The following is a 63,590-nucleotide window of genomic DNA, read 5'->3' as shown; positions in this document are numbered from 1 at the left end:
GTGGCGTAGACCTTAGGAGGAATTTTAATACACCGGGCTCTGGGACCTCTCAAATCGATTTCTTCGCTTCTTTGAGATGCGATTCCCTCACGATCGACGTATGTCCTGTAATGCGAGGAACAACCCCTGCCTTCCTTTTTAACGGGATGTGAAAGTGGCATCTGAGGGGATTATGACCGAATCGTATCAAACTTTGCCACATAAATGTGGAGGCGATAGGGTAGGTCCTGACGCCCATGAAATACAAAATTCGTAGAGAGGAAAATTTTCAAGTGTCTATAAAGAAATTTTAGAAAATTAGAATTTTCATGGACTTCGGGATCTTCCTTATTGCATCTATATTCTCATTGTAAAGTTTGAAACTGTTCGAGACATCCTGTTTGGAGAATGATTTCATAAACGTAACCTCTTTGGCACCACTTTCACGTCGCCTTAGGGGGATATGAAAGTGTCATATATACATACCAAAAAGTGAAAATATAAAACTTTTCTCAAAATTGGGTGCACCGAATCATTCGAAATTTCATCACGCGATAGGCCCTAGGGAAGAACGCGATGCTCGTGAAATTTGATTTTTCGAAAAAAATTTCTATTTATTTCGGAGAAGAACCAAAAGACTTTTTTTCTTTTTCCCGAAAAATGAAGTTTCACGAACATCGCGTTCTTCCTTAGGGTCTCCATAATTAGGTGTTAAGGTTTCAGATTATTCGGTGCGCCCAGTTTGGAGAAAAGTTGTATGAATATCTTCACGTTTTGATGTGTATAGATAATGATGACCTTTTCATATCACCTTAACGACTCAGGCTCAAATGCCACCGATAGCTCACGGCCCAGCGAACGAAAGGAACGCGTCGAGGGATTTTACAATTTTCGCCACTCTCGCACAGAGAGACGCACATCGAGAGTCCTCGTTACGTACAAGGGAATTCATTTTTACACGCGTTTTTGGCCGACTTATTCCGTACGTGTACATCCTTATTTCGCTAACTAGAATAGGAAAACGACTGCCGAGCGTGTGCGGAGGTTTGCGGGCAATTCTGGTCGGTTGAAGTTCAATTGGTTGAAGTTCCTATTTTGATTTTTTCTTTTTCCCTGTTAATTTGGTATCGTCTCGAGCGCTGGCACTTCGTAGCCAGTTCTCGGGTTGTAATTGTAACGGGATTGCTGGTAAATTGGGCCTCGAAATTCGAATTTTCGTCCTAAGTCGGCGTCGTATGTCTGCTCAAAGTATCTCTTGATCTTTCTGGCTGTTCTTTTGAGATCCTCGCCTGTGGTAGCGAACTTCACCGTTAAGTTGCGATCGCCGTTGCGGCGTTATCGTTAACGATTATCTAGAGGCACGCCGTTCGGTGCAAGTCAGCTACATTACGGTAGATCGTTTAATCGGTACGCAGATCATGACGAGATACGGGAAGGCTTTTGTATATGTGTACATATTTAAGTAAGGTATACGAAGTGTGTGTACACGTGAAACATCGTTATCGCAGTCTCTCGGCCAGTCGAGCCTCCTTCGGCACTAACTTTCGTTAGGAGTAATTCAATAATTCACGGTCGTCCGGACTTGTTCGCTGCAGGACGTTTGTAAGAACCGACATAATTGAGAAATGAATCTTAACTACTCGAAATATCGACCTAACCACGTAATAGGTGGCGCCGTTTCTTCATGCACCAGCAATGTTTAAGGGACACCTAAACTTGGCGGGATGTAACTTCTTAATGTAGATGATTTATCGAAAGGTGGACGTTTAATAAAAGATAATTGATTCCAAAGTATTAGGTAGAGGGGACGAACAAGGTACGGCGGAATTCGAGGAGCTCATCGGTCGCGTTACCGTGTTTGTTCTCTCTTTTATTCCGGTGGAACTTCATTTTGCGCGACAAGAGATAAAGGAAATAAGGAGGCCTTGAATCATAAATGTCCGCTAATTTACATTTACCTTCTTATCGTATCAGGTTTACGGAATGGCACCCTCGAAAACGAGGGAAAACGTTCCTTAGAGCGGTACTGCGCGTAAAATATTCACTGATTTAATCTCTTCGATATTACGTTGAATAAATATTTATAAGTTTAATGTTAAATTCAGGTAACACTGACTTTATCGTTAATTTTAATCTGCTACAGTGGCTTTAATAGATAGGCAATTTATTTGTTACGTCCTACGCCTCGAGGTGGTAACCGACAATGAATAATCAATATTCTATTCCTGCGTGAATGTTACTTTAAAATTCGAAACTGTACAAAAATCACAAAATTCAAAATTGTAACTGTTATACCCTGGGCTCGCAGAATGAAAATCTTAATAATAACCAACGAAAAATTATCAGTTTTCTTTTCCTCATTGATTAACAACTTCATAAGGTGTTCGTTAAAATACCTATCGGCTCGACGACTCTTCCATATATTCGTCGATTTACTTGGATAACTCGTTGCTCCTAATAAGTGAAAATTACAAAATTTCGATTAAACGGAACGGAGTAAAGTTATTTAATACGATGTTTCGAGATATGGGCGATAAAACATATTCCATTAAATGCGGCCAACTGAACTGCGAATATAGTTAATAAAAATATGTGGAGTCTGGAAAGGGCACTAGCATTCGATAGAATTTTTGAAGCTGCAAAATGGCGGCGTATACCGTAACGATAACGAAGCAAAGGCAAAGGAGGCGTATCGACGACTCGTTGAGGCCGTTCTGCAGGGATTTCGGACGTCCGTGAAAGTCTGAATTGATCGAGTATCGATCAGCCACGACCCGTCAGGTCCTACAAACAAAATTCGAAATGTCGATAGGTGTATTTTGTAATAAAGGTGTATACTAGCGTAAGCTGCAAATGCCTCGTTGCCTTGCGTGGCGACATCGACGTGTGTACAGCTTACTCCATTTGCCACGAGTATACAGTGAACTTGTAAATAATTTTTGTAAGATAAACGTAAGTGGTAGCTCTTGGGAAATCGCGTCTCCCGTGGATAGTATTTCAAAGGAGAAGCGTGACGTATGCAGTCGCTTGGTCACTTCTACCCCTAATTATCCGCTGTACAATTCTCTTAGAATCCCGCCTCTGTCACTGTATAATGGTATATACATATATATTCCGCTAGGGATCGAGTTTAATATCGAGAGAGCGAGAGAGGTTTCGAATATGAAGTTGGAATAATCGTTTCGGTGTTGTAAATAAGACGGATTCTAGCTTACGTCACTACCGCCACCTACTTATACATAGAAAACGCATATATAAATATAAATATATATACACGCATACACCCACACACGTATATACTCAAATCTAAGATAGTTTCAGAATACATAATTTTTTATTTGCGATTCGCTGTTACATGTATGTGCTTAGATATAGCCAGGTTACATTGTGCCCCCGTGGCACGATAGATTTATTCATACTTATCGGTAAATGTAATGAGTTCTTCGATATCAAACATTAAATATTACGTATAGTATGGCGTAACGTGTAAAGAGCTCATATTTAGGCATACATGAAATTTAATAAAACGGATTACATTTTATGAATTTAAAATGCTGCTCGCACAATTACTCGGCTACCTTCGTATGTCCTTCCTCTACGATTTGATGGCGATAATTCGAAGGCGGAATAATTCCGTTTGGTCATTCGTTGCCGTCTAATTTTTCTTAAAATAGGGCAACGCGCTATTTTATGGTATTTTCAATTTAATGGACCCGCAAGTGCCACTATTATTGACAGTAGAGCCATCGCTGACTTATCTTCACCATTTACCACTTGAAGCTAATCTGGGCCATGGAATTTAGTCGAATAAGTACGTGGGACTCGTAATAGAGTGCGCTTTAGCTAAATGAAGTACTTATCTTAACTTGTTCTAATTTCCTGATCCGAAATTATTCCCATTCGTTCTCAGTATCTACCGTCAAGTTGCTCTGGTATAACTTAGCCGTGTTAAAAGTGCGCTAACTGTCGTGGAAATATTGCGGCTCGTAAAGACAGTCATAAATTTCTCCGATCCCAAGACGGGATGTTCTTATCTCGAATTTCATGTCAACAATGTAACCGTCTTAGTTAAATTTCTTATGCAATGATAATAATGGAAAGACGTAGATATTCTCTGATAAGACCTGAAACAATAACAATACAGTTGTACATTTCTACGTGGGATGGATTAAATGATTAAATTCCTTATGCAACGTTAATAACAGGACGTGAATGTTCACTGACAGAATCTGGAATTGTGTCAAATAGATGTTAAATTTCTAAACTGTTGAAATGTCGACTAAATAACGAGATCACCAGGTTACAACGGTATCGTTGAAATTTGCAGAAATTACGTCTTTACAATAGAAACATGTTGACTCATGAAGGCGTAGAACGAATGGTAATTTTCCTATAAAGCGTTTAATGTTATCTGGACAACCTAAACAAATCGGTTTGCCAATTATCGACAGCCCCAGTGCCAGAAAAATTCTCCTCTCGTCGATAAAATTTATCTTCCATCTTTGAAACAGCGATTAGGACCCGATGAAGATAATTTCGGTCGGACTTTCATCGACAAGTGATGTAATGGTCAATGGTAATGAAATTATATCGATGACAAGGTGACCCAGAAAGATCTTATTAATTTTAGCCGATCACCTTGTTTTTTAAACCGCTTTATTTTATTTAACGTCATCCCGGTCATTTTGGAGTCAGTCAGACCTGAAGCGATTTTTATTATAACATTTATAAGACTAAAACGCCTACAAATTTTTGCAATTTATAAGCAGATCCCTTAGTTACGAAGTAGTGACGTAGCAATAAAACGCTACATTAAGTTTCGTAGGGGAATTCAAACGAGACTTGAAAAATATCCATATCCACAAATACGTGACTTGAAAATCGCCATTTGAGTTGTGAAGGATCAGGGTGGTTCGAAAGTGGCGTCAAAGAAGACTCGTTTATAAAACCTTTTTCCAAACTGGGTCTACCGAATAGTTTCACATTTTTCAACCTAATTATGAAGGCTTTAAGGAAGGTCCTAACACCCACGACGTGTTTAAAAAATTTCTCATAAAAATGAGATTTCACGAGAATCAGGACCTTCCTTTCAGCCTCCTTATTCGTATCGTAGAGGCTGGCAACGATTCGGTATCCCCAGTTCGGAGAAAAGTTTGACGAACGATTGACCCCTCGGATGCCACTTTTACGACCCCTCGAAAAATCAGTCGAAATGAGAAAATGACAATATTCCCGGGCCCCGGCGTGGCCGGTTAGAGTTAAACGGCATCTCCGGCAGGGGCAATGGGAGCGTCATAGGCGGCGCGGATCCAGTCGGTCGGTGCAGACTGCAACACGTCGCAACAGGCAGAAGCAAGCCGAAGCGGGCAGAAGCAACGGGCACAGGGCGGCCCAGCGACAGTTATCCACGATTATCCAGTCCGGTCGCGGCTTCGGCCGGCCACGGTTGCCGGGGCCGGCGGGGCGAGCGGGGGGAGCGAAGCTCGCGCGCGGCGGCGTCGCGTCGCGACGAGAAGCCCGTTCGAATCTTTGATTTTTCAGCGCCCACGCGCGCAGCGCCGTCCGTGCCTCCCCATTGGTCGGCCGGCGTGACGTCACGGCCGATAAGGGGCTCCAATTGGCTTAAGCCCCCGGAGCCGGGCGTCTGCTGTGACAGTCGAGCGAGTGGCGTCCGACGCGACGATCAGCAGGCCATGCAATGTCCTTACCGACCCGGACTCAGCTGGACGCAACAGCTGTAGAGAATTTCCGAGAGTACCTGCGGATCCCGTCGGTCCACCCGGACGTCGAATACGGTAAGAGAGCCCTGCCCGTTCGCCGTTCAGGCATCTCGAGACGCGGAGAATCCCGAGGAGAACCGGCCCGGAGCCGGCCGCTCGGCCGAGCAGATCGGAAAATCGCGGACGTGTCGCGGCCGGCCCTCGCGCGACGAAACGGGGTCGCTCAACGACGCGCTTCCTCGTTCGCCCAATTAATTCCTGATTGCCGGCCGACGCGCCGGCGGCCTCGCTCGTCGCGACTCGGAGGGACGGGGATCGAGCCGGGGCTCGGGAAAAATTGGCCGTCCCTCGGCGGGCCCGGCGTGACGCCGAAAAACGACGCAGCGTCGGAGACGCTATCCAGCCATTGTCTTGCCCCACCCTGTGTGGCGGCCGTTATTTCTATTTTTATGATTTTCCACCGCGAGGCTCGGGTTGCCGAGGCCTTGCATGGGTACTAGGGGGTGGACGGACGTTTTTTCGATTTTTCTCCGCCCCCGGATTTCTCACGTCCCGGGAAATTGGAGCTTGCCTCGAGGCTCGCGCGTCTACGCCGCGGCGTTTCTTGCGACCGCTTGCCACCGGAAAGGTTTTTCGCCGCTTCGTGTTGCATAAGTTCGTTCTTTTCCTCGCTTTTATTGTCGCCGAGCCTAAAATCCTTGTTACTCGTTGCATCGGTTCTCTATTACGCGTTACCTGGGTGGCGCCGACTGGTTCAAGGCTTCTGTCTCCTCAAAGTGGGAGGATATTTTTTTTTTTTACCCGGCTAGATTACGTTCTCGTATTCGTGTAAAACTAGCCGCTTTGATCGGGACACCGAAGAGGTTATTATTAGTTTCTATTGGACATTTTTCACGGAATTGTTCCTAGCACAACTTTTGATCACAAGAACCGATAGAAGAAGGATCTTGGTGTTACTTAGATCCCAGAATTTCTCAAACTTGTAATGGCTAATTATGTAATCGTTTCTATTTGAATTGACCTATTGACGTTATTATGGCAAGTAATTGTATCATTTTACTATGGAAATGTAGCAAGGCATAGTTTTGGTTTTCTGGACTTCTTGATAATGGCCGTTGTTTAAAAAATGTATTTTGAAACCAAAGCATCTTTATGGATTGGTTTTTTTCTCCTACATGGTTAAATTATAAATTTTGTAATATCATTCGAATTCAGTTGCAAAGTATGAAATGTTTCTAGTTTGGGTTAGATTTTTTCCAAGTGTTTTATTAACCCTTTGCGGTCGTATGTCTACTCTCAGCCACCAAAATCCTCTTGATCTTGGGAAAATGCGACCGCAAAGGGTTAATTCCTGTCGTTGTTGATATTTTCGAGATTTTTGCTTCTGAAATGTACTTTAAAATACTGAAATTCTTCTGTGAAACGAATATAACTGTCTATTTTTTCAGATGGGTGCGTTACATTCTTACGGAAGCAAGCTAAATCCCTCGACTTACCTCTACGGATATATCATGTCGCCCCCGGCAAGCCAGTTGTGGTTATCACATGGGAAGGCACCGCTCCCGAGGAACCAGCCATTCTCCTGAATAGCCACATGGATGTCGTACCAGTTTTTCCTGTAAGCACGTTATCTTTAATGATTAATATTCAATATTCAATATTTTTTAGAAGCAAAACATATCATCCCCCAGGTTGCACATTATACAGAACTGATAACATGGCTTAAATTTAATACCATTAACGCTGTACTGTGTCAACCTTAATTCTTGTATCGAATCGGAAATCCAATGTAAAATATAAAAAAAATATGTGTATTAAAAAGAGATGAAACAATCTCAATCATTAGAATGGTTCCTTCAATGGCACTGAACATGAAAGTATATTGCAAATTTCATACCCATATCAAGGGATTTTTAGTTTATACAAATAATGCTAGAATATGAAGTAATAATGAAATGTTTTAAACAGAATGATTGGACTCATCCCCCATTTGGTGCCGAAATGGATGAGAAAGAAAACATTTATGCCCGTGGCAGTCAGGACATGAAATGTGTTGGTATTCAATATCTGGAAGCAATTCGTCGTTTTAAACTTGAAAAAAAACGATTTAAAAGAACCATCCATGTTTCATTTGTGCCAGAAGAAGAAGTCGGAGGAACTCCAGGCATGAAAGAATTTGTTCATACAAAAGATTTCAAATCACTCAATGTTGGATTTTCATTAGACGAAGGTGCTGCATCACCTACTGAAAACTTTTACCTGTTTTATGGCGAAAGATCAATATGGCACGTATGGATCACGTGTCCTGGCACACCTGGCCATGGTTCTATCATGTTCGACAACACAGCTGGAGAAAAGATAAAACATATCATCGATCGATTTATGAATTTTCGAGCTAAGGAGAAAGCAAAACTTGAAGACCCCAAAGTTAAATTGGGTGATGTCACATCCATAAATCTTACACAGCTTCGAGTAAGTATCAAAATTGGCGTTCAAAGATGAAGAACATTCTAGCCTAGTTTTAATGATATGAACGTACCAGTTGAATTAAAATTACTTTAAAGCTGTGCATCAAACTATTCTATAGTAATGTACAGATATTTAACTTACACTTTATTTGGTAAAATTTCCTTTTTTTATGTCTGAACATTGGAATTTTTAGACTGGTAAGTACACACTTTTAACATAAGTAGCGCTAGATCTTTTTCCTTCATTATATAAACCGTTTTCATATCTCTTTCTAAGCATAAATGCTATTCTCTTAATAATTCATTAAACTTCTAATTCTGTGAAGAACCCCAGTCATCTTATTGATCCATATTTACCTTGTATAAATTCATTATCATTGAGGTATATTAAAAATAGATTTGATGGTCCATAAATTAATTGACTACAATTTTTCAGGGAGGTGTGCAGATGAACGTGTTACCTGATAACGTATCAGTTGCATTTGATATACGCCTTGCAACAACAGTAAATCACAAGGAATTTGAAGAAACAATCAGAGGGTGGTGCAAGGAAGCAGGAGAAGGAGTGAGCTTGAAATTTGAACAAAAGAACAATCAAATAGAAAATACAAAATTGGACAACAGCAATCCATTCTGGACCGCATTAAAAAAAGCTTGCGATTCTATTAATGTCAATTTAGAAACTGGTATCTTTCCAGGAGGAACTGATAGCCGTTTCGTGCGACTGGTAAGTGTCCATTTTGTCATTTAATTGTCAGTATCCATTATCCATTAATTGATACATACAGAATTTAAATTTAACTACTTTTAACAATTGTTAATAATCTTTACAGGTTGGCATACCAGCTATTGGTTTCTCTCCGATGAATAATACTCCTATTCTTCTGCACTGTAATGATGAATTCTTGAACAAGGACATATTTTTACGTGGCATCGAAATTTATCAGAAAATAATACCAGCTGTGGCTAGTGCTTGAATAGAAAGAAATTAAAAACGTACACGAAGAATATATTTTCACCGGTGAAGTACAAGAATTTAATTAATCAAAAGAGATATAGTAGAGTAAATCTGCTAGCAACGTTTATGGAACGTTGTATGTTAATCGTATGTGCAACAGTCAATGTACATGTCTATAAGCTTTATGCACGCATGAGAATGTGTACAAATATTATAAAAAGAGAGGGTCAAGGGAATCTATAATAGTTAGATGGAGAATATGAGGTATTAAGAATGAAGGAACACCATACGATGGCTGCTACGAGTTAAGAAGACAGAACTTCCTTCTAAAACATTCCTTGAACTCTGAAAGAAGATTAAAAAGAGAATATATGTGGAATTAAATATTTCTTAAATTGATATTGCGGTTGTGCCAATGCAGTTGATAAAGGAGCATACATTTGTGTATTATTTGAGTGGTTTATGTTAAAACTGCAAGCTAGAGTAAATCTAAGTTACCGTCACGAAGACTGAAGAAAAGAGATATATTTTTCAGAAATATAAAGACAAAACTGGATGTCTTACAGTAAAACGTTGATATAACCGTGAATGGGATAAGAGTAAAGAGACGATAACTCCTGTCGTGTCATCGATATCGTATACATGAAACATATGTACGATTACATCGGTGAATATTTCAACGCATGTAGCCCGTGAACCAAAAGATGGAAGTAGATTCTAGAAAGAATATGATTTACTCCTAGTACCACTAAATGAGGCAAACCAATTGGATGATTTCCGAAAAACAACAAAATATTCTCCGATGCGACGTTCCTGCATAATCTGGTACTATTTCGTGCCATGAAAGAAGTCTTACAACACAAGACTATCAACTAGGAACCACAATAGCCATGTGATTTACGGGAGTGAAGAAGCATAAACACGGGATTGCGTACTTCCAAAACAAGGAGTCAAGTGCAAGCCTGGAGCATCGGTATCTTGGAAGGAGGTCTTCCAATTTCGTCAACATCCACATAGATAAATTCAGTGAGCGTTATAGCGAGAAAGTAATTTATATATACAAAGATAATGTTACCTAAAAGTGGTTACGGAAATATACAAAAAGAATCGCAGTGGTGGAAGGCTCAATTGACCCCAGCAGTACAGGGATCCTGCTCCGTGACTGGGTGAGAAATTGCACAAAAAATAAAAAAATATTAGAAAAAAAAATAAGAAAGGAAAAATCGGTCACGACATCCGAGTGACCGTTCTTACCGGAGGAGACGTCTCGAGAGGTGACAGTGCCGCGCGAAATCTTCTCCACCGCGTTAAGGAGACGTGCTCGGACTCGTGCGTGTAGCCTGTGTGTGTACGTGTGCATTCCCGCCATCATCGCGCGTAGTGGCCTGTCCCGAGTGGGGCACCCTGCCACCCCTACCCCCCCGGGGCCATTGGACTCGTCCGACGTTTCGACGCTTCCCCGTGCTCGTCTTCTCTCCCGAAATCCCGAGATTGCGAGAGATACCGGGCGAAAGGGACGCGCCGTCGCGCGGGCGAGGGATCGCCGGTGTTCGGGAGTCAAAATAATGCGGGGTTACCGCGTAAACTGTCAGTTTCCACGCGGGGCTCGGGCCGCGGCCATTTTGAAGCGGGTAAGGTAGGGAGGTGGGGGCACGCGCTTAGCCTCGTCGCCGCCGCTCAGCCCCTCCGCTCGGTCTCGGCCGTCAGACCGCCGCCGTACGGTGCCCCGTGTACCTTGTGCTCGCGCCTCTTTTACCGCGCAGGCGTGTATTTTTCACCGGCTACTCGCGTGCCCCGCGAGTGACGTCCGCGGCCAGTGGCATATCTCGAGCTCGGTCCCTCCGGGCGGCTCTCTCCTTTGTCGGCCATGTGCATTGGGTGTGCAATTTAAAATGTCCTCGCACCTCGCCGCGGCCGACCAATAGCGCGCCGGCCCCACCGGTCACGTGATCCAACCGGGCCAATCGGCCATACGGGATTTGAAATCGTGCGTGGTCTTTGTTCACGGCTCGGCCCGTCAACGTTGCTCCTCAGTTCCGTGAACGGGGGCCCCGTGTCGGTGTCCGTCTATACATGGTCGCTGCCCGAAATCGCATTTATTCCACGTAAATACATATATGTGTGAGACCGGTGCGTGGACACGAGGACGACGTAACCCGAGGCTCGTCGTATACACGGTAGGTGACCTCGAGCGCGGCTCCTCCACGAGCCTACCCGCGAATAACACCCGCGCCGAGGGAAACGTCTCGCCGCCGCCGCCGTCGCGTCGGGTCGCCCGAGACTTCCCGTAGATGCTTCCCTGTCACCGCGTCGCGCTGACGCGGCCCGACGGCGACGACGCGGCCGACCCGGTATTTTTAGACCGCGTGCCCGCGACATGTCTTTCTCTCTCTCTCTTTCATTCTCCCTTGTTCTGTCTCGCTCCCCATTATGCGCGCGCGCACGGGATCCCGCGCTCCGCCGACGGACCCTAACAAAGGCCCCGGGCTCTCTCGGCCTTGCCGATCCTCCCAAAACCCGAACCCCGGTCGACGTCGCCGAGCCTCCTTCGGGCCTCTCCCATTGTCCGCTCAGACGCCCCCCCATAAACCCCGTGCTGATTTCCCCTCCCCCGAAACCTGCCGAAATGCCCCGCACCCAAGTTCCCGGAACTCGGCCGGCCCCCTTAATCCCGGGTCGTCCGAAAATTCTGCCGGCTAATCCTCCGATTTCTAGACAGCTGCATGCCGGGCATGTTTTGAGCCGCCATGTTGTTTCCCCGTTTACGCGTTGATTAGCTTTTCGAGCATGCGGTGTCCTTTGATCTTTTGCCGTTCGTTACGTACGATGGAAAATTCGCAATCGCGGGTCGCTTGAATAATCAACGGGGGAAATTGGGCCGTTCGTTCTCTGGTGCGGGGTAAATTAAAATGGCCGATGTGTTTATTACTCGCTTTTAAGTCCAGCGTGGAAAAGATTTAGTTTAGAGGGGGAAATCCCGAAATGTGGGAATTGCTGGACGGGCTCTTATTTTTCATTTGTTGGGTTAAGTCGTGTATCTGGTTGGATGGTTTATTTAATGATGCAGATTTCTAGGCTCAATCGTGATCGTTTACGCGAATCTAGATGTAGATGTGCTTTCTTGGCGAGGAAATGGAGATACTATTGACACGAGACGTGATCGATGATGCGGACATATGACGTAGGAGAAAACCGCGAACTTGAATGAACTTTGTGTTGTCTGTTTTTCTTCATTTTTTTTTCTTTCTCCCTCCCTCCCTCTCTTTCCTTGCCGGGGCATCGGGGGAACAATTGACACGCGAGAAAGTAAACGTACTCCGAAGCCGATTTCCGATCGCTTCGGAAGTTCGCTTCTTCGGCGCTTGATGCGATTAGGGTTTTGCTTTCTTGTAAAAAACGCCATTCAATTCTCGCCGATTAAATCGTCCAGTTACGCTGTCCTCTTTCGACTTATTATTTTCTTCTTTCTTTCAGGGTTTTTCTTTTTATGTTTTATTTTTCTTTTCAGTTCGCCACGTGGTAAAAATTTCACGGTCTTGCAGTATCGGATTTTGTTTGTTTACTTCTTACATGTCGCGATTGGAGTTTTATCGGAGTAGCTTACAAGGAGATAAGGCACTCCCAAGGACGCGATTGTAAAATTACCGGTATGGGTCGTAATGATTCATTTCTGTCCTATGAATGGTAATCCATTATTTTTATTTTTATTTTTTCTCCTTTTCTTGTAATTTTTAATGGAAAATTCGCGCAGGAGGGTACAAACTCTAGGGGAGAAATATCGCGGCATGTAATGATAAGTGCGCCAGTCGGAGACTGATACTATAATATTAATTGTTTAGGGTCGTTTGGAGGTATTTAATCTTGGTTTAACAAATTTTTGACGTTCTTCCTATATATCACAAGGAAAATAAGATGGACGAAGAGTATCGCGTGCATCGCGGGCGAAAGATCATTTTGACCTGGGCGCCTTTGATACACGGTATACTATTTTTTTTTTTCTCTGTTTTTCGTGGGAACACCGATGACAAGTGACGGCCTCGCAACGACGAGGAGACTGACTTGATTCCGACGACTTTCAAGAGGCGACTAAGCTCGGCTTTCGCGCCCTGAAGTCGGCCGCGGTTACTCGAATAGCTCGAAATAGCGACCCATCGGGCAGCCTCGCCCTAACCTCAACGTTTTCTTCCATTCCTGGGGAAATAATATTTACAACTAAACTACCACCGAATGATCTATGACACGCCGTTCGTTAAGATATCTCGCGAGAATCTGCCATTCTACATCGACTGCTGCCCATTTTTTTTTTTTTTAATTTAATTCCCAAATGACGTCGTTATTTCGACGAACCCTGATTTTCGAGCCACCTTTGCCGCGCCTACGATGCGCGAGGTAACTTCTCGTCCACGCCGCATGATTTGTTTGTACTCAAGAGTTAAAAGTATTACGCGCTCGTTACGTCAGATGCTCCCCTCCCTCCCGCCGCTGTTGCCCCTTTCTCGTTCATTCTGCGGAGCGCGCATTGTCGCGCGCGGCCCGCGCAACCCACGGCCGAGGCGCGTAGCGACATTCACCGAGCGAGTGGGAGCGAGCGAGAGCGAGGCGCCGCGCCGCGAGGGGGAGCGAGACACTAGAGGGGGGCGAGGCGCCGCCGGGAACGAGAGCGCCGCGTAACGGGCGCATCGAACGTAAATAAACATTTCGTACGCGCGCGACACCGTCCGCTGCCCCGCACCTCTCTTAGTCTGTTCCGTACCGACTGGAAAGGGACTTGTAACAGACAATGAGCCGATGTTGCATTGATACCAAGAAACTCGTGTCGAATGATGAATTTTTTTTTTCTTTTCCGATCCTAGAAATATATTGGGAGAAATTAATTTCGCCAATGAAGTGCTCCCTTATCCGCTTAAGAGTCGGCTTTTAGAGACCTATTTGACGACTCTCGGAATCTTCCGGCTCACTTTTGGACATCGAAATCGCTATTATTTTTTGTATTAAATTTCGTCGAGCCCTCAGCAAGACAATTGGCCGAGTTCGATGGCCATTCATAAATCGGTCTAAGGTGTTCGGGGATTGGCTCGATTTCGGTTTTCGAATTCGAGAGAGAGATTTATTGTTGGAACTTATCGGCCGCGCGAAATCCGACTAGTTTTACAGCTAGGTACCTTTTACGCGCTTCATTTAGATAAACCCGATTGGGAAGACAGGGACCGAGGTCGTTTGTAAGGACAAATTTCGGGGAAGGGGTATGGAAAATGCAGGTCATTAAAGGGTCTCACACCTCCTGTAAACGATTACCTGGGGGCAATTAGAGGCCTACTCGGGTCGGCCTATTGTCGAGGTCGGAAAAGGTCGCCATTATTCGGGGACCGATTCATAGACTACGGGAATTTCGGCTCGTAGCGAAGCTACCTGTCGATGAATATTCATTGTGTCCGCCGGTAGAGGACCGTTTTGATGGGAATTCAAATCCGATGTATTGCCTCCTCCTCCTTCTCCTCCTTCGGGCCTGGACTTATTAAAACCGAAAACATTATTTTCAAGCTTTGCCAGTCCTAAACGGTCGCTCTTCGAGGGCGCTCGTTGCGACGCTCGTCTCTTGTCCCATTCATCCCCCGAGTGTCGTCGCAAGAGTCGGAAGGTAAAGCACAGTGAATATTTATACGCATTTTGACTACCCGTCAATGAATCGGAAAACCGTCCACCGAGTGAAATATTTACTTCCTAAGGGAATTTCATTGATACAGCGATCTGAAGCTTTCTTGACACATGGGAGTTCCTTGGTTCGAGTAAAATTGATTTTGCAATAATCATTAGCGTTGCAATCCAAACGACACGGTGAACGAATATCAGGCGCAAAATTAAATGAAATGAAATAATTATGCGAAATAAATTTTGCACGAAATTGGTCTCGAGTATTGAAAATATTAATGGCTGTTGTATATTTTTAATAGAGTGTTACGTTGAACTCGAACTACTTAGTATTTTCAATATAAAAGGATTAATGGGGAAGAAATGTTGCTTCGAGTTGATGCAAGAACGAGTTCACCGGTGACTGATTTAAATTTCAGTTTGTTGTAATATTCATTTTGTCGAAGTACTTCGATCTTGTAGGTGAATCAACTTTTCATTCCAACGCTTTTCTGCACGGAAAATGTAACGCCAATGGATTTTGCAAGGTTGAGCTTAGGAAAATGAGGTATTCTTTGTAATTCGCCTTAATTTCATTCAATCAGTAAAGATTCAGTTTACGCAAAAATTAATTTTTCTTTCCTCGAGGAAGTGATTCTTTCGCTCGGTGTAATCGTACCGCACGAGGTTCGCTTTATATCGCCTACTCGAATAATAAAATGTTATCAACGAGATGAATAATTCATGTTGATATAAATTTAAATATGCATTGAAATGTGCCTAGAAACAAAAATTCCTTTGAAGACATTTTCCTTTGTATCATTTTGTGTGCTGGCAGCGATGTGAGATTTTGAAAATCCTCTGATAAGGAGCACGGAATTGGTAGACGAGAAGAAAGGAGGTGAGGCGGGAAGGAAAGGGGAAAAGAAATCGTAACGCGTCGTGTAATGTATTAGATAATCCGTAGTACTCGTATTGACCGCCTCTATCGGTTACACTCGTTTCACGCCCGATAAGGCCGACGCATTCACCGGTGATAACGGCCTCCAGTGATACCGGATATTTAGTGCACGCGGTGAATGGTCGCACTCTTCGAGTAGACCGTTTCCCGGACAATTTCCGTCGAGTTTCCTCCCTGGTTCGATATTCCTTATCACGGATGTCCCTCTAAAGTGTCGATAACTATTCGTAACTCGAAATACGTTTTATTTATTTTTTTCTTCAGGTAGGTAAAATGCTTTTCGTTTGCCTACTGTAAGCCTTGACGTCGCAAGTGTCGTAAGAAAAGCGTACGAATTAATATTAATATCAATATTAATTAATATTCACTTTCCGTTAATTGAAATGCATGACTAAGTCAGTGGATTTTTAACCTCTGTTCCACATACTTTCTTGCATATATTTGCGTATTTTATATTCTGTAGTTTTATATATATATATAAAGACATATTATGTACATAATGACGAACGTTTGTATGCGCGCGATGAACTCGGAATCTACTGGACTTATTTTTACAGGTATGTTTTTTTATGATCTCGCAAAGTGCATGCGCTTTGTTTCATTAGTTCGTTAGATGAGGAAGCCTATTGACGAACGAAAGCATAGCAGGATTTTTTTATTTTTTTTTTATTTAAAAAAAGTTGAAACGGGTCCAGGTAACGCAGGGTTTACACTTGCTAATATATTTGACGGCTTATATTAATAAAATATGAGGGGAAAAGATAAAGAGAGAACAAGATGAGGTGTATGGTAGAATCCGTCATACCACGTGTCTTTAGTTAACATCAGGTTTACAGACATTCCTTGTACACCTACTTGTACGGTCACCAGACAAATTGATAGCTAAACAAAAACCAGCTTTTTTTTTTTAATAAAAAAAAGTATCAATTCATATAACTTAAGAGGCCTTTACTGCACCTCCTTTAACTTTTGTTCTAATTCTAATTATGCAATTTTATATTCATGTAATGTTTATAATATTAATATGTTACCAGAAAAGGAAAGTAGTAATAGTTCCTGTAATCTTGCTCGTGAAATTCGTAACTCGTTTAATTGGATCTTGTGAATTTTGTGTTAACGATTAGAAGCATCGATGTGCACGTTTGCGCCCTGATTCTGGCATTCATTTAAAAGCGGAAGTTAACTCGTATAAGTCGGCGGAAACGGCCAAGTTGGATGACATCTGGTCGCCGGAAAGGTGCGACGTTTGCCCCTCGTTTAGCATGTGTTTCGTTCCGACATGTGTCGACCGAGCATGTGACATATCTGGAGCGATAAGCGGGATGCGCATAGATCTGGTGCATAAGATCCATTCATGCAGGGCCCCACGAGGCGAGATGTTTAAGGGGGGCATTTAACGTATTCCTCTGCCACATCTATCCACGGCGCCAATCGCGTATATTTCACTTCTCGAACGACCCGTCGTGACCATTAACATAATCCCGTAAAAATGTTTCCTCACCCTCGGATTAAAAAGAAGCAAAAAGAAAAAAAAAACAATCGTTACAATTAAGACGATATGAAAGTGGCATATGAGGGATCCATTGTTTGGGAAACTGTTCTCTGAACAGGGTGCCACTGAATTCTTTGAAACATTCCGCGTGAACGTGGAGGCCCTAAGGAAGGTCCCGACCCTCATGAAATTTTTATTAAATACAAAAACGGTTTATAAACATTTTCTAAGTTTTGTATAAAAATTGAGACTTCATGGGACCTCCGTGTTCACGTGGCAAGGTTTCAAAAGAATTGAGTACATTAAGTTTAGAGGAAAGCTTTATAAACGGTTAACTCCTTGGATGGCACTTTCGTGTCGCCTTAATGCCGTTCGTGCGTACATTCTTTTTTTTTTTTTATTTAAATTTTCAAGTATCGCCCGCGAAGCGTTTTGACGTTTTTTGTCTGGGGTCGATCGATTGTTCAAGAACTACGTTTAGTTGTATAGAATAAGCCGGGACATTTGAAGATAGGAATTGAAGAAGAAACAACGCGATTCATTTCGGGGCTCGAAAGGTGCAAACCGGAGGGGTACGAATTTTTGGGGCCTGGGGCGGTGCAGGGCCTTCGGGTACTTTTCCACGGGGAGAGAGCGGGGTTTCTCGAAAAGGTAGAAACAACAGGGTCGGGCCCCGGAAAACTGTTGACCGTGGGAACCTTCTGGGAATTCTACCCTGCCCCCGCCATATGCCCACCGCAGGGAATATCCTGCGGGCTGGTCGGGCCCGAAATCCAGTCCCGGGCCCTATTACAGTGGGGCCTTGTCCGGATACGCGTGATTGTGTACGTATATATAAAACTGCACCTATACACGCTCCAACGTGAACGCATATTGCGTGCGTGCGAATTGTCATTTTTTAATAGAAATTTCTCATATCACGGTAGTGTCGCACCTTAAGGTGATGTGAAAGTGGCGTCGAAGAGGTTTTGTTTACAATACTTTTCTCTCAATTCGGTTTACCGAATAGTTTGAAACTTTACAACGTGAATAGGGAGGCTATAAGGAAGGTCCTGAAACTCATGAAATTTCAATTCTTTTCCAATTTCTTTGTAGGTATTTTAAAAATAGTCTATAGAGAAAATGAAATTTCCCGAGTTTCAGGACCTACCTTAGGGTCTTCATATTCACGTTTTAAAGTATGAAACGATTTGAGACACTCAGTTTGTAGAAAAGTTTTATGAACAATTGAGCTTTCGGATGCCACTTTCACATCCCCTTAAGGTGTCATGAAGGGGTCATTCTATATGAGATATCATGAGACCTCTTTGATACCTTCATATCATCTTAATATTTATTTCTCCATGTTGGTATTGTACTCGAGACAGTGACGAGCGCGTAAGGGTATTTCATGAAATATTAATTATGATTAGCAATAATTCCCTTTAACTAGGAAATTTCACTTCCAACTCACGGCCTTGCACCGATTTCTTTGCTGTCTAATTTCGGTTTTCTCGGCGTTTTTTTTTTTTTTTGTGAGTTTCTGAAAATGGTCTTGCTACTTTTTATCCCTGTCCTGCAGGTGTTTCAAGGTGCATGTCGACATGCGCATTGCGTACACGTGCATGGATACTTTTATATGTATAGAAGGTTCATAATTCTCATACAGCTTCATATTTTTATTATGTATATATATATGAGTTGTGCAAGTCGCTTTTGGTGTCGGGGCTTGGGGATATTGCGGTTTCGAGGTGTCGTAAGAACGGCGATCCTCCGTTTCGCAGGGTCCGGGTGGAGTGGTGCTCTGTTCCGGTAATCAAGGCTTTTGTACGACTCTCCCGCCGCCGTTCGCCCAGACGGCTCGCGAAAGAGATGCTTTTCTCATTTTTAAATCGACGTGGCGCCTCCACCCCGCGAGAGACGCGGTCTTTCCAATTTTACTTGGGAGGCTAACCTAAGCGTACTCGTTTATATGCGCGCAGAAGCTAGGATTAATTATATACGCATATAGGTTAGGTTAGGTCAGTGGTTCTTAGCTTTTTTGAAGTCCCCCATTTTCAGTCGTGAGGAACATTTGTGGAAAATCGTCAAAGACGTAAAAGTAAGGATAAAATATAAAGTGCAACGTAAATGAAGAAAAAAAAAAAGATTGGTGCGCGATCGCCAAATTGATTAGAATCGTTAGGTATTAATAATTATTCTTAATTCGTCTTTAGTAACATTACCGCTTTACGCGGTCGGCACTGCCTGCCTTGGGCGTAATTATTGTTTTTATTTGCGTTCTTTTGTATTTCACTCCAAATGTCAGTGATTAAGAGAATGAGGCATTGGCATTCATGAAGGCGTTACGCAAATGGTTTCAATATTGAGACAAAGGGGAATGTATATGGTGATTAACTGCTAGATATAGCATTTAACTTTTCGAATCGGATCCCTTTTGTAACATGGGAATTTACACGTATTATCATGCCAGGAGAGGTTTCATTTCGAAGATATGCGGAACACGGGCTGAGAACCACTTAAGTATTGCAAGAGGTTGAAGAATCAAGGTGGACGTTAAACAATGAAATGGTCTGGGTAGAATATTAAGTATTTCATCGTTTTTAGTGGTTTGGTGGTTCGGATTTATATCCTTTTGCGGGGGGATTGTTCTTTGTACATCGTTAAACGGAGCTTTGCTTTGCGGTTCTGTTTCGGAAAGGAGAATCCAGCTCTCTATAGACCCACTAGCTCAAAATGGCGGAATAAAGGTCGGCAGATGCGCGTTGCACATGGGAGCACATGATATAGGATGGCAGGGAATATTGAGTACACTAAGGGTTACAGATGTAACCATTACTAGCTACCACTGAATTGTTTTCATTGAACATGATCGAATGACATGTCAATTATCGCACGCTTCCCGTTTTCAAGCAATTACACACTTATTAAATTGCATGGTCTCTATAACATCACATTCGGCATCCAAGTTAAAGAAAAGTATAATGTAATATTACCCTTAAAGTAAAAATGCACTAATATGGCAAATATACAATGTCACGCGTATTTATACATTTTTCTATTTTATGATTTTTTTTTTCACGTGACACTTCAGTTTACGAAGAGTGTAAAACTGTGCGTAAATTTCCATCGATTTTTATCAGCGCAGGTTTGTTTCGCCTTTTATATGTACATATATAACTAAAAAAAATTGATAGGGCGCGCGGGTCCGAAAAGCTCAAAATTTAATATTTCAGATCCAAGAATCGATCCGACTTAAAAATGTGCGTAAATTTCCATCGATTTTTATCAGCGCAAGTTTGTTTCGCCTTTTATATGTACATATATAATAACAAAATCTGATAGGGTGCGCGGGTCCGAAATGCTCAAAATTTAATATTTCAGATCCAAGAATCGATCCGACTTTGTTATCAGGTGGATAGACACGGACAATTGTAGATTAATGGTAGAGGAGGTATTTTGGGAGTCTCGCAAAATCGTACTTGAGTAGAATGCGCAAAAAACGCAAGTACGATCAGACGTTCAGCATGTATGTATGTATATATATGTATGGAGTTCTAAAAATTGTCGACGGAGACATGCTTTGGGACTAAATTTCGCCAGTCCGAAGAATATGCCCCTCCTCAGAGACCCGGGAACCGGGCTTCATTAAACACCTTGAAAGCGGATTCAGCAATCGCCTCTAAGAAAGTAACGCGAAGTAACGTTATTTTCCAGGAATTTAATTACAGCCTCGCGATATATAATGCCCCTTGTCGTATTGTTCCGCGAAAATGGCTTTCGATTCAGGCCGGCCCGATCGAATTTTCCGCGTTTAATAATTTGCCGGAGCGCAGATTATTTAGATCATACGGATCGTACAGATTTACGATGAACCTTGTGGTTTTCCAATTTTTTTTTTAACGATGAAAAATGAAGTCTTTCGACGAGCCTTCGTTTCGCAAAGCTTCGATTGTTCGTCCTGAAACCATCCGAGATTCGCTTGGCACGCCCTCTCCGAGTCGTAACACTTCTATGGATTACGTGGCTTCGGATTTCCTTGCTTTCTACCGAGGGTGTTCCATTGCCGGCCTCCTCGACAATAATACCATTACATGCTGGAATATTAAATAATACGCCCGAGTTAGCACTCGCAGAGGGGTGAAGGGGGGAGGTCTTACAGCGATCGGAAAAAGTTCCCCTTAGACCTGGTATTCTTGTCCGATGCGATTTTTAAGAGTAGAATTTCCCGAGGTCTATGTATATGTNTACTCGATATACAAATTATTAATATTTGTCGGAGAGATGTGTCATTGCTTCATGAAATGGCGATGCCCATCGAGGACGATTTACCAGAAAATAGTCTCGATCGAACTCTCGGGATTTCCCACGGGATGGAGTGGCGGGAAAAAAAAAAGTAATGGAGGCAAGAGTCGAGGTCAGTTTTATTTCTCGCGTTTGTTTTCCTGTTTCCTCTTTTTGCTTCCACTTCATTGACGTACCTCGAGTGTACCTCTTCGCGACCCAGTTTCTCGTAGACCGGCGGCGAAGCGACGGAAATCGCTTCCGGAAAGACATTCTACGTCATTTCCGGTATTTTTGCCGGGCCTAGAAGTCGATCACTGATAAGCGGCGTGTTAACTGTGTTTTATTCCCAATCGCCAGGTTAGAGGAAATCGAGCCCCGGTGCTCTTAGGATAAATTCTTGATTAGGCACATCGTACGGAATCGTCCATTGTCGGCGCTCTTTATTCTGTCGACCTCGTTTCTTAAAAGGGAAAAAAATATAGTTTGAAGGGTATGAGATATTTTCGCCGAAATTGTGGGATGATTGATTGCCGTTGCTCCTGGATACGTATCGCGGGAATATTCAAGAATAAATTTGGCATGCGTAATTTTTTCCCTTTTTTTTGTTATCTTGTTTCGTAAACACTAACGAGCACGGCGAGAGGTTCGACTAACCAGTCATTTCCATTCTCATCCCGGCCACTTTCCCATGAACTTTGATAATATATCTCAGCCAAAGTCTGGTGCAATGGCTCGGGTAATTTCGATTCGCCGCCGTCGTCGTCATTATCAACTAATTGCCCTTCACGCGTTCCCGCATATACGAGGACGGAACTCATCGCGAGATGCGTACTCGTTTTTTTACACCGTTCGTCAGAAAAAAATTGCAACCCCGTTAAGCCTAAAACGAAAGTCGAAATTAAAAATAATCATACTAACACGTGCATCGATGACGGAGAGGCCTAAGTAATTTTTTCTTGGGAAACTAACCTTATTGCAATCAATGAATCTCATTTTTTTTTTTTTAGATTTTTACTTGGACCATTTTCATCATTTCTGGCACATGTATCGTCTAGGGTAACATGAAGATAGTGATTTTAATTTAGAGTATACTTGTACATAGCCTCGTATCGATATGATAAACTATGTACGTGATTATTTGATGTACTCAACTTTGATTTTTTGGCGCTGCTCATTTTCTGCGTAATAATGTAATGTACTGTCGACATACCCAAAAAAGAAAATAAGTTTCATTTTTTTTTTTTGGTGATGTTACGCCTCGATTGAATGCTTTAACTTTAGGGAATTAAGTTTGACGATTTTAAGGTATTATCGGTTAATCATTTTCTGAGCGTTATTAATCGGGTGTATTTCGGGAAATGATATTGTTCGCGGCGTTTATGGCTTGAGATGAATGAAGCTTCCTGGTTATGGCGTGCACGACACGGGAACGCGTTTCGCACGAAAGTTCAAACTGATGGGCACACTGTATAACTTTCGTCAGGCGCGTTCTTTGATATTACGTGTACCGTGACCGACGAGAAATCGCGTCTACCACCTACGGAGCATTATCGTGTACATTCGCGTTTGCTAATAGAAACGATCGCGGGTTGCTTAACGGCGCCCGGCCTTTTCCCCTCGGCGCGAATTAACCGCTGAAAAAGTGGCACCTTTGTTGGCCGAGTTAACCGACGTTCCGTATTTTGTCAGTTTTTCACGATTTTTATTTATTTAATTTTTTCCAATTTTTTCCAACTTTTCCGCGACCTTCAGAACTAACCCTCTATACCCCACTTTCTTCTTCAGCCGAAGAAAATCTAACGTAACATGAAATTTCCGAATAATAACTATCTGATATTAATTATTTGCGCATAAATGCCCAATGTATGTAAACTATTATACATTTGAAACGTTTGTAAATCCACAATTTATGAGCATGTTCCTTGGCTACAATGGAGTGGTGCAAGCTTAAGGTGGTACATTAACCCATTTGCATCATAAGGAAGTATGAAACAAGGGCCCTTATCGGCGAAATTTCAGGCTGAATGATAGTGACTAGTAAAATTGAGCGCATATCTGTACGCTCCGGTGATAGTGACCAGGAAAACTGAGCGTATATATACGCTAATGATGTAAATGTTAATGTTTCAAGTACCGGCGAAAATAATGACATTCTTAAACTGGTCGCCGCGAACTTGTATCGTTAAGGCAAGGACAAAGATGATAAAATTTGTGCGCCGCGCCGGCTAACAGTCGGTGAGCCAACTAAGCAGGACGTGATTCACGTCAGCGGCAATCGGGAATAGAATTTAGAATGACGTGAATTCACGTCAGCCGGCAACCAGGAATGGAACTTGGAAAAGACGTGAATTCACGTCAGCGGTCGCGAACGTGTTAAATGAATAGGCCCGAAAAGTAAGAATGGAAGCCAAGAACGTCCCGCGATCTTTTCCGAGAGCGCTGACCTTGCCTTCCAGTGCTCTCGCTCTCTTTATCCAGTGTATTCGTCGGCATAGCCAGGCGAGTGCAATGCCCGAAATGTGTGCGACGCACAACGAGACATATTTTCCACGCGATAGAGCCGCCCCGGGACGCGCGGGCTCGCCTTCCCCGCCGATAAAGTAGATCGATAGGCCTCGGCGCACGGGTTAAAAGTGTATTTCTCGGTGCATTATTTACATTGCCCGTGGCTTCCCTTGCTCTTACCGCGTCCCCAGCTAAGCGCTCACTTATGGCGCGTCCATTGACGAGGAACTACGTACACGTGGCGGGGAAATGCAGGGCCCGCAAGAAAAAAAGGAAAACGATGGAATTAAAAATCGCCCCGGTGGAGGTGGAACATCGAAATCAATGATGATTACACGTTCTCGATTATTCAGAATCGTGGCCGATCATGCTTTCACGATTGATGATTCGATACTCTCATGATGAGGTAGAAGTAAAGAAAGAAAAAAAAAAAAATCTAACAAATGAATTTCTCCCATATCTTGCGATAGAGTATATTTCATTTATATCACGATCATTTGAAGGTAGTTTCGCGATAATACGAGGATGACTTAATTGGGCCGCTTTTTCATGGCCCTCGGCACGTGTACTCTATCGTGAGATGGTCTTACGCGTTTGGTACTCCTTCTCTTGGGGGTTATTGTAATTACTTTTTCTTTTTTTTCGTACTGCTTTTCTTTCTTTTCCAAGACTGAGGAGATAACGCGCGGATATGTGTCACTTCAGAGAAGCATGGTTTAATCCTCTTTGGGATATTTCCAAATATTGCAATTGCCAGGCTCTCCAACCTGCGTTCGGTGCTTCCCCATACGCATCGGATAATATAGTTTCGGCCGATCGAAATTAATTTCGAACGGCCGGATACGTTACCCGGGCGTTTAAACGAGACTCGTCGATCCGTGATGCGCGCGCTCGGTAATTGCGCAGCGAAAAGGGTGTCGCACGTGTTAATGCACGAATGTATTTATGTCATTACAATCTCCCTTCGGGGCATTCCTCTCCGAGTCTCTCCTCGGTTCGCGGCCATCGAGACGGAATTTCTGGGAAGTACTTCGCCGAGCAGCGGGGCCAACTTTTCCGCGGGCGATCGAGTCGGAGAAAAAGCGTCAAACCGAGAGAAGAGGAGCCTCCACCCCCGCAGGAGACATATACATATACATATAACTCCTCGCGGTTCAATCCCCAAGACAACCCCGTCCATTCCTGAGATAACAATCTCATTAAGGGAATGATTCTTCCCGAAACGCGACCACGGGGGGGGGGGGGGAGTAATACCAAAATTGCGCCGATTTCCCCGGACGGGACGATTCGTCGGGAGTAATCGTTAATTTTGGCACCTCCTTCCTCCGGGCGATCGCCCTCGGCGAAAGAAAAGCGATAATAAAAGAAGAAACGGAATGAGGGGGGGGGGGGGGAAGGAAAAAGGAAAACCGCGAGAATTCGATCTCCTCGCGTGCCTCCCCGTCGTCCCCCCCCCCTTTCCGGCGCTTCTCTCCCCTCCTCTAAGCGGTGCAATCGGCGCAGCGTGAAAACGAAACAGAGCGCCATTGCACCGAGAAGCCCGTATGAAAATGCAAGCCCACTGAATTTTCAAACGCGCGCGCCCCTCCCTCGCTCTCTTCCCGGTTCACCGTCCGACCTCCCCTCGGCCCGCTGGTCGACGGGGAGAGGGGAGGGGAGGGACTGTCTCGCGCACTCCGCCAGTGGTGGGGACGCCGGATCGATACTCGGGAAACGAGGGACGCGCGTACAGTTGGTCCATCACGAGATCCAGACAGGCTCCGGGCCGCTCCCCTCGGCGCCGGCCGTCGGCCAAGGGCCCGCCGGAACCAGGGGAAATGACCTATCGGACGACTCCTGCCGGGCGGCTCTTTCCCTTGGACCGCGGCGCGACTACGTGCCCCCTTCGCCCTCTGGAGAAACCGACGCTAGAACGCGGGACTCGGAGCCCCTCGGCCGGGATTACGTGCCGAGACCCAGGAGTCCTTTCGGCCCTGCGGATATATTCTCCCCATTCAAATTCTGCTTATCCATTTCCCCCGAATTTGGCCGTACACTGAGAAAATAAATGTCATTCTCGAATCTAAGAGATGTTTCGTCAATTCAAAGGATTACCCTCGAACTCCGAATAACGTTGGATGCAACGTCTCGTCGGAATTGTAAGGAATTTTTATCGAGTTTCAGGGAAGTTCTTTGAATCGATGAGATATTTCCTTGATTCGATGAATTTCTGTTTTTCTCCGCGCATCGATGGGGGTTGTGGGTCCGTTTTTCTTTTAGAGAATTTTTTTTCTTTTTTTTTTTTATATGTACTTTGCTACGAGTCGGGGAATGAAGAAGTAGTAACTCAGGCTTGGGAAAAGTTGGACTTGAAATTGGATATAAGATTGTTGGACTTTGCGGAGGTTATGACGCGTTGTGTAGGTTTTATTTCCCTTTTTGTTCGCAATTTTAGTTCGCGTTGGGGGATGGGGTATTATGGATGAATGTGGCGGGACGCGGGTTAAGCAGGATTAATATTTGTCACTCTGGGAAATTATAGGATGGATATTCGCGCTCGGGGAGATCGCGTATTTTCGTTCGGCGTGGGCGGTGAAAATACGTGTATTCAGGGTGGGCGGATATTATTACATATTGTTTACTGCCCGTCGGCGGGATAGGAAATGGGTGGTAGTAGGAAATAGACCGCGGTAGTCGCTTGATATTGAAATTTCGGGTAGATTGATGGTTAAATGAGTTGCAATTAAATATGGTCGAAGGTTCGGTATATTGTTCGGGCTCGGGAATAGCGAGGATATTTAGGAAGTTGCCCTATGGATTTGGTCGTCCTTAAGGTGAAATGAAACACGTCAAGGGACTTGATCGGCGTCGATAAAGATGATTTTCCTAAATGCGTACGTCGCCGACGTTCGTTTTTATATTGACAGCTGTTTCGAATTATATTGGATATTGTACCAAATGGCCTACTCCACCTGTCGTTTTCGTTTAATAAATATCAAGAAATCGAAGTAAAACTCCAGAAATCCTCTGGATTCATGCATTCTGGGGCCCTAATTAACTGCAGAGGGACCCCCTGCGCCATCTGTGATTTCCAGGTCAATTAAAATTTCACTCCGAGACCTCGTGTTCTCATCGTTTTAGCATAGAAGCGCATACAACACTTTTTTTGCCTTTATCCCGTTCAAATGCGAGTTTATCGATTACCAGAGTGTTCTAAATTGTCGTAAAATTGTCCTGACCTTTTCGACTCTCATATCAGAGCCTTCGACAATTGTATATTGATCGAAATATGAGAGCTCGACGCCGTTTTGGTACTGGTCTGGGCTGAGTTAAAAAATTTTTTCAAAAAATCCAAATTTTGAATGTGTCAGGACAATTCTTGGATGATCAGCAGTGATGTGTCAAAGTTTCGGACAGTTTGATCTAATACCCTTAAAAAAAAAAGTGTATTCGAATCGACTGATTTGAAGGGGGTTTCACTTCACCTTAATGGCCGCGCTTTCGGCGCCTGGGAGAATGGAACCAGGGGAAATGCCCTATCGGGGGAGCTCTTTCCCCTAGGTCGGACGGTACCCTAGTCGCCGGCGTTATAGTCGACGTTAGAAAGCAGCGAGTTTACCGGGAACCGAATCGACGCCCTTTTCATCTATACCCTCTGCCCGTAAATTTAGCTCGCGTGTCTGCTCCTGCCCTTCGCTTTTCCTCCCTCGCCCGCGTTCCGCGTATGTTACTGCTGCCGTGTCCTGGAAGTTTGAGCAATTATAAAATAACCGGCTATTTACATTCCTCCTTGCAACTCGAGGGTACTGGAACTTGCGGCCGAGTTCCGTCCTCCCACTTTCGTCGGCATGTACTTTGATTCCGTGTTCGCGTCTGTATCGATCGAGAAGCGCTTCGATTGATTTATTTCAACGGCACTCAGAATATAAAACAAGAGAGGCTTATCTGTCTTTAAAGAATGTATCCTCCAGAAATTTTAACAACACTAACGGTATACAAAATGAGAAAAAGCTAATTTGTTTTTAAAAGATTCGCGTTCATACGTACTCTTTCTTTTTTCCTCTCTAATTTTAACTACTTTAACAACACCAAGACCTAATTCGTATAAAACAAGAGAAACTAACTTCTTTCTCCGCCATATTTACCATCTCTTAAATATTAACAATATAAAGGAATTTTCCGATGGTATTCTATCTTCACTTCTTATAACCGTCCATTTGATCGCGACAGCAATAATATGAAATAGCTTTCGTTTTGTTTTCTATTTTCAAATTACACAGTTTACTCGATTTCTTCGAGGATGGATTTCGTAAATACGCGGTCAACTGCGGTGAGCAGGTAATTGGCCTCTTTCTCTTGATTCTATCGGCTTCGGCCAATCGGAGGGCGGCGCGACGCGACTGCGCAGAACCGCCGACCAATAGGAGGCGCCAGATTTGATTCGCTGATTCATCCTTCAACGTCAAAACCGTATTCACGACCGCCGGCATGGCGGCCGGACCAGGGGAAATGTCCAATCGGACGGGACGTGCCATTGGCTCTTTCCCTTGGCTTCTGTGCTATTTTCTCCTCCTACGATAAAACCGAAGTTGGAGGCGCCTGCACAGTGCTCGGCGGCCTTTCCGTTTCTCCGGGCACTGCACCGCGTACACGGACAAAGTATGCTCCGCCCGTTAATTTAACCTCTTCTCCTACTGTCGCGCGTCCTATCTCTCTCTCTCTCTTTCCACCCGTCTTCGAATATACATTGCACCGAGCTCGGGGAATTGCATCGTATGGATTTTTAATTATGCTCACTGCTGCCAGGCTTGACCGACGGAGCTCTCGCGTGCGGTCAAGATTGCTCTAATTGATTAATCGATATTAAATCACGCTAATTGAACGGGAGAAATTTCCTATCCCGATGATTCAAATTTGCTGTTTATACGCGGTATAAACGACGTGCTTCCTAAAGTCCTTTGTTTAATTTTCTTTTTTTTAATTATTTCTCTTGGGTATTTCTATAGAGTGTCTGGTAATATTCAAATTTACTAGGGATTGCCAACAATTGTTTCACTCTTCTCAAAACGATAGGTCGCCACTAAATCGTCCCAATTAAATGGAAGAAACTTTTTCCTGTCGATTTTAATTTATTGTTTATAACATTGCGTATGAAGTTCATCGTTATCTCTCATATCTTTATTACTTCATTTAACAGGAACCTAAAAATCCGAGAAATCTCCGATTTTACCATTTACCGCGAGAATAAAATCAGAGGTCTCATTTTTTTTTTTTTTATTGACTCCCATTCGCAATTTGAGCATTGTACATAACGTACTCCCTAAAATTGTCTCGTTCATTTCGGACCATTTCTCTCTCTTTCTCCTCCGCTGCCGTAGAATCGTGTCACGGCAAAGTTTACCGCTTACTTCTCGCAATTTATGATTTCGTTTAAAGTTAGTTCCCTTCCCTTAGCAGGTATAGAGTCAGGTAGAGAGAAGATCTTGTCCTTAGACAAAGTATCGATATTTCACTCGAGGGTAGAAATGACGAACTCGCGGAGACAAGGTTTCCCTCCCCTCTTCCCTCGGCATTTAAAGCCCTCACCTGACATCCTCCCCCGGGAAGCGACGTTTTATTGTACGGGCCTTAAACACGGGGGGGCGGCTTTTCAAAACGTTAGTTTTGCAGGAAGACTGAGCTCCAGGAGAGACGGAACAAGTGCTGGTCGCGTTAGGGCGAGAAAAACGGCACAATGGCCCGTCTCGTTTTACTTTGGCGAATATCTCGACGCGCCGCAGGATTTTTCGCCGAACCCGCCGTTCGTTTACCCCTTTCGACCGGTCCTCCCCTTCAGTAATTACAAGGGGACCGGGAGAAACCTCGGGTAATATATCCGATTCCTCTTTCGTCGTCGACGAGGAACGACCCGAGGTTGCGAAAAAGCGATAAAAGTGAAATCGCACGGGGGAATCCTTTCTCGCGGCTTGTTACGAGATTTGGCCATTTTTTTTGTTCTTTCATTTTTTCTCTCCTTTTTTTTTTTTTTGTTAGACACCTTCGCTATCGCAATCCAAGACCGACGCGCCCGAGGAACAATCCGGTTTTACCATCCGAGGGTAATTAAATCCCAGGGACTACCCCGGACAGGGATAATTACGCCGTGATTTTAGGTTAGGTCCGTTGTTACACGATTTTATGAACACGAAGCAATTGGGGTGACTGGGGCACAGTGGCATGGAAATGTTTGAATTCACGATAAGTTTAAACACATAATCATTAGATGTGTGGGATTTAGTCCATTAAGTATACTTTTTACTAGATAGTTAAGCAATGCGAAATCCCTCTGTGCCCCGCACATGAGAAAACACAAAGCTTCTCTTTTTATATTATTTAACGAGTCGTTTAATACATGCAGATCTATAAAATGATTAACGTAAGGTTCCGATTACGTTACTTATATTTTTATAGCAAAACGAAGATTTAATTATTACTAATTGCACGCAGCTCCAAGCATGCGCGTTTCATTGAAATTATCTAAATTCGTTCCCCTTTTTGGATTTCGAATAGTTTTGTTTTGCTGTAAATAGTGTTTGAAATTAAGCAACGACTACAAAAAACACGTGGGCACGAACAGACGTAACGTGTTTTAATGTTCGACCTCACGTTTGGAAAATCCCTAGATTAAACCATTAGACAAAGGAGATCATGTCACGCCTAAACTCCAGACATTTCCAGCGATATGAGCATGTCTCGAATATCAGAAAATTTAACACACTCGTTCCTACGGTCACGATTCGCCCAAAGTTTACCTTGGGGATGCCAAAGGAGCATTTACATCCTATACTCGTCAATGTTGCAACCGAACTTGGTAGGAAACGCAACTAACGTCTAGTGCGCTCTTCATAAAATGGTATAACTTTTTAAACATTCATACGAGTACAATCGGCAATAATTCAAACATTTCACCGTATCCCACTCTTCCCCTACTCTCGGTAAAATCATTATTAACGACAATCTGAATCGATTGTTGAACGCGAGCTTTGATAATCCTCGTTTTCCCGTAACGTGTATGATATGCCGATATAGAACTGGAATAAAACTGCGATTTTCTTTCTGTAACAGTTTTTTTTTTTTTAATTTATTACAGAGCCTAAGATAGAGAAAACGCGCTTATTTATTAGCTGGTCAAGGGGCGGGGAACGCGTGTACAATTTGTATGTATTTGTTTTTGTGGTACACATTCTCGGGCGCGTAGACATGGGTAAAGTGACATTACGATGCGCGGTGAACACATTACGGTAGGTGTAGTAGCTATCGGGCTGGCGCATTTATTGACTTGTTTATTGAGCGCCAGACGCGATTTCTTGAGCAATGCTCGAGAACTCGGCATTCAGGATCGTCGAACTCTCCTTCCCTTCCTCCCTCTCCCTCCCTTTGGCGATATCGATTCCCACGATTTCCTTGGCTCATCCCGGCCGGAGTCGCTCTCTCGGCGACCCGCGATCGGTTGTAATTATTCCGTGACACGTTCCATGTCTGACGGTTACGATGTTATTAAGTGTCTGCGAAGTCGAAGACCCCGAGGATGACTAACCTTCGAGAGGAACGGTCGGGGACGAAGCAGAGCGGCCCCAGACCTTTCTCGCTTTTTCCCTCGTCCTCTTTCGAGCCTGTTTAGCGCTCCCCGACCTTACCTCTACCTCTTACGTGCCAAATATCGACCTCGACCTTCCTCGCGTTTTCTACTTCGATGTTGTCCGTGCGAAAAGTAGCATTTTTCACATTTTCTTGCCTTTTCTTTGTTCTTGATCTTCTCTTTAACGTTCTCCGACCTTACCTTTGTCTCTTACATGCCAGATATTGACCTTCCTCTCTTTATCTTCGTTTCCTTCTCCAACACTGCCTGACTTTAAGGCTCGGTTTCACCAACCTCGATTAACAAATTAATCCTCGATCACAATAAACGATGGGGATACTTTAACATATGGCTAGATAATCAGTGATTTAATCAATTCTAGTGGAACCCCGGCCGTAAGTCTTATGAAGTAACCTCGCAGACCTGGACCTCACTTAGTCACTTAATTCTCCCATAGGCGCTCTATATAACATATAGTCCAATAGGGAATTTTCAGGGAATCAGTTGGACGAGGACTCGAAAATAGCATGCACCGTTTGCGAATAATTTCTTTCCTTTCAGGAGCTCGTAAGTTTCGTACTCGTCGAGGCTCGCGAAACTCGGAATGATGTCCGTTTCCTAGACAATAATATAAAGACCTCGATAATGAGTTCCGTTAAATAATAAATCCTCGTCGCTCTCAAGGAACATCTCGTACACAGGAATATCTCGAGTTGGCTGTAAAGCAATGGCGGCGGACCTCGAGATTCCTCCGCTTCATTGTCTTCTTCGTCCGCCTCGTCTTGTTCGTCCTCTTCGCCGGTGCTTGGCCTTTAAGCCTACCGCGACAAATGGCGTAGTCCTCGACCTTACTTAAACGCACTCGGCAATCGGTTTCTCGTAATGGCGCCTCGTCACGCACAACAGAGACCACAGACGAATCCTTTATTCCTCGCAAAGGCGTGCCGAAATCATTTCGTGCCCCACCTATTTTAATGTGCTCTTCGCGTCCTTCTTCCTGCGGCCCGGCGATAATTTCCACGTCCATAACCTCGACGCTTCTTGCGCTCGAATTTCTCTCCGAATTCTTGCGAAAACTACACCGGGGGGGAAAGAAATAATCCGGTTAGAATTACCTAGCAGTAAGGCCAAAGTTTTGTTATTATCTCAACCACAGAAATGAGACTGGTCACATCGAGTGGTTAATGTAACCTTGCCGTTAATTGCTGTATCCGTCGCTGCAGTAATTACCATTCGGAATGCACGTCCATAACCTCGACGCCTCTTGCGCTCGAATCTCTCTCCCAATTCTTGCGAACGCTGCACGGAAAGAAAAAAAAAGAATTATTTGCTTACAATTACCTAGCCAGAAGGCTAAATTTTGGTTGCATTGTGAACCGCACAAATGAGACTGATCGTATTAAATGGTAAATGTAACCTTGGCAGTAGTGATTACCATTTGGAATGGTAATATTAACCATGCAGATGAGCATAATATTGTAACAACCAGTACCTTGTACTTATCTTGGTACGTACGAAGTCAGGTTACTCTGGTTGCCACAATTTCCTGACAAGGAAATATTTCTTTGAAAAGGACCGAAGAAATATCTTGCTTATTCTAAGAATAATTATTTGACTCTAATAAATTGTCATAATCCCGAATGAACGTTGCGTCCCGATTTATTCGAGTTCATTTAAGTCAAATAATTATTCTTCTAATTAACAAAATATTTCTTTGGTTCAGTGATACTTTTTTCTCAGTGCATATATTGCCTTGCAATATGCTTACGATTATGACGGTTGTGGAGTTCCTGACTATTCTTTTATTCTTTTTTTTTTTTTTTTTCCGTGCGGAAATAATCCCATCGCGAGATTTTATTCATTGTCGGTGAATGTATTTTATTTCGACTCGGGTACTTGCAGCGATTTTTATTGGCATTTAAGTAGAACATCGAGGACGTCGTTTAGGGGACCGATGGTCGTCCGTATTGACACGTTTCGGTACTTTATGGAACGGTTTCGGCAAAACAGGGGGCGGGGTAGTAAAGGAGGCCGATTTCGGGAAAAAAAGGAAGGGTTTGGAGTTCGGATAACCTGTTGTGCCCGGTAATAACCTCCTGGAAGGTACAATGCGCCTTTAGGCTCTGCGACCTTCGCTTCTCCCTTCTTTCGTTTCGCCTCGCTTGACACTACTCGCTCGTTGGAAAGTTACCGGAATCCTAAAATCGGGGATTGTATATTTTATTCCCGTAAAAGTCAACATATCTGGCTTCTGTGGTAAAATCATTGGGCAGACTTTTCATTTTAATTTTTCTTTTCACGTTTACGAATTAATTTCGACAATTTGGAGGTCGAGGATTCGTAGAGTTTGTCGTACATTACTTAAAACAAAAATGGCCGCCGGGCGCGTTGGATGTGGAAACTCCTCCTTTTAACTTCCTGATCGAGAAACTCGAAAGACGACCACGCGATATCCAGTTTATCCCGGGTATCCGCCATCGAATTCGCAATCGACGGAATGAGTTTTCTGCGCCCATTTCCATAGAACTTCATCGATTCATGGAATTTCATCGGTTTTATTAAGTTTCATTGCTTCAGTCGAATTTTCTCGATTCGTGGCCATTTCACCGATTTCGTACAATTTTTGCAAATAATCCAAACCGATTTTCCTATTCCTCTTATTATTCTGTGAAATGTATAGGAAAGAGCACTCTCCCCTCCGCAATAAAGATGCGTAAATGAGTACTTATCCCCGGAAGTGTCGAGATCGAATTTCTCTCGTCTAGAGCCGTGAATTCTTACCCTTCTTCAAACCACGGAACCCTTTCAGTGATAAGGAAAATTTGCGAACCGCCAAGATTACTAAGGTCATAAAACTAATAAGAGAAAAGTATCTGCAAATACATATATATATATATACACACACACACACACAAAAATACACAATTTTGTACATGTGATATGCATATCAACATTCGCATTCAACGAATCGAGAAGGCTAGGGACGTTCAGACTTCCTCGGGACTGTCACAACTTGGACTCCTGTGGTGGTTTCGTTTCTATCCCAGAAGAAAGATCCATCTCAGTCCGGTGAGCTCGCGCACTGCCGAGGGGGAGAGAAAGAGACGGCGCGAGCGGGCATGCTTGAGTGCGAGTGCGACAGTCCAACGCGAGATGATCTGACCACGGTTCCGGAACGCAACCCTGATGAACGGTCACCAATGGAAGCGGAAAGGCCGAATAGAGGCCACGAATACTGCTCGGGCTCTGAGCTTCACGACTCTCCGAATTATTTACTTCTCAATGTAGAATTCGGCGCAGCTTCGATGCGAAATGAGATATTTATTGAAGATTTACCGTTGAGAATTGTCGCAAAGTGAGGTTCAATGAAGGAAAACGGAAAGTCAAGTATTAATTATTTTAGACAGGTTCTGGATTTCATGAAGTTTTTATTTTAAGAGTAATTCATTTGTCGGCGTAGAGGTTGATCTGGTTTACTAAAGATCTGGCATGGATAGTCATTGCAAAATGTGAAGTAACAATGGAAAAGGAACGCCGTACAATGGCCGCGAATTCTGAACGGGCTCTGAAGTTTAGTTTTCCGATAGTTTATTTGTTAACATTAAGGCCAACGGAGTTTCCACCTAGAACGTGACGTTTATTGAAGATTTAAAGCCGAGAGCCGTTGCAAAATGTGGGTCGTCAATGAAAATCGATTAGTCGGCACGAATTTTATTAGTCGGAACGGACTTTAAAATTCTAAACAATATTATCGTCAAACTCATTTATTCGTCACTATTGGTATTATATAATCAGAGGTTTACGTCGCCTTCGGCGAATGTCGATTAAAAATTTCATAAAGAAGAATCGTCACGAAAGATGCCGTTCAACAATGGCGGCTGAAAAGTTGAATGCAGCCCGTGAATTTTTCCGAGTGGATTCCAACGTTCTCTAAGGCTTTGTGTTCAACCGATTTATTTGTCGACACAGAAGACGATATAGTTCCGATCTAGAGCGTTGTGTTCATTAAAGATTTAGAGCTGAGAATTGTCGCAAAATGTGGGTCGCCAATGGAAGCGGAAAAGCAGAACGGAGAGAGCGCGAATTACAAGTAGGCTCCGAAGTGCAGGACTATTTCGCTTTCGAAATAGCGGTTGTTAGTTTCTCCGAAAAGCTCGACGTTTACATTACAACTTTTCACGGATACACGTATCAAGGCCCAAAGAACGAGCTAGGAAAATCGGATTCAAGGAAACGATTTGACCAGCTGTATTAAGGGGATGTGAAAGTGGCATCCGAAAGCTCAATCGTTCATAAAACATTTCTACGAACTGGGTATTTCAAATCGTATCATACTTTAAAACGTGGATATGGAGACCCTAAGGTAGGTCCTCAAACTCGCGAGATTTCATTTTTTATAAACTATTTTTAAAATACCTATAAACTAATTTGAAAAGAATTGAAATTTCATGAGCTTCAGGACCTTCCTTATACTCTCCCTATTCACGTTGTCAAGTTTCAAACTATTCGGTAAACCGAGTTGGGGGAATAGTTTTATAAACAATACCTCTTCGACGCCGCTTTCGCATCACCTTAAGTCCTTCCAAAAGTTCTATCATTATTTAGCAGGTGAACTTTAAAGGTGGCGTGACAAGCAGAGAATTGAAAGTCAGTCAGTGATGTAAGTTAAGTCAGAGAAACGTCGAAAGAAAGGTTGCCTGAAGACGACAGAACTTTTGGGGCGACCCGATGCTTATCTTCTGGAAAAATGAAAATGGCGTCGGAGCACACCACATTCTTTTCCAGACCTCCCTCTGCCAGGTCTTCGTGATCCAGAAACGCGCCTGACGAGGCTGCACTCTTGCACCGATCTCGAAAGACTTTGAGAAAGTGCAGGGTCCTTTGACAACGAGTCACTTACGAGCTCTCTAGGCGCCGATAAGCGATCGTCGCTTATCAATTTAATCAGCAGACGCGACCGAGTGGTCCTACGCCCAAAGCTGGAGGAATCTCCTTTCGGGACCGCCTTTCCGAAAGCGTCTCGGGCGCGTAATTTATTTTTTAAACGCTCGTTACTTTCCCGACTTGGCCATAAACGTACGAAGAATCGAAGGAAGACCCTCCCCGCGAGCCTACCTCGCATTTATGCCCCGCGATTACCTTTAACGCGTTCGTTAACTCGCTCTTGAAGGCACTTCAAAGGCGAACGTGCCTCTAAAGTGATTATGAAAATCGCTTGTTCAGTCGTACGGTTTTACACGAACGAGCGGAGACCCAGACTCACGCAAAAGGAGGCGGAAAATGAAAGGAAATGTCGAGAGGCGTGAGGCCGAATTTCGGCGAAACTTTTTGCCCGAGTTCTTCGCCGGAATATATATATATTTTTTCTTTGTTGGGGCCGGTTTCTGAAAGAGATCCTTTTATTTGACCCTAGCCAAAGGGGGCACTGTTTTAGGACCCGTTTCTTCCTAAACGGACCTGCGTACTCTGCCTGCAAAGGGCTCGTGCAGATTCGCAAAAAATAAACTTTCATCTAGATCCGTAATATTCGTCTTTGCCTAAATTCACGTTCTACTTGTCGAGCCTTTCACCGCCAGTTAGGACGGTTTAGGAAATCCCAATTTAGGAAAACCCGTGAGATCATCGTTTATCGGCAATATTCTCCCGAAGTGTAAAACGAGCACCTAAATAATATCGCGCATTGTTTCTGCAATTTGTTTAGAGGTGACAGAGGATCGTAACTTTATCGGCCGTTAGTCCGCTTCTTGAAAGTGGAGTAATTACCCCGAAGAATTGTCTTATAGTCTTACATTATCCATTGAGAAATGCAGCATCGCAAGTAATGACCGCAAGGAACTTGACGATTACTAAAAACTAGCCTAATTGCCGTAAGAGACTAAAAAATAAATCTCGTAAATTAATTTGTACTAGGTATGGATACAAAGTGTCCGTTTACAATGATTTCCTTGAGACCGACGCCATCTTGTATGTCCGTTTTAGATGTAATCGGCAAAAAATAATCTCGTAATGCTTTAGATGTAATCGGGCAAATAACCGCCATCGTTTGAAGGAAGATTTCCTTTACTATTGCTTCTACGTACAATCATTCCTGCAAGAATTCTTATTCGAATGGTTTTGTTGAGACAAAGAAAAGTCGCGCCGGTGAAGGCTTTACCCACGAGTACATTAACCACCCACAGATATTGTAATCTCTCGCAATATCGTACTCATTGTGTACCGTTACTATGACTCGGGTGATATCAGTGGCAGCATATCTAGGTCTGACTTGCATCATCATTATTAGCGATTGCTCCAATATGGAGATCCATCTACGACCTAGGTACGCCGCAGTTCAGCGGTCTTTTTTTTCTTTTTTTCGGATCTTCGTTGAGCGTATCACGCGGGTGATTATGGCGATATTTCGGTTCTTCTGCCTCGAACTCTCGAATTAAACGTCTTCGCACTAATTCACGATAATATCGTCTCGGCCCTTAAAGAACTGTAGCATCTGTACTCGAGCTAGGCGAAACGAGAATAATGGAATTGCAGCTGTCTTTGATTTTAACCGGACGTTAAACGAGCCTCGATGGAAAAGGAAGAAGTCTCGCTTTTCAAGAAACCGATCTTTCCGTTCGATTTCATGCGACTCTTGCTCTGTCAAATTTTATCTCCTAGGCTAGAACTGTCCGAAACGTTGACTCGTGCACTTCCGTGTAAACTAAACCGCTAAACGACGCCATCTTGAATTTTCCTGGACTGCACCTAGATCGTTAAAGAATATATATTATACTTTGACATTTCTGTCGGAAGCTACACAAGTGTATTAATTTCACCACTGTGTCAGAAAATTCAAACACGATGTCATGGAATAGAGCATTGATTTAGAAATTAATAATTAATGTATACTTATTCACCTTTACAAGCTCAAATTTGTTACTTTTCCACAATGTTATGTACTTAAAGTGTATGAACATCTTTAATAATGTAGGGGTATAGAGAAATATCTTTAAGCCGCATTCTTTCGAATCAAAGGCGGTTGCCTTTTCTATTAATAAATGATGTTTCCGAAGAGTAATTAGAGAGTGCAATGTATCTTCTGCGTCACGTGGCGCCATACAGTTTGAATTCCTTTAAGAGGAAAAGGCATGTTTCTGGAGATGGAATTCAAATACGAGAGTTGTTTTATTACAGTACAATACAAATGGTAGCTCGATAATTAATTTGATTTATCTTTTATCATTTGAACATCAATTGCAGAAGTCTCGTTTTAGCACACGTCGAAGTATTCGATTAGAACCTCGTATTACGTTCTTACGTGAAGGAACGCTAATGGCATTTTGATCGTTGATTTAATTTTTCTTTTGTTTTATTCAATTTTCTGGACATTCAATTACGGAAGTCCCGTATTCAGCGCACATCAAAGTCTCCAATGAGAACCTCGTTTTACGTTCTCGCGTGACCTCGTCGCGCGTGGAGGTGACCCGTGAACTGACCGGTGAACTCGGTTTAGCAATCTTTAGTTCGCGATTCCGGGAGTCAGGGGAAATCGGTGGAGATGGATCGACGTCTTCCTTTCGGATCTGGTCGAACGAGATACACGCTTAGGTTACGTCGAGCATAAATCATCGTCCTTAAACGCACTCCCAAGGAAGAGGAGCCACGTGTTCTCAGGTTCTGGAGCCGATGTCTGCGCCGAGTATCTCAAACCGGAAGCCGCAAAAAGGAAAAAAAAAAAAGAGGGAAAGAAAAAGAGAAAAACATCCTCCTCGTAACGCGATACGATATTTCTAATGAAATATTTTTCCCTTTCTTTATCCCGTAAATATACCGCGGTGTGTCGGTTCACCGTTAATAATATCTCCTCGAAATATGCTATAGGCAAGGTTTCTTTCCCAGATGTATTTCGAAATTTCGAAAGCACATACACGATTGTATGTATTCTGAGAACTGCGTGTATAGTACATTTATTAACGTGGTATATATTTATCCGGTTTTCATTTTCAATTTTCGCCGTTTTTTAGTAAGCATTTATATCCGGAAGGGTTCGAAATATCGAACACTGTTTTACTGGTGTCGGGTAAATTATTTAAGGGGAATTGATAAAAGAAATGTTTCTTCCTGGCCAAGTATTTTTATTTCTATATATAAGGTGTGGTTATCAGGCAGGCAAAAATGTAGGATACGAATAATCGGACTTCTGAGGCGTTGATCACGAAAACGGGATGTCTCGACGAGCCCTAAACACACATCGCTGTTGTATGCATCGGATTGTATAACGCGCGACATCGAGGCGACCCCGTCCCACGAAGGAGCTGAATGTAGCGGTTGAACGGGCAGGCAAAATGGCGGCGAATCTTGCGGGAACCGCGAAAATCCGGCGGGCCCTTTCTTCGGCCGCGGAATGGGAGAGGTTTATATCACGGGCTAGTGCATCGGTATATATCGCCGGCGATAAAAATACATCTGGAAACCCAGTTCGCGTTCGATTCACTCGGTGAGCTCGATCTCGAATGAAACCGGTTCTCCGATGGATCAACAAAGAACCCGGCCGCGCGCGGCTGTGTTGCGCGCGCACACGCACGGCGTCCCGGCCGCGGGCCGCTCGAGTATTTACAAAAACCGCGCCGGCGAGCGGCGCACTCCGAGAGCGCTGGTTGGACCGCGCGGTTCCCTTAGCGCGTTCTCTCTCTCGTTCTCTCTCTCTGTCGCCCGCGCCCTTCGCTAGCGCGCTCTCGCTCGCTCTTCCTCGGAAAATCGTGCCGTCCGACTCTCGTACGTGACTGGAACCCGGGAAGGACGTGTCTAGGGGGAGCACCGAGCCAATTTTATCTCGGGTTTTCTCGGGTACCCCGACGACTCGCCGGTGGCGCCATTGTATCCGGTACCCCCGGAAACCTTGAATTTCTAACGCGCCTCTACTCGTCTCCGTAACTGATTTTTTATACGTTCCAGGAGTTTCGAACGAAATATCTCTGAGTCATTTTGACTGTCCGAGTACATTGAGTATATTTACATTTAAGAGGTTTCTGCCGGAGATCTTGCAAGGTAGCGACGCCATTGCTTCCGCTACCTGGACCTAACCTCCACAATGAGTCCGTTCTTCCAGCTGCTCCCTGGAATTTCCGAAACGGAAGGAGAAGTATTGGCCCGCGGTGACTGTCTTTATTTGGGAACGGCCCGTTTAAGATGGATTGTTTGGTTATTTAAACGATTTAATAATTTACCGTTGAGTTATTGATGATTGAGGCGACGCCTAGCAAAAGTTACCGATCGGTCCTGAATATTTAAATCGTCGTTCGGGATGACGTTTCTTGGCGAATTTGACGGGGTCGCGGCGTACCGACGTCGGATCGTGGCGGGGCATTAATAAATACCGATTTTCTGGAGGTGTCTCTGTGTACGAAAACTTACAACCTGCGATCTTTGGGCAGAAATAGCCCTCAGGGGCTTTGAAATCTGTTACTGGCAGGATATGTTCTCGGAACGGACCGGAAGGTGGATGGGATCTCTTCGGAACTTTTTCTCTAGAAACAGGACCCGTCATCCCGGACCCCGATTTCTAAAATACCTCTCTTTTAAGTCGCCCATTTTTCTAAAATGCCTCTCCTCTAAGTCATCCATTCATCCAAGATCTCCACAGATAAATCTATTGAATTTTTCCTTTGTTTCTTGCTTACCTTTTTCCAACTGAAAATCTCAAAGCTACAAAATTCGTTTTTCGTTCCAAATGCCTCTTTTTCTGTACGTTCATAATCTTTGAACATATGTGAACATGCGAAGCAGATGCTCTACCACTGAGTTATACCCCCAAATTAATACAGGTAGTTTTCGACCTTCCAAATAAATCGGTGCTTGGTAATCATTTTTAAATCGAGAATTCGAAAAGTTTGCCATGTACGATCTGAAATAACAATCCATTAAGCGAGTAAGCCTGTATGTGAACATGTTAACTTTTAAGTACTTTTGCACATAAATATACAATGCTTTTTATAAACGATTAGTAAACGTTCGAGTAGTTGTGGAAGGTCTATCGTTACCGATAACTGTTTTGTGGGTGCATAAGTACTTAGAGCGCATTGAGTAGCCGGATGGGGAAAAAGTGTCGTTGCGACACAATAATAACGAGAATAACGAACTTAGAGCATGAAAGGGGAAATAGTACCTAATGACGCGTACTCGAGTGTTGGCGTTTTCCTTAATTCTAGGCATACAATGGCACTCGTTAAAATGTCATCATTAAAGAAATCGGTATAGGCAATTTTGCAATTTCTCAAGTATGCAATTTTGCAATTACACAGTTACACTCCGTCAGAATTCACTTCCCCTCGTGGGTGTAAGGAACATTTACGAGGGTTATAAATTCGTTGCACTCGCTGTATCGATCGAGTATCCTATATAAATTTGTCAAGTTCCCGAAAGTAGCGCTTGGTCGTTATTCAGCCGTCTTTGATGTTTTATTACCCAGGAAGTGTATTTTCAGAAAAATACCATTTCGATTTCGCAATGCTTTATTTTTGGAGCCAACGATTCTCGTCCAAAACAAACCCTTTTTGCCAGCGGACAAGATCCACCAATTAATTCGTTAAAATTAATTATACCAAGGAACATTTTTTTTTTTTAACTAACAAAGATAAATTCGATATTTCAGTGCAGAGAATTTTCACTGTTTCGAAGGTTGTCATTTTTCGCGCTGACAGAGTTATTTTATTTGTTGAGTCAATCTATTTGTTTCCCTCGGTGTCACGAACGGAACTTGTTATTCCATTCAGTGGATTTTAGTCACTGACGCATTTTGGCCTTTTTTCTCGGTTTATTGTTCCGAGTATACTATTATATTCGTACTTAAAGAGATTCTTCACATAGAAGTCTCTGCACACCGCATTAAATGCCCGTTCGCTTTCAAGGCTGTAGTCATCGGATTAACACGTTCATTTACCCACTTAGATAAATCAAACCGTCCCGTTCGGTATTATCGACAACATATTTTCTTCCATTCACGGGATTCGAGTCGACGATACCGGGGTAAAGACCGAGAGATTGAACCAGAAAGATCCAGCTATTGTCTCCAGATACTTCATGACATTACACACGTCAGCTAAAAGAACACTTTATAATTCTTTTCCGTTACCCACATACAAATATCGTTTTAACCACGTTCTTACCTAATATAAAACTCCATTCGTTAAATCGCTTTTCAAAACCACATTTGATGAAAACAAATTTCTCATCATAATACCGAAACGACAAACGTATCGTGGAACTTCATGGATATTGAAACCGGCCATTTTATTTAAAACAACGGAATTTATGACTTGTTTATAAAATGTATCAATAAAATGTTACAAAATTACCGCTATTTTGCTTAACAGGGTGCCTTGTTTGTTGGCGGATTTTTGAAACTTTTTTTAAATTACTTCCTTTTGAAGAACGATTCGTAAAGTGTATATAGTCATTATTGAACATTAAATGGGGACTCGATGGGAATCTTTCTTTTCGGTGCTCGTTTTATTTACTCGCAGAACTCGGACTGTACGTAAAGCCCTTCGATAGGCCGCTACGTTACCACGGTAAGAGATCGTTCTTTTCCAAGGTTGCTCCTTCGTCACGCCTCCTCGGTCAAGTTTTCGCCAAAGACATTGAAGAGACGATTCGCAGGGTCGCTCCTGTTCGCTCGCTCGTTTTGCCAAGGCGCCCGAGAAGACCGTTCTCTTTGCGAAGATTACCTTAGCAATGCCAATGTACGTGGCATTGTTCATTGTACTTATTTTTTTCTTCCCTCTCGTTTCCAATTCATTCCCAATACATGAAATTATCACGCGACCTTTCCTCGCAGCATGGCATAGAAATAAACATTTTCACGTACCACCAGAACTAATTAAAAATACAATTGTTAACTTAAGACTAATATACTCGTTGAAAGAGAATTCTTTATCGCGAAGAAGTTCTTTATCGCGAATTAAGACTAACTTCATGCATAACGTGACATTCAGTTTGACATTTCTTAGTTTAACAAGGAAAATTCAATTCTGAATAGAAAATAATATAAGGATGATATCGGCGTTAACCATTTTGACATTCCCATAAAGATTAAATAATAACTTCTTACAAGAAAAACTGGTTATTACCCTGTGCCCGAGCGACGTTTTAACTCGGTAAAAACGAGTTCCTTATCATCTCATTATTGATCATTGATTCGACATTGGTCGAAAGTCAATGAAACCTTAGAAAATAAATATTAAATTAAATTAGAGATAAATAATGTCTAGCAACGTAACGTGCGCGCTCAGGCGTACGGTGGTATGATTAAAGAGCGGTAAAATGTCGATTAAATGTATACTTGGTTGTAAAAACTGACTTTTAAGTGCTAAATGTGTAAATGAGGCGTCGTTTTAGGCCTGAAGAATTTCGGGGGAAGGTTCTTTTATCTTTGATTTCAAGGAGAATATTCCGCTGGAGATGTAGGCGGGCAGAGTTTGGAAGTCGAGTCGTTCACGTTTGACGATGATTCGTCGTGCTTATACGGAATTCAAGGTCATCTCGAAAATATTCGGGGGGGCCAGCGAGAATATACAAAGTCGACGTCGATGACCTCTCCGACGAGGTCCATTCATTACGGCTTCTTCGACGGCTCGCATTTATGCGTGTCCCTTCCTTCCTTTTTTTTTGGTTTTCCTTTCTCGTCATTTTTTCTCCCCCGTTTCGCTCGCCAAACTACGTACAGGGGGAGCCATTTTCATCGGGGGATCGACACTTCTCCGGCGACCGATTGAATATAAATGGCATGGAACCGAATAAGAACGGCAGTAGTTACGGACCACGACAATGGAAGATGGCGTCTTGGCGCCCGGGTAGGAAACGCTGCAAATGAGAAACAATTGGGAGAGATACATCGACCTGAAAATATACACCGTCCCGTTTCAATCTCTGGTCTTTCATCCATGAACCTGTGCCAAACAATGAGGATCGGGAGATAATGGAAAAGGGAAAGAATTGAAAAGGAAATAAATGTTCCAGACGACACGAGACGTTATACAGAATTTAGTAGAGTGTTTCGTTCGCAATTTCACATTTTGCTTTCTTTTTTATTCAGGACCTATGGCGAATAACCAGAGACGATTTGTAGGATGGAGAAAGAATGCCGAATTAAGCGTGCTTTTCAAAGTCTTTATGCATTTTTTTTTTTTTATTATATATTTTTATACAGAACATTTCTCAGTTCGAGAAGAGGTATTTTAAAAATCTTTTAATTACACCGTTTACGCATAATTTGCCATTTGAAGAAGTAATTTTTGAGTATTTTTAATTTATTTTATTTAATTTCAAGTAAACCTCCTTGGTTCAGTAAGAGATAATATGTGATTTCTTGTTTCTCTTCGAGGCGGAGTGTTCTCGCAGTTTCACGGTTTCACAGTTTCACAGTTTCGCAGTTTCGCGGTTTCATTAGAGGTTCGTCTCCTTGGGGGAGCGGCATCGGATCCGGCATTGCCGTCAAATAAGAACAACCTTGGGCCCGCCACTTAGTTTTATTCCCGTCTGTTTTCGAGTACGACTCCGATACTCGGCTCGAGTACAGTGCCGTATTGAGGAAATCCTCTCTTTACCTCCTCCGTACATCCTCCTTGAGTTTTTATCGGGAAGGGAACGTTCACATCGAGATTGGCTTGTTTAATAGTGACGGCACTTACAGACACCTCTCTGTCGGCCGAGGGCGCCCTCTCGGGAAGAATATACTAACAAAGGGGGGAAAGTAAACGCGAAAAAAGTCTGCCACATTTTTCTCCTCTCGTCCATTCTCGTCCGATTTCCGCCTAAACCCATGGCACTGTTTCATATTCTGTGTTTCATGTTTTATCTTTCACGGAGCCGTGTATTTTAATAATGCAGTGCTCTGCGGCCCGAAAAGTTGCCGAGCGAACTCGCAGCCGAGCCTCGGCTCTTCGAGGCGCTTATTTCCCTTGTTTAACGGGACACTAGTGCCTCGGTGCAACGAGGTAGAGTGCACCGAGAGAAATTTCACGTCGAGATACGCCGAGACGGTCATCCCGGTTTGCTTCGTTCATATTTTAGTTGGCACATTGTTAACCGGCATTCGATACTGTTACATTCCGAGCCCGGGTTAACGGACGCCACAGAAGCACCGTCGGTGTAAAAAAAAAATCTTGCGCCAAATACATCCAACTTGAAAAGCATATTTTGCAAAGGTGATATCCATATAGTGCCGAGTAATCGCACAGAAACAATGAAATCAGTTACTTTTGCCAAATACGTGCATTGGCATATGCAAGATTAAATTTTACGAAAATATACCCGTGAAGTAATAATTGAACGCATAGCAGGAATGAATCACTCTTGCTAAAGACATGTAGTATGTTACATTTAAAACCAAAATATATCTTAAAAAATAAAAGGAAAATATTTAGCGAGTCCCGTAATACTTCCGACCCCGGTTAACGGGATTCCGGGGCCCTGGTGGACAATTACGAAATTCGAGGCGGCTCTCCATATGAGAGATATCGTTGGCGATCCATTTTTAAGAGTGTTTTTTTTTCTTTTTTTAAATCAGGCCGCAGTGGATGGATTCCGTTGTTTTTACCATTTCGTAGTGCCGTCGCTCGATCCGAGTAGCTAGCACGTTAAATATAGCTTTAGTTTGCTAACAGGAGAGATATCGTTTATCTGTCTGTTTCGCGGTGTGAAAAAAAGTGCTGAATCTAGGTGTGGACGGATGGTGGAGGTTAACAGATAGTGGCGGCTTGAGACATGTTTTTTAGGGAGGGGAAAAAGTAGCGATGGCCTAATATGGCGAACCTTTATGATAACTATGAATAGGGTGCGTAACGCGTATTCTTAAACGCTGGTATACTAACGCCTAGGTGAAGACAAAAGTAGACTTTGATAAATTATTCCCACTTCGCCACGTGGAGAACACCTCTTTTACGTTCTTCGCCGCGCGTGCACCTGAAAGGGGTTGTATTTTCTCTCAAGGATCAATTCCTTGTCTCATGATGCAAAAACGGAATGCAAGAAAACGATCCACATGCTGCGTCCGGTCCTGCGGGTGGCGGAATTCCAAAATCTGCGCGCGGTTGCCGTAGCTTCGACATAGAGTTTCAAGGCTGGAGCACTTCGAAGTGCACTTGAAAGGATGATATAATCTTCTAAGGATTAATTTCAAGTCCCATGGCGCGAAAAACTAAACGCAAGAAACGATCCGATGCTGCGAACGGCGAAATTCCAAAATCTGTCGCGCGGCAGCTCGAGCCTCGATATAGCGTTGGAAGATCGAAGCGCTGCATAGGAAGGATCGTTGATCGAGGATGCACGAAATGTACTTATTCTCTCTGAAAGATCAATCCCGTGCCTCGTGATGCATAAATAGAAGAGAAGAAACGGTGCATCTTCGTGCCTCGCCGCGAAGGTGCACCATTCCTGCAGTTTATCTTAACCACCATAGCTATGCCCCGGAAATACACTTAGCATATATCATAACGCATGAACAGAAGGCAAGAAGCGATTCATACTTAACCCTCGCTTACATCATTATCCTAATGAACCCGAAACATACATGGCAGGTCTTACAGCATTAAATTCCAGGATTTCCTGAGGGAATAACCCCTCGGTTAAGGTGAAGTGAAACCCCCTTCAAATCAGTCGATTCGAATACAACGCTTTTTTTAAGGGTATTAGACCAAACAGTCCGAAACTTCGATACAGCACTCCTGATCATCTAAGAATTGTCCTGATACATTCAAAATTTGGAATTTTTAGACAGGTGGAGTATGCCATTTGGTACAATATCCAATATAATTCGACACAGTATAATTCGTAATCGTAATCCAATATAATTCGTCACCTTAAGGTGAAGTGAAACACGTCGAGAAACTTGATCAACGTCGATAAAGAAGATTTTTCTAAATGCCTACGTTGCCGACGTTCGTTTTTATATTGACAGCTGGGTCGAACTATATTGTGTATTGTACCAAATGGCATATTCCACCTGTCGTTTTCGTACAATAATTATAAAGAATTCGAAGTAAAACTCCAGAAATCCTCTGGATTCGTGCCTTCTGGGGCCCTAATTGACTGCGGAGGGACCCCCTGCGCCATCTGTGATTTCCAGGTCAATTAAATTTTCATTCCGAGACCTCGTATTACCATCGTTTTAGCAAAGAAGCGCATACAACACTTTTTTTGCCTTTATCCCGTTCAAATGCGAGTTTATCGATTACCAGAGTGTTCTAAATTGTCGTAAAATTGTCCTGACCCTTTCGATTCTCATATCAGAGCCTTCGATAATTGTATATTGATCGAAATATGATGAGTTAAAAAATTTTTTTGAAAAATCCAAATTTTAAATGTGTCAGGACAATTCTTAGATGATCAGGAGTGATGTGTCAAAGTTTCGGACAGTTTGGTCTAATACCTTTAAAAAAAAGTGTTGTATTCGAATCGACTGATTTGAAGGATGTTTCACTTCGCCTTAATACCGATGGTAAGAGCGGCGGACTCGTGAAAATCCTTCGCAGCGCACTTTGTCGCGAGGATGCACCTAGAAGGGTCAGTTCCACAGCTGACAATTTAGTATGCGTAGTAGGGCATCGTGCTGCGAGCCATCGTGGCAGCCTACTATTTAGCATATTACAGCAGGGCGTAGCGCGCCTCGAGTGCGTCTCGGCGAGGAGAGAGAGAATCCGCCGGAGCGAGTCACTCGACGGAGTACTACTACTCCACCACCACGTTCTATAGTAAATCAGCTATAGTACTATGAGTCAGTCACACCCACGAGCCGGTTGTGGGTTCAAGACCCTCGGTTGTACGCTCACAGTCGACGTCGACTGCACGCGAGGTCACACGTACGCGCTCCCGTGCTCGCCACAACCGAGAAGATATTGGCCTTGCCTTGAGATCCTCGCCGCGGGAGAAGGAGGGGAAGAGAGAGAGACATGCTCAGGCGAATATGCCGGGGAACGCGAGAATCCTCCGGGGTGTTTTGCCGCTCCTTCGTTGGGGCGTCGCCGATATTTCGGGCCCGATCAAAAAGCCGGACTATGCGGCCCCGAGTCGCCCTTTTGTCTCCGCTAGCTGGCCTTTCGTGTCCCTCCTTTGCATGCGAGCGCGTTGCGGCTCGAGAACCGTGCTGGACATTTTAATTTCATTTAGCTACTTTGTTCAAAGGCTCCAATGAGAGTCGGGAATCACTCCATGTAGACGATCGAGTGATTCGAACGGAATGGTTCGGAGGCGAATCCACGTGGTGATGTTTTTCGTCGGTCGGAATTTATCTGGGCGATTTTACGGTGCTCTTTTCTGTCTTTCCTCGACATCCCTTGAATGGTTGCGTTTTACCAATGGTTCGTCGTGCTGAATATTCTCATTTCATTTCCCAGCTTTGCTATGGGGCTCTGATGAGAGTCGAGGGATCGTAAGAATTGTTCCTAAGGTGATGTGAAAGTGACGTATAAGAGGTCTCGTTTATGAAACTTTTCTCCAAACCGGATATACTAAATCGATTCAACCTGTACGATGTAAATATGGAGGGTATAAGGGAGGTCTTGAAACTCATGAAATTTCAATTTTGTTTAAATTTGTTCACAGATATGTTTAGAATTTGTTTGAAAAAAAGAAATGAAATTTCCCGAGTGTCAGGACCTTCCTTGTAGCCTCTCCACATTCACGTCGTGAAGTTCGAAACGATTCGGCACACCCAGTCCGGAGAAAAGTTTCGTGAAGGATTGACTCTTCCGATGCCACTTTCACATCCCCTTAATAGATAGTTTGAGTGTTAGTTATATTTCATTGTTGCGCTGAAAGTTTAAAAGAGAGATGGAATAATAATTCTTGAGAATTTGTAAGAACCGTACACTCTACAGGTTTCTTTGATAATTAACATCTTATATATTTGCTACAAACATTTGTGTACGATATCAATTATCGCTTCATCCCGAGATAAGGGATATGAGATCTACGATTGTAGGAGTTTACAGGCTGGTTCTTGAGTCGCGGTCCTTGGGCGTCTTCCGCGTTGTTTCCTTCCCCACGTAGATCCTGAAATGATATAAATTTATAGAGGGCGGATCGAGTGCGTGGTACAAGTTAAACTCTCGAAAATGACCGTGCATTACTCTCTAGATTGCGGCAAATAAAGAAAAACGGTCAGCTATACCTGTCCACCGACGTAGCGTAATTATGAATTACGACGAAATATGTAGGTTTAGATTCCGCAAGACTCTTTCCTTCGCTGCGACCACTGCATGCGATAATGTAGGGACTTCGGTTCCATCGTAATTCCATCTGCGAAAGAACCCATTACAGCTCGTTCCCAGAAATGTGCTCTTGGGCGAATTTGCAAATAATATAATAAGTGGTCCCCGTTTATGGTAAGGTTCCTAATGGTGGTGTCTTATTCTTCCAGTCGTGTGAATGTTGGATACCGAGAGCAGGCACAGCACTGGGCTGGATCAGGGACCGACGAGGGACCCTTGGCTCACGATGGACTATTATTTGGGCACCGACAGTCTCTCCCTCCAGGAGATGTTGGACGTCGACATCAAGTGCGAGATCGAGGGTGTCATCGGCGGGCATCCGGAGTTAGGCTTCAATTTCACCGATCTCTCGCCCTTGGAGCTGGACGACGATCCTGTTGGGTGTCATGCCGACTTCAACGGTTGGTTCGGCTCGACGAGCTTGCTCAACGGGAATAGCAATAGCTCCAACAGGTAAGAGTCGTCTTACTTCATCCACCGACTTATTTACGCTTTAACGTTTCATCAATTGGTAACAAAATTCCCGTAGAACCTGACCTGCTCCCCGGAGGCTGGTGAATTGAAAATGATCATGGATTAAGAAGCAGGAAATGTATGGCAACTCGGGGTAATAAGGTCGATCATAACTTGAAAGGCTTGTAAATTACTAAAATATCAAGTATTTTCAAAAGGGGAAATGAGCAAACGGTAAAAATAAAATAGAATTTTAGAAAGAAACGTCATTTAGAAAATTGTTGTATGATGCTACTGGGCTTTGTTTCCTGCTCGAGTGGTTAATAAGGCCTATGGACATCGGGGGGGAGATCCAACTTAGTCTGATCATTAATTTTCACAGTTAGGGCAAGTTATGTCGTCGAGGTCCTCGAATGTTATCCTCCGGTGTTCTTCGCGGAGCCATTTCTTACATAGGGCACATTTCTGCATATCGGCAACCCTATTTTTTTGGTAAAGGCTGCATTACCAGTTCTTGGTCTTCTTTGAGCTACCAGGTTTCATTTTTCTTGGGGTACTTGTTCGAATGTTTGTCGTGATATTGTATTTCCTACAACTAGTCTATCCTTTCTGATGAAGACCTTTAGTTGTGCTGTACGGTACAACGTTGGGCCTTATTCCCTGTACGGTGGAGTTAACATTTTTATTTTACGATGAAAAATAATCGTGGGCCTTGTTACCCTGGTCACCCTGAGGTGTCCTAAATCTTTGATGCCCCGTATATCATTTCTCGACGAATACCTATTATTACAAAAAATATACAGCATCCTTATCTGAACTGTTTCACTGTTTCAGTAATTTCAACCTGGACCTTAGCGGGGGAGACGCAGCGACGATAATGGTGAACCCAAATTCGGTGATGCCCCACATGGCGGTGCGCAGTCCAACGCCCGGAAGCAATCGCCGGCATTTTGTCTTCTCGCCGAAGGTGGAAGTAAAAGAGGAGAAGGTGGACCTCGATGACGAGAACGAGACCGAGAACGACGCCGACATGGAGCACTATGAGAACGACCGGTACGAGAACGACATCACGGAGACCGAAGACGACGAGTCCGAGGACGAGCAGGAGGAAGAGCCCGAAAGCATCCCGAAGCCGAAGTCACCCCAGACGGCACCTGGCGTCACTATCAAGGCCTTATCGCCCCAGTCGAAGGCCCACCAGGCCAGCCAGAAGGCGAATCCTATCTCCAGCATTAGGCTACAAGGCTTCAAGGTCGTCCAGAGTCCCCCGCAGACCCAGCACGTCCGGAAGCAGATCTACAACAACAATGTACATAGTCCTGGCGCCACGACGGTCTCCTCGGTCAAGAGGGACAAGGACTTCGAGTTGTCCGATTACGATGATAAGCCTTACCCCAAGCCTGCGTACTCTTACTCTTGCTTGATAGCCATGGCCCTCAAGAACAGCCAGACGGGCTCTTTGCCCGTCTCGGAGATCTACAACTTCATGTGGTAAGTTTTGATCCTCCGCTTCAGCATGATGCAAAGAAAACGAGGTGTACTCCCATGGATATCAGTTTTGACTCCTTCCAAAATGTCGCTATATTGCAACATGCCCTAGGGGTTTGTTTACGAGTATCGTGGCGAATTAATTGTTTTGAAAATCTCTGGATGTTTGGTAAATTCATAGAAAAACGAGAGTGACTAATCATTTTCTTTGATAGAGTTTTTATACACTTTTATTTTATTTTTTAAATTAATTTTCAAAGTGAATGGTATATTGTCATTAGTTGGCTAGTGAACATGATTATGTTTTGGAAGTGTATTATGATTGGTTCGTCAAAAGATAATACGGGGTAATACACCTTGTCTTCTTCGCATTATGCATTTCAAGTCTCTTTCGTTTCTTCGAACGCGATGGTACTAAATGTAAGATCTTTTTTTTTTTATATCCTGTGCCTAGTAACATCAAATTTCTAGATCATAACAATTCTTGTAAAAAAGCTTTCTTACCAATGATACGTTTCTCTTTCTTCTCCGACCTGGTCTTCGAGTTGACTCGAAAAGCAGTGAAAGGCGTAACAGTTGTGGACTTGTATTTTTATAGAATATAAATTCATTATTTTAGTTACCAGAGGAAAGTAAATCGGAGCTGTTGGTCCACTTCCTGGAATAGAAATAAAAATAGGATACGTATATTATACATACGAAAAGTAGATTACGTATGTGTGGGTGATAGGTGGGGCAAAACCGTTATGTGGAAATATACGGTCGGTCCCGGCGGTAAGCGTTCGAAGAAATGAGAGAAAACAAAAAGAGATCACCTTTTGCCGGGAAGAAAATCATTTGCATCAATAAACTTTTCACGCGATATCCTTCCAGTCCTTTAATGTGCACGCGTGATCAGGTGCATCAAATTCAGCATTTAATTTCTTCCAAAAAGTCCGAACTCTTAATCGCGCCATTTTTTCTCCTCCCTTCCTTACTCAGTAGTATTTAAAAAAGAACAGAAAATTATCCAATTGCGTAGGAATAACGAAGAAAAAGTACCGTATAGCACCTATGTAATGGGAGAATTTATTGCGAATTCATGAGGGGATTCATAATCAATATTTGCTATCAAAGTTTGACTGATGCATTCCATACATCTTCCATTGAAATGCCATAATTATCAGGAATTATATAGAATTTTTTAATTCCCAACATTATTGTGGAACTTGAGGTAAGAGAAATTTGAGGGTAAAATTCACCAATTTACTCGAGTCTTCATCAATCATACCAACCATACATAGGGTATACATTAATCGAAGTAAAGATTCTAGTTAGAAATTAATTTTCATTCCATTCAAGACGTGAGCATCTATACATTCTCGTAAATTTTCTGGAATAAAAGATGACTCGAGAGAAATCAATCTCCGGTAATTTACATAATATATCCGGTAATTACATAATATACGTCGAGAGAAGAGTAGCCGTGAAATAGGCGCCAGTCGGTAAAAGGAACGCGATATACAACTTAGGAAAGAAAAAAATAACAAGTCGTAACATCACAGACTGTTGTATTTTATATCCCTTTCAGGGACTGGCGCCAATTTCCCAGCTCGCGAGGGAATGTCTTTATCCTATTTTTTCTCAGTCCACCGCATTTATAACTCTACTAGCAATAATAAGTCGTTCGCGTAACGACCGCCGCCGAGATCATTCGCGAGAGGCCAATAAACTGCAGCGCAGTCAATGGAGGGTAATTAAAATATCTAAAAACTCGACACGGGGACATAACCTCCACCCGCGACCGATTTCGAAGTCAGGATATACGCGCGGAACATTCGGGATCGTTAAAATCGTTGATACGGTCGTTCGAGTGGCAATTCGTTGAAGATTCGTTTTGGGGCCGGTAGCTGGCGGTAGTTCGGTTTCCCGATGGCTCGTGTCAGTTTGGGACATTTGGCGTGCGGAGCCCGAGCGAGAGAGCGGGGAGATAGGTATATAAGGGGAGTGGGAGAGAGAAAGAGGGAGTCGCGGTCGGCGGCGGTGAAGCGGCTGGCAGGACGAAGCCCTCCTGCGCTTAGGGAACGAGGGGGTGAAAGTATTGTCCCTCTTTATTCCCAGGCTGCGAAGGGGGAGCTGCCATTTTGTATGGGGCCCTTGGAGCACCAGGTGCACGCCAGGGTACAGTCCCGACGGAAAATCCAGGCCCCTTTCTTTGTTTACCGTGCCCTCTGCCGAACCGAGCCCAGCCGAGCTCTACTCCACGGTGTAACGAACCATCTCGGCCATTATAAATATTCACAACTTCATCTTCTTTACTCTTGCTGATTGTTTCCACGCTCCGACGCGAGGTGGGGCTGACGTCGAGCCCCGGAATCGAAGAATCGTATCTGATCGAGGGTGATTTCGTAATCGAGATATATCGGGGCTGAGGCTTCGCAACTCGATTGGAATTTGGTTTTTCGTTGGCGTAGGAGAAACGTGCGATTGTACACTTTTTAGTACAATCGCACGTTTCTCCTACACACACATATATATATATATATAAGCACATAAAGACGAATATAAATAAAGTTTAAGCATGCAAATATCCTTAAAGATAATTTACTGCTAATAAAATTTATCCACGAACGTGTAGAACAAACTGGTAGTTTTTCTTAAGGGAGTTTGTAATTTGTAATTTGATTCCATCGCGGAAATTACTTTGATCCGGTCTGCAATTGAGTTAAAACTTTCGAAATGGATGTACGGCTTAATAATGCAGGTGGGTTAATGTTAGATATTTCATGAACAGTTTGAAAGCAGCTTTTCAATTCATATAGGTTTTGGTATTACAGTTTAATACGGATTTCAAAGTTCGACTGTCTATTGGTTTGTAGAGAACGTTCCGAAATTTGGGCAAATATACAATTGAATTAAATAATTTTTGAAGCCTGGCATGGCGTTACATAAATTTTTAAATTTCATAAACTCTTGAAAAAAAAAAAGGTGTTTTACTCGAAACGACTGACTTTGAGGGTTTCACGTCACTTTAATTGAGTCAAAATGACGAGAACTCAAATTTTCACGTTCCGCAATTATCTATGCTCCGTTGCTCCTCGTGTATATCGTAAAACTCGGATGACTAGAATATATAAAAAATGATTAAATGTTCTCCGGTCTCGTTTCAGCGAGCACTTCCCGTACTTCAAGACGGCGCCGAACGGCTGGAAAAACTCGGTGAGGCACAACCTGTCGCTGAACAAGTGCTTCGAGAAGATCGAGAAGCCAGCCGGGAACGGGAACCAGAGGAAGGGCTGCCTGTGGGCGATCAACCCGGCGAAGATCGCCAAGATGGACGAGGAGGTGCAGAAGTGGTCGCGGAAGGACCCCTCGGCGATCAAGAAGGCGATGATCTACCCGGACCACCTGGAGCTGCTCGAGAGGGGCGAGATGAAGTACGCCGGCAGCGGCGACCTCGAGGAGGAGACCGAGAGTTCCGGGGACGAGACCACGGAAGAGAGTACTGCCTACGACGAGCCCATCAACGGCCACGTGGCCGCGAATTCGGTCACCGACAGCTACGACGAGAGCAGCCAGGACTGCGACGTCGACATCACCGAGCAGGTCTACGATGAGATCGACATCGAGGACAACAAGGAGTCGCTGCACATGCAGCTCAACATCTCGAAACGGGAGCCCTTTGAGTACGAGCTAAGCCCCTCGGCCAAGAGGCAGAAGGGCCTAGCGGGGACTCTGCAGGGCAACTACGTCTACCAGCCCGTCACGACCTCCAGGAGGAAAACGCCCCTGCTCCTCAGGGCGGGCGCCGCCACCGGGTCCTTCCTCAAGATCGATTGAAGATCTAGCTTTTGTAGGCCGTAGCTTGTAAGCCGACCTCGGATCCGAGGCGAGGTTCCTCGTGCGTCATGCGCTGCGTTTCAACATCCTCGAAGGCTCTTCCGTGCCTTCGTGAGAGGACGCAGCGTGTCGGGAGCGCTGGAGAATGTTTCTCCGAAAGCGGTCTTCGGCTTCTGACGATCTCTGGCGATTTACTTACCGCGAGCGGGATTTCCTTTTCGGGATTGATACGGCTTAGGATGAGAGTTGCGAGGCGGAGGGACTCTTATGGCGTGGCACCCTCGCCAGGGATCGAAGGCTCCCAGATGTCGGTGATTCGACGATCGATTTCGAGGGAACCGATTTTCAGAGGATGCAGGGTTCAATTGGATCCTTTTCTCTTTACCTGGTAGAAGATTCGCGATAAAGACCTCTGGGTGGCTTCACGGCGAAACGCGAGAGTCCTTCCTTTTAGTACTCGTCGCTCATCCTTAGAACCTTGAGTGGTCTAAGTAGAGGGATTCTGTTAATATTCTGGGAAGTACTTGTATAGGAAATCCCGCTCGTTAGGTGGTAGAATTGTTAATAGTGACGCTTAGAGAGTATCCTATCAATCGATGAGCCTCGAGAGAGAACTCATGGTCTTTGGGACCGATGTTCAAGTAACTATTAGGCAGGAAGTCGTACGTCGTGCCGAGGACGTACCTAATTACAAGCATGAAGTTTTTGTGGCGATGCTGCACCGTTTAACTCGGTCCTTTGGCCAGATTCTCATTAATCGGTCGACGAGGCAATGTCGCGGTCCTGCGCAATTGTACATACAGGATTACACTTCCTTCGATACACGCCGATAATGTTCTACTTTTTGAGATTTTCGGGATTCCTGAGTGATGTCGTGTGCGACAGTCATCGAAAAGTCTGATAATTTGGAGATAAAATGCCGCGCTTCGCTAGGCTGATTTATAAATCTCTTCAATTTTGTACAATTCTCCATACCGTCAGGTATGGAGGTTTCATGACTCTTATTTAACGTATATCTCTAGGAGCTTGGGTTTGAATTTGACCAGGCGTAGATATCTAGTTTGGATCGAATTTCAATCTGAAGTATACATTTGAATTGGATCGCGAACGGTTCGTCAGTGATCGCAATTGATCGACCTTAAGTGCGAGTCGGACTTGAGCTCCAACAAGAAGTCAAGGAACAAAGGCTCGAATCTGTCCTAGGATTACTCTAGTACGCACGACGTGTGCGTAAAAGGCGCGTTTTCGTTGTCGTTCACTTGTCATCCAGCGAGTCCACGACTGCTCTTGACAGACCGAAACAGACTTAAGGTTTAACTTAGCTCGTTAAGTATTTGGTCAGCCCATTGGCCAGACTGATGTATTATACTTTTTATACATTGCTGGACTATAAGTAGTTATTGTAAATGTTTCTTGCAAGTGTATACCTGACGAGGCATTGAATTACGTAGATTTTGCTTATACAGGTAGAGTACAAAACGGGGAAGGCACCCGCGAAAGGATCCGACAATGTAAAGTTTTGTAGAATAGCGGAGATTTGGGAATCGCTCGGCTTGTAATCTAATTTCTCGGGGGCCGACTAGACGTGTCGGCTCTTACCTCGCGACTGTAAAACACGAAGTTTCCTCAGGATCAAATGTCGAATTTACCTTCCACCCGGGAAGGTAATCGTTGCTTAAGTAACGGCGACCAGTCCGTCGCGTTCACCTACAGCACTACTTAACTTTGTATCGTAAATGTGTCCGAATACGTCGGTAGGATACTTTTTTAATGCTGCGACCTAATCCAGATATACGGAGAATCTATGTGGATGATCTGTGCTCGTTATTCCCTGGTGAATCAATTTATCTGGCCGCAGCTTTAAAAATCCATCTCCGACTGGAGCGACCGCGAAAGAGAGTACTGCAATGTATTACTAAGATAGGGGACTGTGTACAGTTGTATATAAGCGAAGAGACCCAGTTAGTCGAACTTGAATTACCGGAAGAAAGCGTTTACACTATGACGACACGTCGCTCCGAAATTCATTTCTCCTACACCGTCGAGATTGTTCTTAACGCATTCGCGACTTCGTCACGTATTGGGGCACCCGACGTGCCTTTTCGCCCGTGGACCTCTATCGAACGGCTCGATTTAACCGAGACCAAGGAAATTACGAGCGTACTGTTATTCTTTTTCACCTGGCGAGCCAGGTGCACAAGGCCGATTTGCATTTACTCAACCAGCCGTTCCACTCGTCTGACTTTATTCCAAGCGTCGTCGTTTAGCGCGTTTCCTCCTTCGGGGCCTTCTTCAAGGGTTGGTCGTCGACTTGACATCCTCGCGATGGGATCACTTTTTTGGCTTTAAGGTGTACAGAGGCTCCGTTAAATCCGCAAATAATGGGACCAACCTAATACAGTCGGTTTAAGTTTAATCTGTAACGTGTAAGCGTCTTTAGTTTCTCATAAGCAGGATCGAATCGATTTAAACATGAGCTTTGTATAGACAATGTTGTATTCTTGTAAATATGATCCTCTTTTCTTTTCTTTTTTTTTTCTTTTTAGAATAAACATCGGTAGCTTTTAATTTAGACCTTCCGTTAGTTTATTATTATTATTTTTTTTCTTTTTATACGCGCATTAATCTTACTCGGTTTTGTGCACACGCAGGATTAGGGAACACCTCTGGTGGAATAAATATTTGATGGAAGTTTCAGAGAGGGTAACGTTTGGCCTAGCGCGAACTCGTGATTCTTTTGATGCAGATTTCTTCTGTACGTTCGATCGACTGAAGCGAGCACGTCGTGCATGATCGTGATTTGTCTTTTTTTTTCCTTTTTTTTTTTTTTTTAGTTGAAATACCTCTTAACGTGCGAAATTCTTGTTTCGAAACGTCCTTATATTTAATGACTTTAATTCGAACTAATCTGTTCGTAACTCGATTCATTGTATATATCCATGACATTGTGTGATTATATTAAGGTATATTCCTTCCGTAACGCACGGCACAGGATAACATGTTTCTTGAGAAATTTCGATGCTACAGGTTCTACCTAGCTTGGTGATATTAATTTCCGATCACGATAAGGACACGTTTCAACTTTTTTAAATTATCTGTCACAGGTGCTTACCGGCATAATTACGATTATACGAATCTAATGCAGAGCGATTATTCAGGTGTGTGGCATCAAAGTGTACCTATGTCCAAAAGAAAATAAATAATTGGGTGTCAATCTGAAAATTCAATCCACACGAGTGTTTAAACGATCCTGTTATAAATCTATTCTCATAAGTTTTAACGTTTTACGGTGTGAAATTCAAAGGACGCACTGGAATCCAGTAAGCATTTTCTTTTCGGTGGACATAAATGCATCTTAAGACGATGCACACCATGTTCAGGTCAGTTAAGTTATGAAAGATATTCAGAAGAACGTCCATGGCTACTTATTCGTATCTGTATATTTTGTACGGACTTTTCATCGTTTAAATATCCACGAATTGGCGATCCGCGATAAAATGCATTATCGCACATATTTCATTTTAATTTCTTAAACGTGTTCGAGCATTTCACGGAGAGAAATTCATGGTACATTTTCATGGTTCATTCTTTTTAATCCGGTCTAACGAGTTCATTTATCATTAGTATCTCCTCTGTATCTCCTAAGATCAATGCGTCGTTTGCACTCAAAATTGAAATCAAGATATTTTGAGTGGAAACCGCGCGATGTGCATAATTGCGTAAGTGCAAAAGAAGACTGCTACATGTCCCAACGAGTAATCGTCATAAAGCGTTCACTTCGAGAATCAACTTCGACTAAGTGTAGGATGTAAAAGGTTTAACATTACGCGACGACGCTGTAGGGTCGTGCATAAACGTTAAATTCATTCCTTTATCTAGGCGACTAAGTAGACGTCATTCGGAAGTATGCATTTAGTGCCGCGATATACATACGCGCAAGGAAACTTTGTACGACTAACTGTAACATTAAAAATAATAAGGTGATACGAAACAGTAGAGTAGCTTTTGTACCTGTTTGTAATATTTCTATACTTAAGTAGTGGAAACTGTTGAGATAATAGTGCACGCGAAAAAAAAAAAAGGGCAGTATGTAAATGTGCAATGGACATTTTATAGTAATAAAACATTGGCAGACATGTCATGCACATAAAGTGCCAAGTTTTTCCTTTCACGTTTACATTTACGGCTGCTTTGGGAAAAGTCAGTTCACGGAGAACTTATTAAAGCTATTAGTTTCTTTGGATAGGACTTAAAGTAAAGGTTATACAAACTTTATTCTATTCGGTTAAATAACATTGAAATTTGGGGAAAAGCGCTCGTTTCGGCCTTTCAAATTTCGTGCGGGAAACATGGCGGCTCTCGGGGATGCCGACGCGTTTAAGCTTAAACTAAAGAGAAGAGACTAGCCAGGGCGTTTATTACCAGAGATGAGTTGGGAGATTGCTCACGGGCAGGATCGTGAGATCGCATCCTGTGCTGCCCTCTGGTTTCGTACGTCAGCTTTCACTGTTTTTTGCCCCCAAGAGCGGCGCAACGAATTTCTGGTAGGGGATCGCGCACTCGCGATGGCGGTGCCATCTACCAGTCATAGTTGGCGGCTCACGTACCCCTGACAGTAATACCATGCGGCAGTTGACGGTGGTGGCTTACCTACGCTTACCGAACTGCACGCTTTTGATGGTAAGGGAAGAACACTCGTGGCGCCCTCTTTACTCTAAGTACATTGTTGCTCCGAAGTCGACGTGATACGGAGCTTTGGGGCACGCGTGGATATCACGTACGGAACTCGCATGAAGCGAATCTGTACGAGTGCGATCGTTCCTAGAAATCTTCGCGCGTCCCAACCAGCCAAGCGCCAAGCTACGGGGCATGGCGTTGAGCATGAGTGCGTTCGTGCGGGACTCTACGGGACTCTACTGCACTTAACAACACGCAACGGCACTGTACGGCCTTCGATAAGGCTCAAAAACACTTGAAAACGATCGATAACCCTCGACAACGTTCGAAAAACGATCGATAACGCTCGAAAACGCTCGAAAAACGCTCGATAACGCCCGAAAACGCTCGAAAGACGATCGATAACGCTCGAAAACGCTCGAAAATGTTCTAAAAATGATCGAGAAACTCTCGGAAACGTTCGAAAACGCTCTAGAAACGCTTGAAAACGCTCGATAACGCTAGTAGTAGGGTAATGTAAAAATCATACGCGAAATGACGGCTTGCGTGAATGCCTAATTACGTATTCCCTATATGAAAGAACGAGATCACTAGCACTTCCAGTCTAGTAATATTTTTGAATAAAGGTACATACCTGCCCTCTGCTGCTATGCGAGGTCTAGATATTTATGGTCTAAGAATTTAAAAAAGCGAGTTACTCTTCTAACCTCAAAATGGTTTAACATCTCACTCGTGTAAGATGAAGAAAATCGTTAAGATGTTATATTTTCGCAAAAAAGTAATTGCAGATTAATTATATCTAAAGGAATATTATTATCGTGCTTCGAAGTGGCTCAAGTTATTAGAATTTAACGAAAATGCCACACTCTCTTGAAGCACCGACTCCTCAGGACATTTTGGTTGAAGTTAGAAAATTTATTTCTGGTGCTGTCAGATCGAATCACAATGTAAATACCCTTGATTTAACAAGAACGGCGTTATCACTTCTGCAAAATCTACCAGCTGCGAGAGATGCCGTGCTCGAATATTTTTGTAGCGTATTTTTTGTTGCTGTCAATAAGTATGTGCGTCAAATTGAGGTAAGATGGTCCTTTTAATCATTTTTTATGATAGGATATTATATATTTAGGTACATATTAGTGTATGTATTGTATTAATACATATTTTATAGGCTAATCAAACATTACCGATTAGCGAAGAAGCTATCATTGTTGAAATACACGGAGTTCTTAATAATTTCATTAATGCGAACCCAGAGGCTTGGGCTCCTATTGTATCGGCATGGTCTTTGGAGTTACTAGGTGAGTCGTTATCGATAACTCTCATTGATATGAAAACAAGCTAAGGTACATGTTATTTTTATCCACTGTAGGAAAGATATCGTCGGATTTTTCAAACCGTGGATGCTTAACAATTAGTGCTGGAATAAATGATTTTCTGCAGCAGTGGATGTCATGTAGAGCGACTCGTACTCTCATCGATATAACTGGACAATGTCTTCAATGTTTAATACACTCAGACACAGAATCTTGCATTAAAGCACTTTTAGATACTAGTGTTTTGCACAGTCCTCATTTTGACTGGGTGGTTGCTCATGTTGGAAGTTGTTTTCCTAACACGGTCATCACGAGAGTTTTATCATGTGGCTTGAAAGATTTTTGTGCTATGGGGTACGAAAGTAACATCAAGAATCCTAAGTTAAATTCCGTTGTTGGGATTCTTGGGCACTTAGCAGGCAGTCATTTTCTTGATATTAGAACAGCTCTGCTTGATTTATTTAGGGTAGGTTTCTTTGGCTTTAAACTTGATTCTAGTAGTAGATAAAGCAAGACTTCAACGTGTAATATCCGAATGATTTTAGTGGAGTTTGGACGAGAATGTAAATATTAATGACGATACAAGAAAGCAGAAGTTAGCAACTGTTCCATTCCTTGTGAATTTGGCTTCTTTGTCACAAACATTACTTAAAGCTATTACGACCGATGTTTTACAGATTTGTAAGTATCTCCAGTAAATATAACTTAGCTTATACATGACTATAGCTAAAATTAATAAATTAAAATTTCAGTGAGACCAGACGTGATACCACATTTGGCATTATTTGCAGCGGATTGGTGCAAATATTTTGATAACCGACCAGAAGCTTTAATAGATTTAACGGTCCATCTAGCTTTGGGTTGCGAACAAGGTGCCTCGCAGATCATTAACATTTTACTGGACACAAGTCTAAATACCAGCAATGTTGGTTATCACAGCGTGAATGCAGCACAAAGTGTTAAAAACGTTTGTCGAGAGATCTTAGAATTAATTTTAAAAGAAATTGATGTCTTAGTCCGCACTCATGGTCCACAGTCTGCCAATATATCACTCTTAAACTCTGTAAAACAAGATCTACCATCACTGTTACCGTTACTTCTAAATCCGCATCCATTGAGAGTTCAAACAGCAGTCAGATTGTTATCTCTCCTCGGAGCACAGTTTCCAAATGTTTTGATATCTTCGGCATCATTCATGTTAAAGACGTGTCAAAGCAACTTTCATTTAGCTGCTTTAGTACGACTCGTGAGCGATAATATTGTTGTTCCACCCGTTAACAAATCAGAAACTGAAAGTAATACTGTTGATAACAGTAATTTTACTCAAGTAACGGAACAGGCACTCAGAGAGTTACAATATGTACATACAACAAATAATGACGAAGCACGTAGATTCTACCAAAACCTTTCAATCTTATTAAGGTAAGACTTCGTTTATATATTAACATTACGTTGGTTAAAGTTGAAAAATAAATATGATTAAAAAATTTCCAGGTGGGAGAAAAGTGATAAAGCAGTAATTCTTAGATCCAGGCCAGTTACAAGAGCAGTCCGTTCAAATTTATTACAAATATCGGCATTCTTAATGAAAACAGATGATATCGATCTTGCAAATGACATTATTGAAATGCTGGGCCTATTAGGTTCTTCTGACGTGGATCATTTTGTACCTAGCGTACAACTTACATTACAATTGACCAGAGCCATTACACGATATTTCTTTATTTGCATTCAACGAAATGGCGAGTGTTTAAATATACCTTAATAAGACTGACTGAATCTAAATATACTTTCATTATACAGATATGATTAAGAAGGTGCGTGGAGTGAAGACAGTGTGTGAATTACTTCAAATGCTGTCGTGCTATTCTCAATGCGCAAGAGTTCTTGCACTTAGGGAACTTCTAGAAAACAGTATTTACAACGATCCATCGAAATACTTTGGGGCAAAAGAGAAGTTTGAATCCCATACAGAGGATCCTTTGTTACTGCAACAAAACCATAAACAGGTAACCGTTTAT

At 43.2% G+C, this 63,590-nt stretch overlaps 3 protein-coding genes across 3 annotated transcripts in view; all 3 read left to right on the top strand.

The window, feature by feature from the left end:
• The first annotated feature begins 5,530 nt into the window (after nt 1-5,530).
• On the top strand, nt 5,531-10,237 carry LOC105694539 (aminoacylase-1). Its single transcript, XM_012415310.2, has 5 exons — nt 5,531-5,774; nt 7,148-7,317; nt 7,668-8,171; nt 8,604-8,894; nt 9,001-10,237. Exons 1-5 carry the CDS (start codon nt 5,678-5,680, stop codon nt 9,142-9,144), a joined length of 1,206 nt encoding a protein of 401 aa, XP_012270733.1. The 5' UTR covers nt 5,531-5,677; the 3' UTR covers nt 9,145-10,237.
• A 132-nt stretch (nt 10,238-10,369) lies between these two features.
• LOC105694538 (forkhead box protein P1) lies at nt 10,370-58,803 on the top strand. Its single transcript, XM_012415309.2, has 4 exons — nt 10,370-11,302; nt 49,966-50,269; nt 51,104-51,760; nt 54,907-58,803. Exons 2-4 carry the CDS (start codon nt 49,974-49,976, stop codon nt 55,574-55,576), a joined length of 1,623 nt encoding a protein of 540 aa, XP_012270732.1. The 5' UTR covers nt 10,370-11,302; nt 49,966-49,973; the 3' UTR covers nt 55,577-58,803.
• A 2,136-nt stretch (nt 58,804-60,939) lies between these two features.
• LOC105694593 (integrator complex subunit 5) overlaps nt 60,940-63,590 on the top strand; it is a 4,140-nt gene continuing 1,489 nt past the window's right edge. The window contains exons 1-7 of the mRNA XM_012415430.1: nt 60,940-61,332; nt 61,425-61,554; nt 61,626-62,035; nt 62,115-62,250; nt 62,322-62,991; nt 63,064-63,311; nt 63,373-63,578. Of these exons, the coding sequence (XP_012270853.1) occupies nt 61,111-61,332; nt 61,425-61,554; nt 61,626-62,035; nt 62,115-62,250; nt 62,322-62,991; nt 63,064-63,311; nt 63,373-63,578 (2,022 nt within the window). The 5' untranslated portion in view covers nt 60,940-61,110. The remainder of the gene's footprint in view (nt 61,333-61,424; nt 61,555-61,625; nt 62,036-62,114; nt 62,251-62,321; nt 62,992-63,063; nt 63,312-63,372; nt 63,579-63,590) is intronic.

This window comes from Orussus abietinus, unplaced genomic scaffold (genome assembly GCF_000612105.2).
Source record: "Orussus abietinus isolate OABI.00-Male unplaced genomic scaffold, Oabi_2.0 scaffold20, whole genome shotgun sequence".
Classification (NCBI taxonomy): domain Eukaryota; kingdom Metazoa; phylum Arthropoda; class Insecta; order Hymenoptera; family Orussidae; genus Orussus; species Orussus abietinus.
The sequence above is the reverse complement of the archived record's forward strand: the minus strand, read 5'-3'. Positions and strand labels throughout refer to the sequence as shown.

What these genes read in the sequence shown, in the direction of transcription:
- LOC105694538 (XM_012415309.2), top strand. Translation starts at nt 49,974, where the DNA reads ATGTTGGATACCGAGAGCAGGCACAGCACTGGGCTGGATCAGGGACCG. An exon ending in AATAGCAATAGCTCCAACAG is followed by an intron (nt 50,270 to 51,103) that starts GTAAGAGTCGTC and finishes TCACTGTTTCAG; the next exon opens with TAATTTCAACCTGGACCTTA. An exon ending in GAGATCTACAACTTCATGTG is followed by an intron (nt 51,761 to 54,906) that starts GTAAGTTTTGAT and finishes GTCTCGTTTCAG; the next exon opens with CGAGCACTTCCCGTACTTCA.
- LOC105694539 (XM_012415310.2), top strand. Translation starts at nt 5,678, where the DNA reads ATGTCCTTACCGACCCGGACTCAGCTGGACGCAACAGCTGTAGAGAAT. An exon ending in CCACCCGGACGTCGAATACG is followed by an intron (nt 5,775 to 7,147) that starts GTAAGAGAGCCC and finishes CTATTTTTTCAG; the next exon opens with ATGGGTGCGTTACATTCTTA. An exon ending in ATAGCCGTTTCGTGCGACTG is followed by an intron (nt 8,895 to 9,000) that starts GTAAGTGTCCAT and finishes TAATCTTTACAG; the next exon opens with GTTGGCATACCAGCTATTGG.